The sequence below is a fragment of the Globicephala melas genome, chromosome 4, assembly GCF_963455315.2.
Source record: "Globicephala melas chromosome 4, mGloMel1.2, whole genome shotgun sequence".
In the NCBI taxonomy this organism is placed as follows: Eukaryota; Metazoa; Chordata; class Mammalia; order Artiodactyla; family Delphinidae; genus Globicephala; species Globicephala melas.
This window is the reverse complement of record NC_083317.1, coordinates 101483314-101555402: the sequence shown is the minus strand read 5'-3', so window position 1 is coordinate 101555402 and position 72089 is coordinate 101483314.

The window sequence follows — 72089 nt, the reverse complement described above, 5'->3', positions numbered from 1 at the left end:
AAAGGTGTACTTGATCAAATAAGTTTTCTTGAAGATTTCAGATGATGGAAAATTGGTAACAGAAAGTAGTACAAAATTTAAAAAATTAAAATGATAGGAAAACAAAAAAAATTTAACAGCTGGGTAAGAAAGCCTTAGTTCATTTATATAATATAATTATTAATAAGGAACAGAGTAGATTACAGAATTCAGAACATTATAATGAAGAAGGAAAGATGCAGGATAGCTGAACAATGCTTCTTTTTGTAATATGACTTTGGCAAAAAAAGAAGGTTATTTTACTAAGATCACATTAACTCTGAAATAAAATAAGAAATAATTTATATTAGAAATAAATTAAAAATTAGATGATAAAATGTGTGTGAAAATAATTTTATTATTGTAAAATAATCGCAGTTTTATTGGCAGCAATAATACAAATGTTACTATACAAAAAAACAAAGTCATGTTGATAAACTTAAAATTAAATTGAGTAGGTAAGCATTGTAAGCATCTTACTTTTTGCCTAGTTTGTCCTTATTTTATAGAAGAAATATGAGTAACAAAAGTGTCATAAAATTATTTTAAAAGAATATAGTTATGGTTTCTCATATGTATATGAGAGATAGAGGAAACTGCTTTCAAGAGAAAAATAATTTAGATAGGCTTTTACACATGTGCATAATACCTATACAATAATTTGGTTTTAGAAAGGTCCTTACACCTTTAGTCCAAAGTAAGGCTCATTTACAAATCTGTTAATAATAATCCCAAAAAATAAAAATAAAAAATTATCTACTAAGCTCTCACTAGTTGCTGAGATATATAAATAATCCTACAACATTGTATGATTTAATGTAACTTTCCCATATACTCTGCAAGTCAGATGTTATCATGCTTAATAATAAGTAGAGAAATGTTTAAAACTTAGACCAAAGTAAGACACTATTTTAAGTGTCAGATGCAGAATTCAAATCTTATTTTTCTGACTTGAAAACATGGATTCTTAATCATAGCAGTGCAATTTCTCTGATTTACTTTACTTTTTCATTCATTTATTTGTTCAGTTGTTTGTTCAATACCCACACATTGGAGAATTTCTTAAATGGCAGACAATGTATTAGGCAACAGAAGAATAGAGGGTGAAAATAAGTCCTGTAGATACTCTGTGATAGTTACTTTTATTTGTCAACTTGCCTGCATCATGGGATGCCTAGATAGCTGGTTAAACATTATTTCTCAGTGTATTTGTGAGAGTGTTTCTGTAAGAGATTAACATTTTTTTTTTTTTTTGCTGTACACGGGCCTCTCACCGCTGTGGCCTCTCCTGCTGAGGAGCACAGGCTCCGGACGCGCAGGCTCAGGGCCATGGCTCACAGGCCCAGCTGCTCTGCGGCATGCGGGATCCTCCCGGACCGGGGCACGAACCCATGTCCCCTGCATCGGCAGGCAGACTTTCAACCACTGCGCCACCAGGGAAGCCTCGAGATTAACATTTTAATTGGTAGACCTAGTAAAGCAGATTTCCTTCCTCAATGTAGGTGAGCCTCATCCAATCCAGTGAGGGTCTGAATAGAACTAAAAGGTGGAAGAAGGTTGAATTTGCCCTCTTTTTGTGCCTGTCTGCATGAGCTGGAACATGGATCTCTTCCTGCCCTTGTCATTACTGGTTCTCAGGTCTTCGGACTCAAACTGGAATTTATACAATTGGCTGTCTGCTCTCAGGCCTTCAAAATACACCACCAGCCTTCCTGCATCTCCAACTTGCAGATGGCAGATTATGGGACTTCTTAGACTCCATAATAATGTGAGCTAATACCTCTAATAAAATCTCTTTAAATATAATTATATATACACACATACACACACACTCTGTTGGTTCTGTTTCTCTGGAGAACTTTAATTCAAGTTCCTTAGTAATTTAGTCCATTGGGAGGCATAAACATATAAATTGTAACATGGGCAAAAATGATTAAAGTAAAATATTCATTTTCTTTGCTCCTCAAATATCACTTTCCTACTTGACACACACACTAAGTGTGCACTTTCTTTAAAAAAAAATCTCTCTTACTTGCTGAGTTGTCTATTTTATCTTGCAGAAACAAAGAATAAAAATAACGGCTAATTATTGAGAGAAAAGAAGTATAGCTGGGAGACCAGTCTGTAGTACCCAGGGAGTAACATAGCAGAATGTGTGTTTGTGTGTTGTGTCTGAGAGAGAAATGGAGAGCAAAGAGATCTAGTCAGAGGCATAAATGAAAAATGAAAGCATGAGACATAGAGGTTGAATTTAATGAAAAATTGGAGGAAGACTACAGAAAGAGTTTCAGGAGCAGCTGCTAGAAGGAAAGATATTTGGAACTATTATATATGTGTGAGAGCTGTTTAAATTTATTTTAAATATTTTTCTTTGCAGTTATTCTCTTCACTTTCTCAGTTCCTAGGTCAAATGATTGTGGTTTTAAATTTCAATTATTATCAGGGTTGTTTCCTTCTACATGATATTGCATAAACATTGAGTCTCAAAAGACCCTTAGTATATTGCAGCTATTTACATAATTGTAATAAAATATTGTAATTCTGAGGTGAGAGTTATGGACAAATTGAGAAGAATCACAGTGGAGAAAACAATGGTGGGATGAATGCCAAGACGTCTGGCACAAAACCTGTGTACAGCTTATTCTACTGAGTTGTTCACCACTTTCTTATGAAATTCCAAGAGTCCTCCTTTTTCAGAGAAAACCTCTGTTTGGGTTAAAGTTGTGAATTTTCCCAATATTTCACTTTCTCTTTGTTTATATTAGTATTACTACATAAGGTTTTCATTGAAGCCTGTCAGATTTGCCAGTCTTTTCCTGTTTTTAAAATTTTTCCATTTGAGTTTTTCCTTCAGATGGCCAAAACTCTTTCCCAAGTGTTGTTTATATTTGTTTTGGGGTTTTATTAAATATACAGATGAAGTTAAAGTGAATGGTATTTTTATGAAGCTTAATCTTTAAATCCACAACCATGATATTCTTTTCTAAATGTTCAAGCATTTTTATGTCCCTTGAGACTGTAATAAAACTCCTTTCGTATAAACAGATCTTCCACATTACTTGATAAAGTTAATTTCTAAAAATTTTTGTAATTTTGAAAATATATTTTTGTAAGAATTGTATACAATGATTTGTAGGTGTCAAAGATTGGAAGTCAGGAAACTAGTTAGGTGTTTACTAAACTGGTTCAAGAGAGAAACAGAGAATTAATAAAAAGGATTATGCAGGACACAAACTTGAAAGCTAAGTTGCAGTTGCCATTAGACCAAATTGTTGGCAGATAATTTAGTGTTCTGCAAACTGTAGAGAGTGCTCAAGGATGGTGCAAGCATTATTCTATGACATGGTTTTGGATGCTTAGACTTGAAGCTAATTCTTCAGCACCTCCCCTGATTCCATTACCTATGCAAAATAATTTCATTTTTTCAACATAATGATGAGTCCTCTTCTATTACTTACAACTACTTACTTACAACTTATTTACAACTCTGACAAATATCCACAAAAATAAAGGAAAATAGCTTTGGGGTGGAATTCAGGACTGAATACATGGTAAAGAGACACAATTCTAAATGAAATTGTCTCATGCTTCCTTGACTTTTGAAAATATCTGATTTGATCTTCATATATGTCAAACTCAAGAAATACAGATATAACTCAAAACCTTCTCTCTCATGAATAACCTGCCCCTTATTCATGTTATCACTCTGTATCCTTATGGCATTGCCTAGTTAAACTTTCATTTTCTCTCACTAAGACTGTTAAAATAACATTCTATGTCATCTTTCTGCATCAAGTTTTTATATCTCATATCTATCTCCTACAGTACTTACAGGCTAAATTACTTGAAAAGGCAGATTTGATAATGTCTCCTCTCTTCTGAAATCTCTTCAGTAGCTTGCTCTCTTCTCTGCAGGATGAGGAGAGTATAAAAGGCCTACTATGTCTCAACATTATCTCCTGTGACCCCATGCTCTGTCCTTTAGTTTTTAGGTCCATGGTCTGGTTGTGGCTTGCTATACATACTTCACTGTGGTATACATTTGAACCTTTATTCATGCTACCCTTTCTTTTAGAATAACCTTCCTTGTCCATTCATTTTGCTAGCTTTAATAGATGACACTAGGAACATTTCTTTCAGGTAGATGACCTTCAGGTGGGAATAAGTGCCGTTTACAACTTTCTATCATTCCATGTTTTATATGTACTTTTCCATGTGTAAAATATTGATTTCTTTGATTCTCCCAGAATTTGACTGTTTCTAATGGCAAGAACTTATTCATGTTTGGTACCGAGTGTCTATTAACATTAACATTATGTGGCATTATAATGCTTAAGAAATGATGATTCTGTAATTGTAGGCTGTAGGAGACTGATTAAAATACAAAGATGAAATTGGTTAACGTATCTGAAAGCACATTACAAACTCAAAAGTGTCATCTACATCTTACTTCTCATTGTGGCCATTTTAGAGCACTTTTGACTGAAAAGGGAAGGTAATATTAAGACATACGTACATGTTTTTAGGGATTAATTATCTGTATTCCACAATGTGGAAATAAATTTAGTGATTTTTACTTACAAAATAATGTATAGAACATTTTGATGAAATTTTGGCAACTTAACGTAGTTACACAATATAATGTATTTAAATTTTTTTTTATCTTTAAATTTATTTTTGGTTCAGAAAGAAATATTGCATGATGAACTATTGCTTGCTTTTGTCAGTGTGTGTGTCCTGTGACATTTCAATTCAAGTATTATGTTGGAGAGTTTTATCAGAATTCCACATGAAGTAAACATTATGCCTAAAATATTGAGTTTTTCTGAATTATAATAGGTTTTGGAAATGCATAATTTATTGTGCGAGTATAAGACACCAAAATATAACCATATCTCTAAGTTCGTATTATATTGCTCTTGTTTTAGGTGTTATAAAATGACTTTTTGACCCATTCTGTTAACTGAGGCAAATTAGTTATAATATTGCTGGTGGCATTTTGGTTTTTTTTTTTTTTTGCGGTACGCGGGCGTCTCACTGTTGTGGCCTCTCCCGTTGCGGAGCACAGGCTCCGGACGCGCAGGCTCAGCGGCCTTGGCTGACGGGCGCAGCTGCTCCGCGGCATGTGTGATCTTCCCGGACTGGGGCATGAACCCGTGTCCCCTGCATCGGCAGGTGGACTCTCCACCACTGAGCCACCAGGGAAGCCCGCTGGTGGCATTTTGATACTCATACTTTTATAAGTTCATATTTGAATCTTCCAGACACAAGCACCAATAATTATTTTCCAATACAGGAAGTTAATCTAATTGCTTCTCAAATAATTTTAAGAAAACTGTGCAAATTAGGCCTGTTTTCTCTTTAGAATCACTTGTGTTCTGATTTTCTCTGACCTTGAATGGTACAAGTCCTCCTATTGCTTTACTTAGTTTCCACCCCTTTTTCTTCTTTCGATTTTCTTTGAAACTAAGGTCAACCCTGCTATATCAGTTCCCTACAGAGTAAGAAATGACTTATGAGAAAGTACAGAAGCTATTTGAGGTTAGAGATATAGCTTAAAGGGAAACATCTAAAGACAAAAAAATTGGAAAGGCCCAAAGGTTTCATGTGCAACCCTTAAAGAAAAAGAAAATAAAGAAAGGTCACACTGATACTAAAACTGTATGAGTTGATTTCAACTTTGATAGAATGTTGTTTCAGAGTCTGAGTAAAAGAATTATAAGTAATTACAATTTTAAGAGTTTTGTTTATTGTTACATCAGAACTGTATTATATATTTTACAGTATGTAACATTTTCACTATAATATCCCTCATTGTTTTTGTTGTTCAAGTGTGCAAAATCTGTTTCATCTGCTCATATAGAGTCAATGATAACAACTCAGTTTATAAACATTTATGGTTCTTACATATGAATGAACAGGGAATGAGAAGTAAATCACAGTGCTTTTTGGCTCCTGATGCCTAAATCTAAACTAAAACATGTTAGAAACACAGGCACACAGACGTTTTTACACAACACAATTTTATAGTTGCATAATTTTCAAGGGTGAAATTAATGATATAATAAAGTAGGAATCAAACATGGATGTCACATGCTATAGAAAAATGTTTAACCTAATATTTAGTTTCTTAGGGCTCCCTAACAAAGTTTCATAAAATGGGTGACTTAAAACAATGGAAATTTATTCTCTTACAATTCTGGAGGGCAAAAGTCTAAAATCAAGGTGTCAGCAGTACCATACTCTCTCTGTAGGCTCTAGGAAGGAAGCCTTTTTTGCTTCTTTCTAGCTTCTGGTCTTGCTGACAGTTTTGGCATTCATTCCTTGACTAATTGCTCCATCACTCCAATTTCTGCCTCAGTACTCATGTGGTTGTCTTCCCTCTGTGGGTGTGTCTGTGTACAAATTTCTCTCATCTTATAAAGATAGCAGTCATTGGATTTAGGCTCCTGATAATCCAGTGTAATATCATTTTAACTTAAATACAGTTGCAAAGACCCTATTTCCAAATAAGGTCATATTCACAGATACTGAGGATTAGGACTATACCATATCTTGTGGAAGGACACAGTTCAACCCAGTACACTGAAAATTATGAATAGATCTTTGAAATTTGGTTTCACTTAGCCTATTTGGCAAATGAGTTTCACTTTCTCCAAATTTAGTGAATTCTTTTTTTTTCTTTTTTTTTTTTTGCGGTACGCGGCCCTCTCACTGTTGTGGCCTCTCCCATTGCGGAGCACAGGCTCCAGACGCGCAGGCTCAGCGGCCATGGTTTACGGGCCCAGCCGCTCCGTGGCATGTGGGATCCTCCCAGACCGGGGCATGAACCCATGTCCCCTGCATCGGCAGGCAGACTCTCAACCACTGCGCCACCAGGGAAGCCCCAAATTTAGTGATTTCTGAGTCAAAGTGATGTTAAGAATTCAATGTAGTTCTTAACTCTTATATTAACATTTTCATATGAAATTATATATTGATAGGGCAAATTTATGGCCTTTAAGAAATGGGCACACAATAAAGAATGATTTTCTACAAAATACCTTACTATTCAGACTAGTTTTTTTTTTTTTTTAATGAATGAGGTTTTGCCCAAAGTCACAAAAATACAATTTTTATATGATGACTTTTTTTTCATCCCATCTACCATCCTTCATTCCCTTCCTTCCTTCTGAAAACATTTTTCTATTATTATACAGACTAACAATTGTGTGAAGGTGATGATAAAATAAAATACTGCTTTTGTCCTCAAAGAAAGTACAGACTAATGGCAAAAAAGGGAGGAGGAGATACACTAAAATGTAAATATAGTATTAAGATTTGTGATAGAAGAAAACAACTTAATGCCGTGAGAATACAGAGGAAGTGCTTAGATGGTGAGATGGAGGTGGAGGAGGTGATAACTGAGCTGATTTTAAAAAAGAAAGAGGAAAGTTAACATCTGAAAAGACAAAAACTTGTGAAACTACATTGAAAACTCAGAAAAATATTTTGCTGGTGTGTAGGAAGTGAGTACACCTAAGGAGATGAAAATTGGGCAGGTGCCAGATTCCGAAGGTCCTTATTTATACTATGAATGTGTATTTTTCTGTTACTTTCATTAATTCAATGCACTTACTACTCCTAAACAAATTAAAAACTATAAAAAGCATCAAAATCAATTGTATAAAAGTTTTTGTTAATGAAAATTAAATATATCTTCACAAGTGCCAACTTACAGCCCAGCTGACAAAGTACTATCTGTAAAAGCAATCGGTGTAACCACATCAGCTCCTTTTTCTTGTTTTTATCCTCACCTGAAATTTTTCTCCTTTATTTTTGACTGTACAAATTCTAACCATTTCAAAAGCACTAACTCATGTTTTTAAATAAACTTTGTATTTTATAACAGTTTTACATTTATAGAAAAAATGCAAAGATAATGCAGATAGTTCCCATATAACCATTACCAGTTTCCCTATTATTAATATTTTACATTAGTATGATATATTTGTTACAATTAATGAGCCAATATTACATTATTATTAAGTCCACACAATGCAGATTTTCTTATTTTTACCTAATGTCTTTTTCTATCCTTGTATCCCATTCAGGATACCACAGTACTTTTACTTGTTATGCTTCCTTAAGCTCCTCTTAGTTGTGACAGTTCTCAGACTTTACTTGGATTTGATGACTTTGGCAGTTTTGAGAGTACTGGTCAAGTATTTTGGAGAATGTTCCTTAACTGGAATTTGTCTGAATTTTTAAATCATGTTTCTCAGGTTGAGATTAGAGTTATGTGTTTTGGGGAGGTAGACTCCAGAGGTAAAATGACATTTTAATTATATGACATCAGTGGTACTGTCAACATGCTGTCAATCACTCTTGATGTTAACCATGATAACCTGGTTGAGACAGTGGTTTTCAGGTGTAACCACTGTAAAGATTCTGTTTTTCTTCCTTTACATACTGTATTCACTGAAAAAAAAAGTCACTGTAAGTACTCACACTTAAAGAGTGGGGAGTTATACCCACCTCCTTGAGGGCAAAGTATCTACAAAAATTATGTGGAACTCATCAAGGGAGATTTGTCTTTTTTTCCCATTTGCTTCTTATTCAATCATTTATTTATTATAATACGGACTCTTGGATATTAATTTCATACCTTGGTTTATAATCCTCTTCTACTTTATTTATTTTGTTAAGTAAATTATTACATCTTTGGCCATTGAGCGTTTCAGCTGGCTTCTGTGTCTCTTTAACATACCCTTATCAATCTTCATTTTAGCTTCTTTGCTTGTTTTTGAGTACCTAATCTTGTATATTACCTTCCTCAGTCCTAAAATCAGCCATTTCTCGTAGGAGATTGGAGAATGGTACTAGAAACCAATTTTAGGTAGCTACACAAGTTTGTAGATGCTAAGGTGTCATTTCTTATGGACCCTCTCAGCTGACAAAGTCAGTACATATATATGTATTTATATACTAACCTGGTTATATATACATATCTATAAGTATTTCTATGTGTGACCATCTGTATCTATAGTCAGATAAATATGAATTCATACTGATATCTCCAGCTCTAATTCATTAATATATATATTAATCTAGTTTTCTCTGGTTACTTTTTCCATAACCTCACACTCCAACAGTGAGAAACCTGGTTCCCATCATCTGCCATCCATTTAATTAATTGTTGAATTCTAGTATACATGTATAGTAGTATCAGAATTTCAGGCACATAACTCCCATGGCAAACAACTTTACTGACTAGGCCACAGTGCTTATGTACTTTATTTTTGCATTTAGTCATATGAATCCACTCATTTCCAAAGTTATTTAGATCATCATACTTTCTCCCTATCCCATTTAATGAGGTTGTTTAATACATTCATTACTCAGTTTGATTGTTTTCTTCATATTCTTCATTCCATCCTGGGATCATCTGAACTCAGATTATCTATCCTTAATGTGTATACATTAAAGTTTGGTTTGTAAAGTTCATGAATTTTGACAAATGCATAGAGTTTTGTATCCACCATTTCAGTATCACACAGAATAGGTTTACTGCCCTCAAACTCCCCCCAAAATCTTCCTGTGTTTCACCTATTCAATGCCCACACCTACTTCAAACCCATGGAAATCACTTATCCTGTAACTACCTTTAGAATTTTGCCTTTTCCAGGATGTTCTATAATTGGAATTATATAGTATGTAACCTTTTCTGACTGACTTTGTTCACTTAGCAGTATATATTTAATATTTCCCTATGTTTTTGCTTTGCTTGAGAGATTATTCATTTTTATAGCTGGATAGTATCACACAGTTTAAATGTACTATAGCATGTGTATCCATTCACCTAATGAAGGAAATTTTTCCTTCCAGTTTTGTCAATTGTGAATAAAGCTTCTACAAACATTCATGTACAGATTTTCGTGGGGACATAAGCTTTCAAATAAATGGGGTAAATACTTTGGAGTAGAAAATGTCAAACGTGGGAGTGAAATTGATGGTTCTTATTGTAAGACTATGTTCAGATTTGTAGCAAATGTCCAAACTGTCTAACATGACGATACCATATTACTGGTTTGTTCTAACATAACTAGCAATGAATGAGTGTTCTATTGCTCCCCAAACTTGCCAGCCATTAGTGTTGTCAATTATTTTTTCTTCAGTGTTTGCCATTTCTTTATTGTTATTGTTGGGTTTTAAGAGTTCTCTATATACTTGGATACAAATATTTTAACAGATAAGTGTTTTGCAAATATTTTATCCCAGTCTGTGTCTTGTATTTTAATTCTCTTAATACCATCTTTCATAGAACAAAAGGTTTTAGTTTAAAAAAATCCAGCGTACATTTTTTCTTTCATGAATAGTGTTTTTTTTTTTTTTGGCGGTACGCGGGCCTCTCACTGTTGTGGCCTCTCCCGCTGTGGAGCACAGGCTCGGGACACACAGGCCCAGCGGCCATGGCTCACGGGCCCAGCCGCTCCATGGCATGTGGGATCTTCCTGGACTGGGGCACGAACCCGTGTCCCCTGCATCAGCAGGTGGACTCTCAACCACTGCGCCACCAGGGAAGCCCCATGAATAGTGCTTTTGATGTCATATCTAAAAACTCATCATCAACCCAAGGTCACATAGATTTTTCTGATGTTATCTTTTAGAATTTTTATTGGTTTGTTATACATTTATGTCTATGATAGTGTTGAGTTAATTTTTATGAAACATGTAAGGTTTGTGTTTATGTTCATTTCCCTTTCCTTCCATTCCCTTTCCTCCTTCCCTCCCTCCTTCCTTCTTTCCTCCCTCCCTCCCTCCCCCCTCTCTTTTTCTTCTCCTCCTTCCTCCCTCCCTCCCTTCCTCCCTCCCTCCCTCTCTCTCTCTCTCCCTTTCTTTTTCTTTTTTTTCTTTTCTTTCTTTCTTTTCTTTTCTTTTTTTTCTTCTCTTTTCTTTTCTTCTCTTTTCTTTTCTTTTCTTTTCTTTCTGTGGTTATCCAGTTATTCCAATGCAATTTGTTGAAAACACAATGCTTTCTCCACTGAATTGCCTTTATACTTTTCTCAAACATTACCTAATTATGTATGTGTAGGTTTATTTTTAGGCTCTCTGTTCTGTTCTATTGATCTATGTATCTCTAATTTTGCCAATACCACACTTCCTTGATTTTTGTAGTGTTATTTTAAGAATAGCATCTTGTAGTGTGAGTCTTCTAAGCTATTCCTTCTTCAGTATTGTGTTGGCTATTATAGGCCATTTGCCTTTCCAGAAAAATTTGGAATCATTTTTTCAATATCTGAAAAAGAGAATGTTCAGATATTTATATTGCATTGAATCTGTAGATCAAGTTAGGAAGAATTGATATCTTGACATATTGAGTCTTCCAACTCATGAGGACAGAACATCTATTTATTAAATCCTCATTGATTCTTCTCATTGTTAATTCTTTATCAGGTACATATTTTCAAATATTTTCTCCCATTCTGTGAGTTATCTTTTCACTCTCTTGATAGTCCCCTTCAATATGCAAAAGATTTTTATTTTGATGCAGTCCAATTTATGTAATTAAAATTTTGTTCCATGTGCTTTTAATGTTTTATCTAAGAAATCATCATATCCAATGTCATAGAGATTTTCCCTTATTTTTCTTTTTAACAGTTTAGTGGTTTTAGCTCTGATGTTTAGGTCTTTGACTTATTTGAGTTAATTTTTATATGTAGTGTAAAATAAGGATCCATCTTCATTCTTTTGCATGTGGATATCCAGTTTTTCCAGCATTATTTGTTGAAAAGCCTGTCCTTTTTCCATTGAATGATCTTTGCACCCTTCTCTAAAACCACTTAACCATATATGTGAGGGTTTATAGCTGGGCTTTGTGTTCTATTCCATTGGTCTATATATCTGCCTCTATATCAAAGATTACTAAAGTTTTGTGCTAAACTTTGAAATCAGGAATATGAGTCTTTGAAATTTGTTCTTCTTTTTCAAAATTGTTTTGGTTATTTGGGTTTTCATATAAATTTTAGCATTTTTTTTCTCTTTCTTCAAAGAATAGGAATGTTGATAGGGATTGCACTGAATTTGTGTATCACTCTGGGTAGTATGGACATCTTAACCATATTAAATCTTTTAGTTCCTGAATATAGGTTGTCTTTTCCATTTATTTACATTTTCTTTAATTACTGTTAGCAATGTTTTTGTACTTTCCTAGTCTTTTGCCTTGGTGAAGTTTATTCCTAATATTTTATTCTTTTAGATGCTATTATAAATGGGATTGTATTCTTAATTTCCTTTGCAGATTTTTCACTGCTATTGTATAGGAATGCAACCTGTTTTTGTGCATTGATTTCTTATCCTACAACTTTGCTAGATTTGTTTATCAGTTCTAATAGCTTGTGTGTATGTTGTGTGTGTGTGTGTGTGTTGTTCAATTTTTAAAGTTTTCTACATCGTTTGTGAACAGAGGTGATTTTACTTCTTCCTTTCCAATTTGAATGCCTTTTATTCTTTTTTCCCCACTTAATTTCTCTGGCTAGGACTTCCAGCACTACACTGAATAGAAATAATGAGGGTGGGCACCCTTGCCTTGCTGTAAACTTAGAGGAAACACTTTCAGTTTTTCACTATTAAATATAATGTTGGCTGTAGGCTTTTCATAAATGGCTTATATTAGGTTGAAGTAATTTCTTTCTATTCCCTGTTTGAGTGTTTTTTTACAGAAAGAGTTTTGAATTTTGTCATGCCTTTTTTGTATAAATTGAGATGACCATGTAGTTTTGGTCCCTCATTCTGTTAATGCGGTGTATCACATTGATTTTCATATATTGAAACATGCTTGCATTCCAGAAGTAAATCCCACTCAGTCATGGTGTATAATCTACTTAATGTACTGTTGAGTTATTTTGCTAGTATTTTGTTGAGTTTTGCATCAATATTCATCAGAGATATTCGTCTGTAATTTCCTTTTATTATAGTATCTTTGTCTGGCTTTGGTAGAAAGGTAATGCTGGCCTAATGAGTTTAAAAGTATTCCCTCCTATTGAAGTTTTTGGGCAAGTTTGAGAATAGTCAGTATTTTTCTTTAACTGTTTGGTAGAATTCTGTGGTGAAGCAATCTTGTTCTGGGTATTTCCTTTGTTGGGAGGTTTTGATTACTAACTGAATCCTCTTACTTGTATATGTCTGTTCAGGTTTTTTTTCTATTTGTTGATTCAGTCTTGGTGGTTTGCATATTTCTAGGAATGTATTTATTTCTTCTAAGTTATTCAACTTGTTGGCATATAATTGTCCACAGTTGTGTCTTATAATACTTTTTATTTCTGTAGCATTAGTTGTAATATCTCTTCTTGCATTTCAGATCTTGACTATTTGTCTCCTCTCTTTTTGCCTTAGTATATAGTTAAGGGTTTGTCAACTTTGTTGATCCTTAAAAACACTGACTGTTTTGTCGATTTTTTCTATCCTTAATTTCATTTATTTCAGTTCTAATCTTTATTATTTTCTTCCTTCTGCTAACTGTGGCCATAGTTTGTTCTTCATTTTTAATTTCTTTAAATGTAAAGTTAGGTTGTTGTTTTCATATCTTCTTTTTTTTTTAGTGTACACATTTACCACTATAAACTTCTCTCTTCGTAGTACTGCTTCTGCTGCATCCTAAGTTTTGATATGTTGTATTTTTGTTTTCATTTATCTCAAGATATTTTCTAATTTCCATTGCAATTTGTACTTTTACCAATTGATTGTTCAAGAGTGTATTATTTAGTTTCCATATATATGTGAATTTTACAGTTTTCCTTTTGCTATTGATTTTGCTTTCCATTGAGTTAAGCATGGTTATTTTCAACTCTGTCAGTCAGTTCATAGATCTCCATTTCTTTAGTGGAAGTTTCTGGAGATTTTTTTTTTCCTTTTATTTCCCTGTTTCTTCTCATACATTGTTATTTTTTGCTGGGATTTAGGCATTTGAAAAAAACAGCCACCTCTCAACAGTCTTTACAGAATGGCTTCCTACAGGATAAGATCATTACCAATAAGCCTGGGTAGAGATTCTGGGGGGCTCTCAAACATTTTCTGATCTGGGGATTTGTTTTCTCTAGGCTTGTGCTTGTAGTTTTCCAGTCTGAGAAATTTTCCTTTTTAAAAAAATTTTTTCAGGAGCTCATATTCTCTTCTTCCTGCTGGTGTCTGTCTGCGGTACTGCAGTATCTGTTGCTACAAGAAGTCAGTTGCTGAGAGCTCTCATTAGCTGCTGGCAGCCAAAGTACAAGTTTACCCATCAGCACTCTAAATCAGGTGAGTCAGCCTCCGGAAAACCTGGAACATTGGACATACATTCTACTCTTCTCCTTCCCTCCTGAGGGACAATCCACAAGCCGCACACTTTCTCCAACTGAGCTGAACTGACCCACCTTCAGGTAAGGGCTCTTTTGGATAAGATCCAAGAGCTTTTTTTTTTAATCCTTTTCAATGTGGTAATGGTTTTGGCTTCTTGGCTTTGTGCTCTTGGCTTTGTGTTTGCCTGAGGTACTGAGGCTTCTTAACTAGTTTCTGGAGTTGTCATAAAGGCTTTTTTTACACTGTTATGAAGTCAGTTTCTCTGTGGAGGAACAGGGTCTGGGCCTTCCTATTATGCCATATCGTTGATGTCACTCAGGTTTTGTTTCTCCTGAGGCCTTTCTCCTTGCTTGCAGATTCTTGCTTTCTCCCTGTGCCCTTTCTAGGTCTGTGTTGTCTGTGTCATATTCTCTTATTATAAGGACATTGGTTATATTGGACTGGGGCAAACCCATATGACTTCATTTTACCTTAATTACTTATTTAAAAGCCTTGGCTCCAAATATAGTCACATTGTGAGATACTGGACTTAGGACTTCAACATATGAACATTGAGAATGCAATTCAGCCCACAAGAAAGTTGGAATAAAATTTGGAGCAATATATATTTGGTAAATGTATAAATAACAGAACTAACCACTTTAAATCTAGCAATTGCAGTAATAAAATAAATATAGACTTATGTAACAAATAAAAATAAAATAGTTAAAAAGGCAGATATATTATTTAATGCTAAATATTCATTAAGAGCAATTTTAATGCATGATATATTTCTGAGCTATATAATTGCCCACAATACTGAAAAATATCAAGAAAACAAGTAGATTGATGATGGAAATGAAAATTCAAGGCCTGAAATTTTTTGGGTTTTGACATTTGATTTCAGAGTATATATTTGCTTTTGTTGGCTACTTTAAATTTATAATTGATAGCGTCTGAACTTTGAACAACTAATGTAATATAGACCCTTCTCATTATTATTTTTAAGAGAAGATCTTCTTAAATGTTTTATTGAATAGTGACAGTGAGAATAGAATAGAGAATGTAAACATTTTATGCAACTAATTTTTTGATTTTTATATGCTCTGGTTTTTTTCTGAAAACAAAATCTTCATAGACTTTACAATAGATAATACAAGAAAATTTCAGGGTTAAATATAAGCCAAAATCAAAAGAGTAAACATTTTTTTGAGAAAATGAAAGTGACATAAATCATCTCCAATAGTAATGTTGTTGGACCTTTGATAAAATTTGAATAAAACACAAGTTGTATTCCTGAAAATTGAGGCTGAAAGAATCCCTAATGACCTTAAAGCATAAAGCTCAGTTTGTATACTCTCTAGCCCATTGTGGTTCATCATCTCTTTTTGAAAAACAGAATTGATTGTGAATGCTAAATCTCATTGCTCTGTTGAATGTTAATCAGTCAGTAATATTCCCATCTTATGGGAAGAAGCCAGAATAGAATAAATGATTTCAGAGTAAGATTTGAACTCTTGGGCTTACCTTTCCTTCTTTAGTCCAGTGTTAGGTAACATTAATTTCAGTGCCCAAATAGTTCATTAATGATGAGAAAAGTAATTTGAGTTTTAATCTGAAGGACTTATTTCCACTGTTGCATAGTGAAAGTAGTCACTCATCTTCAAATAGCAGCTGCTGACATCTATGGAAGAATTTGGAAAATTCTATTTAGAAACCAATCTGCTTTCACATAACTTATGTAGTTGTTTACCTCATTCTTTATTGCAGAAAATATCTGCATAAAAAAGGAACCCTTATTTTTCCAGAATTCATCTGTGATCACTGTTTTGCCACCTGAAATGGTAATTTTTTCTCTGTGGCATCAAAACTGGTAGCTTTGGAAAGACTGGGACTTGCAAAAATGCTTTCATTTCTACACAAATAATACATACTATCTCATCAGAGCTACTTCCATGCTCTTCTTCATATTTACTATTTCCATGACACTGTTGTAAGATTTCTCAATAATATTTATTTGAGACACTTTTATATTTTTGTTTATTCTCAGCATTCACTCATAAAAGTTTGTGCCCATTGTAACTAATGTTCATGACATATTATTTTATTGTTTTTGAAAATATTTTAAAAATTGTCTGTATATCATCTCCTTTTATCATCTCAGCAAATATATAAGATAGGTGTTATTTTCATTACTGATGAAGAGATTGAAGCATTGACATCTGAAACTTGACCTTCTGATAATAAAATTCAAAATCTGCCAGGCATTGCTTCTTTTGGCATTATAGTTAGAAAATTAAAGAAATGCATTAAGAAAGATGAGTAATGTAAAAAAAAAAACCCGCAAAGAAACAAGCAAACAAAATCTGGTCATTTTTTTCATATTGGTTGCAATTTCCTTGAGGGAAGAGACTGGTTTATGCTTACTATTGTATCCCCAGAATCAAGCACTCTGTCTTTCATTAAACATACATGTAATATGTGCTCTGTTTTTTAGAAGGCTTAGAGAATATATTATATAAACTACAATGTTTGAAGATAGTTATAAAAGAGTGAAATTGTACTACTAATAACAGAAATAAAATTATCCTATAAATAATATTTTATTAAAAATTGAACAAAATAATATTAAGAAGTATAAGATAAACTGAAAATTATGCTATAAACTATGTGAAAATCAAGACACATGAATCTCCACAAGTAATTAGATCTAACCCAAATGTTACATCTGACTTTCATTTTTGCACAACCTGTTAGGTAACTTCCAAGAAAACTATAATTGTGAAATCATAACACTCTTTTTTAGTATCTCTACTGGAGATATCCTTAAAAGCACAAAATGGGTGCATTATTTTCATGTCTGATATTTGAAAAATGTGGGATGTAATCACAGCCTCTACTATACAGCGCAACTTGGGTGGTACTGAGCACAGGGAACCAGGCACAACAGAACAGATGTTGAGTGACTGCACTTAAATGGCATGTGGTCTTAGAAGTCTCTCTGGTGTTTTGATTGAAACAAGAGACTTTTCTATAGTTATGCGAATGATCTGTTTCTTGACCTGGGTGCAGTTTCATTGTGTTAACTTTGTGAAAGTTATGCTGTATGCACATTTACTATCTATGAGCATATATGTGTTGCACATCAATATAAAATGTGGTAAATAAAAATTTGGTAGAATTTAAAATATTTTCATAGCATTCACATATGTACCCTTTTTAAAAGCTTGAAATAACTAACAGGAAAAGAACTAATACATTTATCAAGTCTTTCCCTTAAATCTCTGGAGTGTGATATATGTATGGCTCTCTCATTTTTTTCCATTTACTTTTTTTCACTCAGTCTCCCCTAGGGTAATCAATAATAATATAAAACTAAAGAAAAACTATTTATTTGTAAAGTGCATTATTTAAAACATTAGTTACTCATTCTTAATTAAAAGCAGATTCATTAATATTTTCCTTTGTTTTAATTGGTTTTCCTTTTATGGTCTTGATCTAAACTCTGAAAAGTAGGATATAAAGGAACAGAGTATAAAGAGAAAAAATAGAATTACTTTTTAAAAATTGTCTTATGATGTAACATATAAAACAGGAGTGAGGCTGAAGCTTAAACTTGAGCATTTTATCTTTGCTTGTAAAATGTATTATTTTATCGGTCTTTTTCGCTATTGTCACTTTCAAGGTCTAGATATTTAGTTTCATTGAATACATTGAACTTGGTACACATAATTTAAAAAAACGTCAGAAACATTTGTGAACTAAATTTTACCACATTAAGTTGTTTTTAGTTTTCAGTATTTAAAAAAACAAAATCTCAATTAGTTGCTCAAATTTAAAAGACAGGGATTTCACATAAATTCCTGGATTTGTGTTTTTTATAAAATATCTGAACCAACATTGACACAATTTCAAAATTTGTTTAACCTGAATTGTGTATGTTTTCCCTAAGTTATAGTTTTGGTCTCTAGTCCATTATGGCCCTCACTCAGTGCATCAGTACTTATTTTGATTAGCCCAATATTTCCTTTTACTCATTTATATTGCCTCCCTACCTCCAAGCATTTAATGTGTAATGTCATACATAGACTATATAGATAATTGTATTCCTCTGCTAGGGGTTCCATAACAAAATAACACAGACTAGGTAGCTTAAACAAGAGAAATTTATTTTCTCAAAGTTTTGGAGGCTAGAAGTCCATAACCAAGGTGCCATCAAATTCAGTTTTCAGTGAGGTTTCTCTTCCTGTCTTGCAGGAAGCTGCCTTCCTTTTGTCTCCTCACACAGCCTTTCCTCTGTGCATGAGGAGAAAGATGTCTGGTGACGCTTCCTTTAATAAAGACACCAGTTCTATTGGGTCAGGGCCCCACTCTTACGGCCTCATTTATCCTTAATTACCTTGATAAAGGCCCCATCTCCAAAGCAGTCACTTTGGGGATTGGGGTTTCAACATAAGAATTTGGGTGGGGGAATTCAGTCTATAATGACAATATCATTTACATTCTGTTATTCATAACATGTTATTCATAATAAAACTGATCCTCAATGACAGTCCTTTCAGCATAGTTTTCCCAGTAATCTCTTTGTGTAATATATTTAATGTTCACTAGTATTTTTACCCTAAATTTTTTAGGCATCTCTTAGTTCAAGGAATATTATTGTGTTATTCTATGTCCAAATACTATTCTATGAGTTGAAAAATTTCATGAATAAAAAAGGTGAAAGAAAAAATTCCTCCTTTCAGAGATCTTCCATTCTAGTGAGGAGGTGAGACACAATGAATAAAATAAATAAGAAAATACATAACAAATTAAAAGGTAATAAATACTATGGAAAAATATAGATGGTTGATAGGATAAAGAATAATGATGATGGAGTTACAGTGTGCAATTTAAAACAGAGTAGCTGATTAGATGGTTCCACCCATCTTTGGAAAGTTGACATTAAAGGAAATTGGAAGAAATGAGGGACTGAATCAAGTGGTCAAAACTGTCTTTGCCTTGATAATTTTATTGAACCAATATGTGTCTGGGTATAAAATTATTTGGTCACACTTTTTAAAGGATATCTGCAGATATTCTTCTACTGTATTCTACTGTGGATTTTTTCAATGGAAAAGTTTGATGATAGTCTCATTTTTCTCCCCCACATTTCAGTGAAAGTTTATTTTGACTAATTTCCCTGAGAATTACTTTTTTACTTGTGAAATCCATGGACTTTAAAAAAAAATTACAGAATACAATGTACTATTTTAAAACATACTAATGTATATTTTATTTAAATTTGGATAATTAAAATATGTTTTAATTTTTTTATTTTATTGTTTTAGTTATGTTTTGTTTAATTTACTCATTCTGTTTTTCAGTATTTCTGCTTCTGTTTAAAGAAGTATTTATTAGCCTGGTGCAATTTATAATTTTACTTTCATTTGTGTAATGACTATATTGTTTACCTCTTCTTCTTGGAGCTCTTCTAGTTTACATTTCATTTCCTTTGCTTTGGCCAAGGCTTTTGTTACATGAGCTGTTGTAACTCTGCTTTGTATTCTTGTCTCATAGAAGAAACTGTGTGTGTGCATATGAGGGGCAAGATGTGTAGGTATGTTTATCTTTATATTTATGGAGAATTACTTGGCCGTGATTTTCTCAGGCTCCATGGAATTATTTTTCTAGTGATTTTCTTTGTTCCCAAATATTTGCATATCTTTCTGCTTTTTTGGGGTTATTATCTATTTATCAATTTTATGCTGCTTTTTTCCCCCAGGAGAGTTACTTATGAAATGTTTATGTTAGGTGCCTATAGCAGTAGTTGGGAGCTGTGCAAGATACTCAGAATCATGTAGGACATTTTCTAAGGAGGAGAGGGCTTGAGTGTGTGTCCAATTTTACCTTTTAAACTCCTCAGCCAAGAATTCAGAGAGATAACTGACATTAAATAAAAAGTACCCCTTATTGTCTTAACAACTAACACTCAGATCACTTTCTGAAAATATTACTTGGTTAAGATATTCTTTATTGAACTCTGAATCCTATAGTCTTTTGAGCTAAAATATTAATTTTCCTCAGAGGCAAACAAAGGATTTTGCTTTGTACTCCTGCGAATGCCAGTTAATTTTGAGATATCTGCCTTAGATTTTGCCATCTGTAGCCATGGGTCTTTCTCTTTTCTTCTTCGTGAATTTACTTTTGTATTTATTGCTTTTGGAATTCTTACTGTCTTTTTATAGTTTTGAGATTTATCTGTCAGTTTCTCTATTTTTCTCCCCATTTTTTGCCAAACATGAAATTTTTTTATCTTGTTGCCTGCTGCTTTTGGGTAATATTTTTTTTAAAAGAGGAGGTGAGTGTGGAATGCAACTTCTGATTTCAGTTGGTTTTTTCAATATTTCTTACTCATTCTTTTACTGTACTTTCTCCATGTATCTTTGGGTGAAAGAATTTTGTTATCTGTTTCTTCTATAGAGGTTCATTATAACAGTATTCTCTAAGTGTTGCCATATAGTAATATATTTATCTGTTGCCTTTATATCTGAATAAAAGGTTGACAGGATTTTGAAATCCTGAATCTTGATTCTTTTCCCCTGAGGACATTGTAGACCTTACTCCAATATCTCTATACAGTGCAAGTCACTGTAAAGATATTTTCCCTAGATTATTACTGTGTCCTATTCAAGAGCATAACTTTTAATAGATTATGTCCTATTTTAACCACGATACACTTGATAGCCCAGAAGATTTTATATGCACAGTCACATGTGGGATAAGTATAGAAAGCAAAGCTGTAGAGAATCTATTCCTAATAACAAAATTCCAAAAATTAACTCCAAAAGTTATATTTTATACTATATTATTAACACTAATGGTGTTATATATATGTTTTGCAGGAATTTTGCAAGCCTATTATAAGCAAGACATTATTAAAAACTAAATTTAAGAAACAAAATTAAATTATATTAATAACAAAAATAAGTACTCAAATCTAATCACACCTGAGTACTCAACCACATTTACTATTATCTATGCTCTTGAAGTTGTGTCTATTGTTTGTGTTGTGGAAATACTATAACTACTATGCCTCTCTACCTCACTGTACACTCAGTAGTATCATATTGATAGCTTGATCAGTCACAGTGGCAGTATTTGCCCCATGAAAATAGGCAAAAACTACAAAGCAAGGCTTGGTTTATTTTGTTGTTTTTGTGTAGACTTAGGTAAGTGATGGGGAATATGTTAATAATGTAGATGAAACCTAACTGTGTGTTGTATCTATAGCCTACATTGTGGAAAGCACAGACGATTGAGGAAATAATCTTCTAGTATACAGAATGGGTTATTTAGTTCAGGAAAGAAGTCATACACATCACTGACAGATGAGTGAAGTTTCTGCGTACTTAGAGCTGAAGCTGAAAGAGGTTTGAGCTTAATGAGTATAATTGGTACAATCTTGAGAGATTTATAGTAGATCACATACCAGTTTTAATGGCAATAACTTCACTGGGAGAAGAATTTATGGATTGGATAGCAATCCCGTTTGTCATGGATAAACTGCAACTATAGGTTGACTAAGAATACAAGAGCTCAGCAAAAACCTAAGAGACTTCTTGTTAGAATCAATTAGCTATTTACAATAAAGTATAGGACATTTATTTCTAATAATCCTCTTTATTAGTACAAGTTTTAATACATTTACCTGTGTGTATACATATACACAGTTTTTCCAGAGAGCCAGTTATAAAACACCGCTGTCAACATCATAACAAGATCCCTAGGTAATTCACACATATCAAACTTTGTAAAATGCTGTGGCAATGACCATTACATAGAATCATTTGGTATAACCCCTCCAGAAATCCCTAAATACACTTCTCATTTGCTGCATGGTTAGGCTAGGTGAGCTAGGTGATTCACATGGGAATATGAACATGAGACTTTCTTCTCTTAACTTTGAAGAATTTCAGAAAATTCCAAAAGAAAAAGAAAACATTTTCTTGACTGCCTCAATATATCACACTAATAAGCTGAATGTCATTTAGTTTCTTTCTCCATTCACTAATCCACCAACCAAATTGTGCTTCTTAAGGTCTTTCAAAAAGTAGAGATGGTCCATATTTCATTTAATGGTTGCTCCCATTGTTAAAAAAGAAGAGTGTTCATAAGAACTAATGAATGTATTTATCAAGAAGACCATGTTCTTTACTCAGGGGTTCTTATTTTCTCAGTTTAGATGAGCAAAGGAGGCAAGGTGATATATTCTATTAGCAAATAACGTCAAGGACTTGAATGTGAGAAACCTGTTAGCTTTTCTGAGCAAAAATTTACAAAGGCTTGAAAACTAATCTCTTGATTTGTGTGATGCTTAAAACATTTCATTTATACCAGGAATAACAGATTGATGAAATAAAAAAGAGAAACTGCTTTATTGATATTTCCTTTAGCTATAAATCTTAGAGTCTACATAGTCAAATATTAATAGCATAGCAAATATGAATACAACATTGTCTTCTTTGGAGGGCACCAATTCAAAGAGATTATCACACTCTTTATACAACCCCCCCCCAAAAAAAAATTCTGAAAAGACAATCTACATAAATTTGAAAACACATTCACTGTAGGACTGTGGAAGTCTTCTATGAAATAAACATTGACTTTAAAACTAACAGGTAAAATAGCAGCTTTTTTGCTTGTTTGTTGTTTAGTGCTTACTATATTATACTAGAGAGTGCTCAGGTCTCTATGTGTAAAACATACTTTCACAGACTGTGAGGATCAAAAGTCATTTCTCTAATTATATATCTGATTAAGTATCTTCAACATCTGTATTAAGCATTATACTCTTCCATAATTGATTGATTAGTAAACTCCAAGCAAAGACAACCTTTTTTCATGGAGTTCTGAAATTTGTGAGTTTTCCAACCTCCTGCCCATCTATACTCCCTCTCCTTTATCACCATATAGATACCTGGTATTTAACTAAGGTAAAATAAAAATCAAGCATGTTATGGCAAATAACATGTTTTTCAATTCAGTGGGAATGCAATATATAAACAGAAATCCTAATATCCAAATACTGAGATCATGCAGCTAGAAAGAATAATTAATAGGATTATTAACAAATATAGACTGTTTATATCTTCCCATTGTCTAATATATTTTCTGCTCAAATCTCAGTAAGAACGTTTCTCTTTTTACAAGAGGATATGAAATATAGTACTTATCAGTGGTGAAACAATATAGAGCAGAAAAGCTTTAAATCCACTTTAGAACATCAAGACAAAGCAGGTATAAAATATCTATTCTGCACATACCTACAGAGCAAAACCTAATACCTGAGATGAAGCAATTTTACAAAGAATGCTGAAAAATAGCAAAACTATTTTAATCAAATATAGATAGTAATGTTTTTATTTAAAAGGTGAAATATAAGCAATCATAGAAATACATAGAGAAATTTCTCTGTAATTTTTATAACACAAGTATATGAGATTGTGGGAGACACAAGCATAAGTTTAAAAACCTCATAGAATATAGGGTGGAAGATGGTTACAACTTGGCCAATGCAAGGAGAAAGAATTTCCAACCTAATACCTAATATTGTTGTGATCAAGTTTTTCATCACTTATTTAGTAAGGAGTAACCATGTGCATAAAATGAAATATATTTGTAAAAGTTTTGCAGCCTGTTTTAATCAAATTTACTTCTACATAATTCTCATTTTGTGGTATGAGTTCAGTCATACACAAAGAATGTCTTAATCCTTCATAAAAAAATCCCTTCATGGGTTCTTAAAGCATGTATTATTTAAATTGGTGGTGATTATGGATTCAAGAATGGAAAAACAAATTAGGTAAACAGAGCCTTTCACAGAATGTTTCTTTTATAAGACCTATTTTGGGGTGGTTTGATATATATAATTTTGGTGAAACAGTCTTTCACTTTTCAGTTTTCGTATGTACATGCTTAAGAGGGACATATTCTATAAATTCATTTTAAAATAATGCAAAAAGATGTAAAACCATGCAAACAATGTAAACTCTTAAAATAGAGTTTACTGTTAAAACACAAACACGCACGCAGAAGTATATGGCAAAAGCTTTGTGTTACTAATTATGAAGTGTTTTTTAAAACATCAAATACATCAAATACATCTGCTTTCTCATACAGTTGAAAAAATGTGTATTTGAACATATTTTTTCCAAATTGTATGTTTTTGAAAACTTGCTGCGTAGACCACTATTTACTTACACTTAAAAGATCAAATTGATATTCTGGTGGTTCTTGAATATTGAAGTGAAGTAGAAAACAAAATTCTATCAACTAAGGTTTTAAAAATATGGAGTACTTTCTATTGATGATGAGAGGATATTAATCTTTCTGTGTTCTCTATTCATATATATATATATATATATATATGTATATATATATACACACATTCAGCCATAAAATAGAATGAAGTTTTGCCATTTAGGACAACATGGATGGACCTAGAGGGTATTACGGTAAATGAAATAAGTCAGACAGAAAAAGACAAATACCATATGATTATACCTATATGTTCAATCTAAAACAAACAAACATAACAAAACAGAAACAGAGTCATAGATACACAGAACAAGCAGGTGGTTTGTCAGAGGGGAGGGGGTCAAGGGGATTAGTAATATAGGTGAGAGAAATGAAGAGCACAACATTCGAGTTACAAAATAAATTAGTCATGGAGATAACATGTACAGCATGGAGAATATAGTTGATAATAATGTAATATCTTTGTATGATGACAGATGGCAACTAGACTTATTCTGGTGACCAGGATCTAACATAGTGTCATTGGTCAATTATACATCAGAGGACAAACAAACAATATCATAGAAAAAGAGATAAGATTTGTTGTTTCCAAAGGTGGGAGTGGGGGAAGTGAGAATTGGATGAAGGTGGTCAAAGGTACAAACATCCAGTTACAAGATACATAAATACTAGTGATGTAATGTCCAACATGATAAATATAATGAACACTGCTGTATGTTATATATGAAAGTTGTTAAGAGAGTAAATTCTGAGGGTTCTCATCACAAGGAAAAAAAATTTTTTTATTTTGTATGTATATGACATGATGGATATTTACTAAACTTATTGTGGTAATAATCACTCCATAATATATATAAGTTGAATCATTATGCTGTACACATTGAACTTATACAGTGCTGTATGTCAATTATATCTCAGTAAAACTGGAAGAGTAATAAATAAATAAATAATTAAAAAAATGTTTTCTCCAATTATGGAAACAATTTTCTACACATGTCTAACAAATCAAGTTTGTTAAATATTCTCTTCAAATGCTAATTATCCTTGATTTGCTCACTTCCTGATCTATCATTTTTATATATATATAAATATATTATATAAATATAAATATATATATAAATATATATATTATATCATTTATATATAAAGATTTTCAACTAAGATTATGAGTTTTCTATTTCTCTTTATAGTTCTTTAAATTTTTGCAGTAAATATTTTTAATCTCTCTTACACTAGAAATGGTATACCTGCCATTACGTATCTGCTCAATTTTATTAGGTGTTTAGGACTAAAAAATGCTTAGAATATGTGTTTTGTGTGTGTATTCCTGTCAAATTGAATATTTTGTAGTTACTTAGTAACTCTGCTTATCTCTATTAAAGGTTTAGATATATTTTGTCTGATATCATTGCAATTACATCAGCATTATATTGCTTAGTATTTACAAAGTGTATCTTTAATAAATGCCTTGACTTTCAGCCTTTCTGTCCTCCATATGAATATAAGCATCTCAGTGCAGTTTAGTTCCTCTTCCTAAAGTATGCACATTATTTTTTTATAAATTGATTTTAATTTATAATCAGTTATGTTTGCTACTTCTTTTTAAAGGCCTTGGTTCTGAGACCATACACATCTCAGAAAATTTTAATTCTGCCTGAAGTACTTTAAATACTTTAATAAATGTGTATTCATGGTCAATTCTCTCAATTTTGTTTTCTTTTTCTCTTTGTCCTTCTCCCTCTGCTGTCCTCCTCCTTTTCCTTCTTGTTTCTTGTGCTCATTCCCATTCTTATTTCTCTTCTATTTGGACTGAACTTGTCTTTATTTTTGAAAATATTTTGTCTGGATATAGTGGTCATTTTTCTTTTTGAAATTAATATCATTCTATACTCTTCTGTCATTGTTACTGTTGAGAATTTAGCTGTACACATAATTTCCAGTCTTTTTAAGGTAATCTGTCTTTTCTTCCACATCTGAGTACTTTAAAAATCTCTTCCTATTCCTTGTTTTTCTGCAGTTTTGCTGTAATGTTTTTAAGTTATTTTATATTAATTTGAATTTATGTCTTTTGTCATGTAAAAAATGTCAGCCAGTATATCTGCAAGTATTGCTGCTCACTCATTAATATCTTCTGTTTCATCTTGTGAGTTTAGTCTTATAATAAATATATTTTTCTGTCTTTTATTATTTCTTGCCCTCTCTTACTACATTCCAGGTTATATTTAATCATCTGTTTCAATAATACTTTATTTAGCTGTATCTAATCTGCTGTTAAACATGTAAACTAACTTTATAATTGTTGTTATTTGCGTTTTATTTCTAGAGATTGTCCAAATATTATGTGTCATTATTGATAGTTTCTTATTCCTTCAAATCATACATTTCAAACTTAGACTTTAGTTTTTTAAGCATAGTAAGTCTAATTGTTTTATAGTCTGTAACGAATGGTATCAAAAGTGTTATAGATATTTTGTTGTTTGTTTTTGTGATGGTTTATTTTAACTTACACTCTTATATGTCAGGTTACCTTTAACAATATATTAGTTATTATGAAATATTTTTTAGAAATAATATGAAACCTAGCATGTATATACTTTCATTCAGAGAATATTTTCTTTTGTTCCTCTTAGAAAATTAGGATTATTTGAATCTAAATACAAATTTTAAGGTAACATGGGCCATGCTCTGATGGGAATATGTGGGGAAAATTCTTCAAAACAGCTGTTTTGCATCTGGTCTGTCTTTGAGTTTGTAGAACTTTATGTTCTCATTTCAGTTTTGAAGGAGAGTGCTTTATTATATTTCCATACCTTGAAAAGTTCTATAATTTGTTTTCTAATCCTCTTGCATTGATGAGGCTATCAAAATGAATTTAAAGTTGTCAGTAATGGCAAATGCATTGAAAGCAAAAGTTGTAAATGCTTCATTCAAGTATCTGTGTTTATTTTCTTTCATTTTTGGCTAAATATTCCCTTAATATCTTTTCATCTTCATAGCGTGTTCAATTTTTTTAAACAAATTTTTTAAGCATTTTTACATTTCATTAGAGAGGTTGTTTTTTTTTTTTTTCTGAATAATGTAGCTCTTTTTTACTGGAAACCAGAAATTTCATAGCATCTTTATTCTGACCTTTTCCTCCCTTTTCTTATATTTAATGCTTTCTGTAATCTTATTAAGAATAAATATTTCATTTTAAGAATCTCCATTTTGGGGAGAATCAGTTTATGTGCTCATATAAAAGGACTTATTTGATTTCTCAGATTGAACATCTTCTAAAATATACATATATACATTAGGATTAGATTTGGTTTCTTAAGTTTGAAAACCCCAAATTTCAGTGTCAAAACCCACATAAAGATTTATTTTATATTAAGTGATAAAAATTCTGGATATTGGTAGTCTAGAGATGTGATGATGCTGAGGATATTAAGACATGGGCGTTTTTTTTTTTGATGCTGTAAATAATGCCACATAATATTTGTTCATTTCACAATATGAAGTTTCTGGAGTTCCTGCTATCACGTTTGTTACGTTTTATTTAAAAATAAAACGTAACAAACATGGGAATAGAAAAATGCCAGTAGTAATCTCTATTCTCATATATTTCATTCCATAAACACAGGCTTAAACACCTAGTCACATGGATGGGACAACTGTGAGAGATATTACAAAACATAGTTGTTTACTGGGTTCAGTGTAACACTCAATAATACAGGGCTTCTGTTAGAAAAGAGGAAAGGAAGACTGGAGGTTGGATAGGTGACTGGTCATCTCTGCTACCAATGGTCTAATGAAATTTGCTAAATTGATCTCAGGTATGGTGAAAAGACTTCTCCACTTTGAAATATATTACTTGTTAATACTTTTTATATAAAATATTGAGAACTATTATTTACAGAAAGATTTTCATGAATAATTAGAGATACCTATTAATCAATGTTGGTTATCAGTGAGTTATTAAAATTCCCACTGCTGAGCACATTCATGCACTAACAATTGCAGATTAAAAAATTGCAACATTAGAAAATGATGTTTAAGACCAGAATCTTTTAATTTTTCTGTTTTCCCACTAAATGCTCCAATTTGAAATGTCTTGCCGTGACAGGTGATGAGTAAAATTTCATTAGAAACAAGTCAAATGCTTCAACTCTGCATTATTCTGATCTGAACCCTCTCTTTTCCATTAATGATAACATTTCCAAAATGCCTCATGGAGTCCTGACAATTTAAAAGGCATTATGTAAGAAAACATCATTCTGCAACTGAAAAAGCATAACTGCTGTCTTGACTGTGGTGACATTCTCATCAATGAGGTAATGGTCTGAGTCACCAAAGAAGTTTTTCTTCCTGTTTGTATCATTTATACTCACTTTAAAAAAAATCAATGAGACTCAGAAACATCTTAAAAGTATTATCTGTCTCTTCAACTCCTCTATATTTGTCTTTGATCTAGTAATGCATCTTAAATGAACATTAAGTGAGGTATAAAAAATAAATCCACTCAGTAATTGCAACTCAGAGAAAATAATAAAGAATTCAGCAGAACTGATCTAACATTTTGATGAAGTCATTTAAAAAAATCTTTTATGTCTTTTTTTCTCTCAGTTTTTTTGAGATATAATCAGCATATAACATTTTATAAGTTTCAGGTGTACAACATAATGATTTGATATATGTATTTATTGCAAAATCATTACCACAATTTGTTTAGTTAACATCACCACCTCACATAGTTAAAATTATTTTCTCTTGTGATGAGAACCATTATCTTAGCAACTTTCAGATATACAGTACATTATTATTAACAGTAGTCTCCATGCTGTGTATAAATTCACATAACTTATTTATCTTATAACTGGAAGTTTGTAACTTTTGAACACCTTTGCCCACTATCCCTACTCCCCACTCCTTGTCTCTAGCAAACACCTATGTGTTTTCTTCCTAAGAGTTTGTATTTTTAAAAATTCCACATATAAGTGAGATCATATGGGATTTGTCTTTCTCTGTCTGACTTATTTTACTTCACATAATACCTTCAGGGTTTATCCATGTTGTGGCCACTGGCAGGGTTTCCTTCTTGTTTTCTATGGCTGAATAATATTCCATTGTGTTTGTGTGGTATGTATGTTACATTTTGTTTATCTATTCATCCATGATGGACACCCACATTGTTTCCATGTCTTGACTATTGTAAATAATACTGTAGTGAACATGGGAGTACAGATATCTCTTCAACATAGTGATTTAATTTCCTTTGGAAATATACCAGCAGTAGAATTGTTGGATCATATGGTAGTTCTAATTTTTTGAGGAAACTCCATATTGTTTTTCATAATGGCTACACTAATTTACATGCCCACCAACATTGTTCAAGGGTTCCCTTTTCTCCACATTCTCAGCAACACTTGCTATCTCTTGTCTTTTTGATAATAACCATTCTAAAATATGTGAGATAATAACTCATTGTGGTTTTGATTTGCATTTTCCTAATGATTAGTGATGTTGAGCACCTTTTCATGTTCCTGTTGGCCTTTGAGTATCTTCTTTATAAAAATATCTATACAGGTTTTTGCCCATTTTAAAATTGGATTATTTGTTTGCTTGTTTGGTTTTGCCGTGAATTGTCTGAGTTTCTTGCATATTTTGAATATTTCCTTACCAGGTATGCATTTTGCAAATATTTTCTCCCATTCTATATGTTGCATTTTCATTTTTTTAATCATTTCTTTTGCTATGCATAGAAGTCATGTTTTCTATATGCAAGGAGTTAAAACATTAAGACATGTTAAAACTCCCCTAAAATAAAAACGATAATCCAGGTTTGGTGATTGCCATTTCTAAGCCTCACAAACTGGAAAATGCTATCAGTTATTGACGTCTCATTGAAAATAATAAAATGAAGTAATTTAATAACAGGAAATATGAGGAAGTATCCAAACAAATAAATGAGACTAGGCCAGTACTACAGGTAGTAACGCTACTTTTGGGGGGAGGCTGAAATCAGAACTATAGGTATGCGTTCAAGAAGCCACAAGAAGATGAGAAAGCAATGAGATAGCTCCAAAGTCTTTTGAATGCCATATTAACTTTGAATTGACAATCTGTGAATGTGTATCTTGCTTTGGATTTGTGATCTTCAAGGAAATAGTGGAAGATGGCATATATTTGATTCAACATAGCTGGATAGCTCAAGATTATTTTTTCAAAAAACACGTTATTCCTCTGAATTTAACAGGCCCACAGTTGGGTCTAGTTATTCTGATAACTGCTATATCAGTTTGGTTTTATTTGCTTTATGCAAGAGACTCTTTCAAAAAGGAAAAATTAAAGAAATTTAAAAAATGTTTTAAAAACCTGTGCAACTTTAGCTTTCTCTTAAGTAAAGGATTGATTTCCAGTGATAATTCCTGTGTAACTATGAATCCTACACAGAAAGCATGTGGTCTCTGTATCTGACCTCAGCGGGGCTAAATAATTTTGGCTGTGTAAGTCGACCAGGCATTATGAACTCTGGTATATACAGTCCTTGCAATCAATGTCTCTACGTGTAATATCCCAGTTTAGTGAATGAAAAAAGTGAACATGAAAAATATTAAGTACCTTAATTATGGTCACACGGCTGGTAATTGTCAGAATCTAGACTTGAACATAGCCTGAATGACTCTAGAGTTCATACTGCTATACTAGATTAAAAAAATAAAAAGGCGGGGCTTCCCTGGTGGTGCAGTGGTTGAGAGTCCGCCTGCCGATGCAGGGGACACGGGTTCGTGCCCCGGTCCGGGAAGATCCCACATGCCACGGAGCAGCTGGGCCCGTGAGCCATGGCTGCGGAGCCTGTGCATCCGGAGCCTGTGCTCTGCAATGGGAGAGGCCACAACAGTGAGAGGCCAGTGTACCAACAAAAAAATAAATAAATAAAAAATAAAAGTCGTTTAGTGCCCAAATATCATTTGCTTTAATTATCATTATCATAATTATGGTCAAAACCCATTTATGTATTAAAACACAGGGTGAGGGAGGAGAAGGAGAAAGGAAGGGAGGAAGAGAGAGTCCATTATAATTAAACTTGATTTTACTGTTTGACTTAGTCCTCATAACACCTAAATTGATAAATTTCTTACCTTATATATAAGACTTGGCACCAAATGATAGCTTCAAAGGATAAAAATTCAAAGGACAAAAAAGTTAAACATGTGGAAAATTACCCTGTAGGCATGTACAATAATCTCAAAGAAAGAAGTCTCAAAACCATTGAAGTAATGGCTTCTTGATGTTTTGCACTGCGCCACACCTCACCAAACATTACTGAAAGATTAAACACTGTTTTGAATCTCTTTTTCAGATACATTTTAATTATTATTTATTTTCAGTAATATTACTACTTACACCTACTCTGTATTTTAATGGAATATATATAGTATGTGCAATTTATTATATATGTATACAATTTATATATGTATATGTTTCTCTCTTCATATTTAAAATGGATCTCATAATAGTACTTAACACAAAGCTTACTGTGATGAAAAAAATGAGTAAATATGTATAAAAAAACAAAACAGGGCATAGGACATAGAGTCTACTTACATAGTGGATAGTATCATTATAATGGTGATGATAATGATATTATCAGGTGTTATTAGCAGCAATCTGGTGATAATGTGGAGAATAGTTTGAAATGGGTAAATGTGGAATCAAGTAGAAAACTTAGGAGGTACTGCAGTAATCCACATAATATATATTATCCAAATAAAATTAGGGACTTCTGGGAAGAAGTGGATGCCAGTGTTGATATCAAGATAGACCGTAGTAGCAGAATGTGGTGGAGAGAACACAGAGTATTATCTCTGAGATTCTTAAGATAGAGGATTATTGATAGATGAACTAGGAAAGAGAAGTTTTGCTACTATCTAATGTGGTGTGGTTCATAGTCTGTAGTTTTAGTGGGATCTGGAGAAGAAACTACTAATCCCAGCCAAGTAGATGGACTACATGTGGTAGGGTTTGGTAAAAAGGCTGTACATAATTTGATCAGTTGGATATCTATGGCACTCAATTTTGTGCTGTATTATGAGATTTAAGATCTGAAGGCACCCTACGCTGGTGAGGAGAAAAGTCTAAATCTGTTTAGTCTATTGTTTTTTTTGTTCTTTAGAAAGATTGAATTAATTTTATAGTTATAATACCAAAGGATATCAGTCTTGAGGCAGAAACAAAATGAAATTTCAGTCACAACATTTTATTCCTCACAACCTTTTAGTGGCTCACCTTTTGCTTTCCAAACTAATTTTTTAAATCAACTTGCTATTCAGTGGTCGAATTTACCACACAGTAGTCTCTCCTTGCACATTTAAATTTAAACAGTGTAGTCAGTTATACTTGACTGCCTGTGCTCATTTATACTTGCTTCTCTCAAGCATGATAACACACAACCTTGTCCTACTTGCTACATGGTTCTATTTACATTCTTCTTTTTCTTTACTCCTTGAAATTATGTAAGTTAATTGATATATAGAAAAGTATAAAGAGATATAGATAAAACAACTCAAAATTTCTCAACCATTTAAATATGACAAAGAACATTTATTAATAGTATTTAATCTCCATGTATGCAGTTCATGCTTTTCTTATCTTAAACAAAGCATATTGAAGACAATCTGACTAAAGTCTTATTGATACATTTGTCCCTGCAATATCCAGCATAGAAATTCATCAGTGGATGAAATTCACCATATACTTTGAGTTAAATGTAAAAATATCTAAGCAAAGGAGGATAGTAATAAAAAAAGAAAGCTGTCTTTTAAGAGCTGAAAATTAAAGTATGTGTATTTTTGATTTCCAATTTTAAGTATTTTGTACAATGTGTTATACACTGACTTTCAAATGCTAGTAGAGAATTTAGGAATAACACCTAGGTGAGAGTGAGATAAAAGTACTTAAGCAACTGATGGAAATAATTCCACCTTTTTCATTTGAAGTTTTAAACCACATTGTGCTCTAAAAATGGGGAGATAAAAATGTTAATTATTATAAATGAAATTGTAAGAAAAAGTAAATTTGGGTAACTAAAAAAAAAAGACGTAAGGGAATACACCCTTACCAAAAAATACTCCTTATAATGAAGTCTTACACAATTTTACTCAATTTACATGCTTTTGTCTAGTGGTGAGTAAGATGATGATTACTAAATATAAGATAGAATTCACCAGTTGAGATGGATTGGTCTCCTTAGGACCAGTAACCTCAGGAAAGCTAGGTATATATAAACAGTCTCCTGTGTTGGGATGTGCCTGGAATTGCTGGCCCTGTTGTATTTTGGTTTGGTCGTCATTTGAGACATGGCACTCTTCATTTCCACAAAGTTCATGTTATTCTTTTTTTTTCCCTTTTCCTTCTTTTTTCCCCTGGGTTTATTCTTTATTTACAGGGCACAGGCACTGGAAAGGGAAAAAGGACGAGCTTATAGTTATTATAATATCCTTAACTCCCAGAATGCATTGATGTATTTTTCTTTTTGCTTTAGTTTTAAATAAGGATTTATAATGCCAACAGCAATATTAAGAGTACTGAAATCAGCTTAAGGATATGCAGAATAATCACATATTATCATTCATTCCAAAACAGTCCCAAACTATTCTTATACCAAATTTCTTCAGAAATGCCATATATTATATTAGGACCTTGTTTTATTTCTTTAAAAATGTTTAAATATCTTTATAAAATTAATATATTTACATAGGTTGAAATATATCAAATATATATGCAATTTAATAATAATATTAATAATAAAAATAACAATAATAATAACTGCAGTCTCCTGTCTGGATCTCATTACCACTCCTAAGATACACTGGCTTTTAACAATTTGAAGGTGGATATTTCTTCTGATATTTATGGCTGCATAATGTGGTATAGTATGTTCATATGGCAGTGTCGATTGATTTATTCTGTGGAATTTGAGGATTTTTATTACCCTACCCTCACTTTCCTCAGAGTGATATAACACATTATTTGGTTAAATTGGTTTATATTATTTTTCATTCTGAAATCAAAATGATAAACTAAATTTGTATCATTTGTACACTAAATTTTTACCTTTTTTGCATTTCATAGACTCAATGATCACCTTAATTTTCACACTTTATTATTAATTTTTCAAGTGCTCAATAGAGCTGTGAAATGCCTAATGACAACTTTTCCAATCATAAGACACTTAAGAAAATTGCTTAATTCCATTTTATTTTTCCTGGCATCCTCCCATGCATCCAACCCTTCACCATTTTCCTCAGTCTCTATCAATTGCTGTCTAGACATGGCACATAATTCTAATGTAACATCTCTTCCCCACCACTTGTTTAACGCATACCATTTCCTTTTATTCCTATGTTATTTTGTCAATGCACATCTTCCACTAGTGGAAAATGAAAAACAGAAAGAAAAAAAGTTACATGGTTCCACCTTCATAGCTTGGAAATCAAACTGCGTAAGCTGAAAATTAAAAAAAAAAATAAACATCAGAAATGTGAAGAGTTAATCCCCTATTTTCTTAAGATCAATTGCTACTGTTGAGAAGCCAGATATCATAGCATTCTCATTCAAATTCCATTTAATGTGACTTTTATCCATCTCTGAAAGATTTTAGTATCTGCCCACTATGTGTGGTATACTGAAATTCTCATTGATGTACCTTGATGTACATATGGACACACACATACATTAACTATTTTCACATACATATTCCTAATTCCAATTATGGGAGAGATGGATGGGCCACATTTTACACTTCTAAAATTCTCTTATTCTCTTTCTCACTCTCACTTCTTTCTCCCTTCCATAAGGGAAAAAGCAACTTCGTGATGAAGACATTAATTCAAAAAAAGGAAAGATAATGACAAGAAATGTATTGATTTTTTTTTTATTGCACCCTGGAAAGAAGAGGGTTTCAAAGTTTAAAAAAACAGATATTTGGTACAAAAATAGCAGTAAGAATGACCTTTCATTTTGTAGGCTATATATACTTCCTTTATAAAGAACAAATTAAATTGCTTTTATTTATTAATATAATTTATGATAAAATTATTTTATAATTTATTTCTGGTGTATGAAGTGAAATATAACTTAAATTTTGAATTAGGAGAAAGTATGATTTTTGACACATAAAACAATATGAGTTGAATCTGAACATCATGGTTATGAATAAACAAAAAATATAAATTTTCTTTATAGAGTCTCATTTGTTTCTAACCACAGAGTTGGGTTCCCTTGTTTTGTTTGTTTTTAGGTAATATTTAAAGGTAGAATTATATAAGAATTAGAAAAGGAGGTGTGATAATAATTCTGATCTAATTTTTTAGATTTCTTCATTACTGAATTTTTTGATTACAAGATTTAGTTACTTTTTGTGTCCTTTTACTTAAAAATAATCTATGAACCAGGGCTTACATCATTCCTTTATCTTTACATCTTATTTTTTATTAATTTCTTTAAAAGTTTCCAGGTCAATACAAAAGAAATTCAAGATCATCCAAAGTGCTTAATTGTATCTATATTTCTTTACATACGAAAGCAGACAGAATTCTGGCTCTTTGAATTGTTTGCCTTTAATGGTCTACTTTACAGACAATGTCTAATTCTGGGTTAAAAGTCCCTGGGCATAGTCTTTATGCCCTAAATGTGTCATTGTCTACAAATGCTTAGACCAAATTCCCAGAGAAGATGGCTCTAATGTGGATATAATGACTTCATTTCCATTTTAACTCTCTAAGAGCAAAGTCTAAATGGATCGTTTACTGGTGAAAGGGAAAATGAGGGAGAGAGGCCAGCCCCAGTGGAGATTTGACCCTGGGATAAAAGTAATTGTTAGAGAAGATCTTTAGATTGGCATCTTTCTGGTGTTTAAGGGAGGATTTAAGTCTTGATTTCAGAAATTTTAAAATAGACTAGCTAGGTCTTTCATTGAAATGGAATTTAAAGAAAAAAGTTGAACATTTGCTGTATAACTGGGAATTATTGATAACTGCAGAACACATACCTATACATCACACGACTGAAAAGGATGGGTAGTTGCTATGTGGTAAATAAGGACAGAGATTTTAGTAATGAAAGCAACTTGGGTTTGAAACTTAGCTTCACCAATACCAGAAATGTGAATTTAATTTATTTACTCTATACACCTAGTTTCTTCTCTGTCAATAAAATGGTCTCTTAATATGTATCATACATTGTTGTTTTAAGTATTAAAAAAAGATATAATAAATGTAAAGGGATATTACATGTCTGGCTTAATAGATTGTAGCTGCTAATGTTTTCTTATCAACAAAAATGTTATTATGCACAAATGAGACACAGGATTAGATTTTATACTTTGGAGGAGGAGACTGGCAAACATTAGACAGAATTTGAAGGATAACATTGAAGAACATGCACATATATTTGTGGTGCTTTTCCTTAATTCATTAGAACTTAAGGAGAAGATTTCTGGGCATGTCAAACTACTCAGATGCAATCTGGGAATAAATTCTGCCTCTCAGAATGTATACCGTCTGCCAACAGGGAGAATGAAGTTAGGAAGAATCACTGGACACTTCCTACAGTGTCAGAATATGGTGACCTTGGTTTAAATTAAGACTAATAATCTTTTCATTCAGTTTAAAAAGTTAATAGTTTACTTAGAAATATGAACATTTGATTCCTCCTTATTCTTTTAAACTCTTTATTTATTCTCTACTGGCAAGTTTGAAAAATCACTTTTAAGGATCTTTGATTCATAATTAGCACCAGTTTCAAACTTAGGTAAATAAATACCTTCAAGCATTTAGAACTGCATTTTTCATTGTAATAGCATTGATTTAGTTTTTAAGAACTTCAGTGATTGGACTAACAGAAATTCCAATCATGTAAAAATTTTGTTATAGCAAATAACTTAAGTTTATAAATACAGAAATTGATTTTCCAATCCTGTATATCAACTCGGTAGAGTGGTAACTTAAATGTACTTGTGCTTTTTTAAAATTGAATTTTAAATTGGAATTGCCAGACTTAAAATAATAGTCAATAATTGCTGAATCTTTACAAATATACATTCAAATTGATAAGATTTCTTTACAAATTTATTGATGCTATATGTTTTCATTCTCTTAAACATTTCCCTTCGGTGGTGTGAAAGTTCAGTCTCCCTATCTGGTCCTTGCTGGTAGCTTGCTGTAGAAAGTGAAGGACTGATGCTTAGTTGGGGGGAGGGGGCGTGTCAGCCAATACATGAGGACTGTTGACAGCAGATGGGGAAGCCCACTGGGTTCCTCAGGCATCGGTATAGATGGAAGGGGAAGCTGATTGCCAACTAGCTCACATGATTCCTCATTATGGACTCCAGGTAGATGTGGAGGCTCAGCTCCCTGCTGAGCATCACCAAAACCAGAAGAAGGGAAGTCAGTCACCAGTCAGCCTCATATCCACCTCACTTGCTCAATCTTGTTGATTCTTAATGAGGGTGAAGGCTCAATGCTCTACTGAACCCTGCTGACACTGTGGGGAGGAGACAAGCACCAAGTACCCTGCCTTCTACTGTCTGGTTCAGTCTTTTTCCTGCCAAGTGGTTGTGGAGGTCTAGCTCTCCACTCTGCTAATGCAAGCGGTAGGGGGACATTGGAGTGCTAACGTCAACTGGCATCGCCTTGTTGAATCTTTCTGCTACTGTTTCCTGCTGACTCTGACACTACCCAGGCTGGCTAATCAGAGCACTGCCTGGTTAAATCAAAAGGGGATGGAAGATTATCTTGCCACTGGGTCCTGACAACACCGCCCAGTCTGAGAATCAGGATGCACCACCTGAATCTGTGGGATGGGGTCTGGGAGTGAGGTGGAAGATGAGCAACTAATACGGACCCATTTGACATCATGGGAGAGGGAAATGCTTCCACTGATGTTTCACTGAAGATTTATGTTCTGTTAGGCCACTCACTTGCAGATACTTTGACTGGGGAAGCTGGCTTTGCTGGGAATTTTTGTCTGTGCTTATTGGTAGTTCGGGTTAGAAGTCTCTGTAGAGATCAGTCTGGTATATATAGGAGGCAATAAAGAAATCCACAGAACTATCATCATATCATTCCCCAAGTCCTGAGGTCCCTAGGTAGTCTTATCTTCTTTCCACCTTTCTAAGATTTCTAATGCTTGTTTATTTTGTTATGTATAAGGATTTTTATCTGTGAGAGTGTAAAACTTAAGGAATAGGAATGTATCATCTTGGTGGGAACTGGAAGACCATAACCAAAGATTTTAATTTACGTGATAACCTGATTTTTGTTGATGACCATGATGAGATATGCTGATCACCATTTAAAGTTATTTCATTAAAAACTCCATAATTTTATTGTATTATTTATTTATTTATATTTTAACATCTTTATTGGAGTATAATTACTTTACAATGGTGTGTTAGTTTCTGCTTTATAACAAACCGAATCAGCTATACATATATCCCCATATCGCCTCCCTCTTGCGTCTCCCTCCCACCCTCCCTATCCGACCCCCCTAGGTGGTCACAGAACACAGAGCTGATCTCCTTGTGCTATGCGGCTGCTTCCCACTAGCTATCTATTTAACATTTGGTAGTATATATAGGCCCACGACACTCTCTCACTTCATCCTGGCTTACCCTTCCCCATCCCCATGTCCTCAAGTCCATTGTCTACATCTGTGTCTTTATTCCTATGCTGCCACTATGTTCTTCAGAACCTTTTTTTTTTTTTTAGATTCCATATATATGTGTTAGCATATGGTATTTGTTTTTCTTTCTGACTTCATTCTGTATGACAGACTCTAGGTCCATCTACCTCGCTACAAAAAACTCAATTTTGTTTCTTTTTATGGCTAATATTCCATTGTGTATATATGCTGCATCTTCTTTATCCGTTCATCTGTTGATGGACCTTAGGTTGCTTCCATGTCCTGGCTATTGTAAATAGAGCTGCAATGAACATTGTGGTACATGACTCTTTGAATTATGGTTTTCTCTGGGTATGTGACCAGTAGTGGAATTGCTGGGTCATATGGTAGTTCTATTTTTAGTTTTTTAAGGAACCGCCATACTGTTCTCCACAGTGGCTGTATCAATTTACATTCCCACCAACCATGCAAGAGGGTTCCCTTTTCTCCACACCCTCTCCAGCATTTATTGTTTGTAGTTTTTTTTTTTTTTTTTTTGCAGTATGTGGGCCTCTCACTGTTGTGGCCTCTCCCATTGCAGAGCACAGGCTCCGGACACGCAGGCTCAACGGCCATGGCTCACGGGTCCAGCCACTCCTTGGCATGTGGGATCTTCCCGGACCGGTGCATGAACCCGTGTCCCCTGCTTCGGCAGGCGGACTCTCAATCACTGCATCACCAGGGAAGCCCTTGTTTGTAGATTTTTGATGATGGCCATTCTAACCATGGTGTGAGGTGATACCTCATTGTAGATTTGATTTGCATTTCTCTAATGATTAGTGATGTTGAGCATTCTTTCATGTGTTTGTTGGCAATCTGTATATCTTGTTTGGAGAAATGTCTGTTTAGGTCTTCTGCCCATTTTGGGATTGGGTTGTTGGTTTTTTTGACATTGAGCTGCATGAGCTGCTTGTAAATTTTGGAGATTAATCCTTTTTCAATTGCTTCATTTGAAAATATTTTCTCCTGTTCTGAGGGTTGGCTTTTTGTCTTGTTTATGGTTTCCTTTACTGTGCAAAAGCTTTGAAGTTTCATTAGGTCCATTTATTTATTTTTGTTATTTCCATTTCTCTAGGAGGTGGGTCAAAAAGGATCTTGCTGTAATTTATGTCATAGAGTGTTCTACCTATGTTTTCCTGTAAGAGTTTTATAGTGTCTGGCGTTATATTTAGGTCTTTAATCCATTTTGAGTTTATTTTTGTGTATGGTGTTAGGGAATGTTCTAATTTCATTCTTTTACATGTACCTGTCCTGTTTTCCCAGCACCATTTATTGAAGAGGCTGCCCTCACTCCATTGTATAATCTTGCCTCCTTTATCAAAAATAAGGTGACCATATGTGCGTGGGTTTACCTCTGGGCTTTCCATCCTGTTCCATTGATCTATATTTCTGTTTTTGTGCCAGGACCATATTTTCTTGATTACTGTACCTTTGTAGTATAGTGTGAAGTCAGGGGGCCTGATTCCTCCAGCTCCGTTTTTCGTTCTCAAGATTGCTTTGGCTATTCAGGGTCTTTTGTGTTTCCATACAAATTGTGAAATTTTTTGTTCTGGTTTTGTGAAAAATTCCATTCGTGGTTTGATAGGGATTGCATTGAATCTATAGATTGCTTTTGGGTAGTATAGTCATTTTCACAATATTGATTCTTCCAATCCGAGAACATGGTATATCTCTCCATCTGTGGGTATCATCTTTAATTTCTGTCATCAGTGTCTTATGCTTCTCTTCATACAGGTCTTTTGTCTCCCTAGGTAGGTTTATTCCTAGGTATTTTATTCCTTTTGTTTCAGTGGTAAATGGGAGTGGTTCCTTAACTTCTCTTTCAGATTTTTCATCATTGGTGTATAGGAATGCAAGAGATTTCTGTGCATTAATTTTGTATCCTGCTACTTTACACAATTCATTGATTAGCTCTAATAGTTTTCTGGTGGCACCTTCAGGATTCTCTGTGTATAGTAACATGTCATCTGCAAATATGTCATCTCCAAACAGTGACAGCTTTACTTCTTCTTTTCATATTTGGATCCCTTTTATTTCTTTTTCTTCTCTGATTACTGTGGATAAAACTTCTAAAACTATGTTGCATAATAGTGGTGGGAGTGGACAACTTTGTCTTGTTCCTGATCTTAGTGGAAATGGTTTCATTTTTTCATCTTTGAGAACAATGTTGGCTGTGGGTTTATCATATACGGCCTTTATTATGTTGAGGTATGTTCTCTCTATGCCGACTTTCTGGAGGGTTTTTTTAATCATAAATGGGTGTTGAAATTTGTAGAAAGCTGTTTCTGAATCTATTGAGATGATCATATGGTTTTTCTCCCTCATTTTGTTAATATGGTGTATCGCGTTGATTGATTTGCATATATTGAAGAATCCTTGCATTCCTGTGATAAACCCCACTTGATCATGGTGTATGATCCTTATAATGTGCTGTTGGATTCTGTTTGCTAGTATTTTGTTGAGGATTGTTGCATCTATGTTTATCAGTGATATTGGCCTGTAGTTTTCTTTCTTGTAACATCTTTGTCTGGTTTTGTTAGCAGGGTGATGGTGGCCTCATAGAAGTGTTTGGGAGTGTTTCTCTCTCTGCTATATTTTGGAAGAGTTTGAGAAGGATAGGTGTTAGCTCTTCTCTAAATGTTTGATAGAATTCACCTGTGAATCCATCTGGTCCTGGGCTTTTATTTGTTGTAAGATTTCTAATCAAGTCTCAATTTCAGTGCTTGTGATTGGTCTGTTTATATTTTCTGTTTCTTCCTGGTTCAGTCTCAGAAGGTTGTGCTGTTCTAAGAATTTGTCGATTTCTTCCAGGTTGTCCATTTTATTGGCATAGTGTTGCTTGTAGTAATCTCTCATGAACCTTTTTATTTCTTCAGTGTCAGTTGTTACTTCTCTTTCTTTTCTAAGTCTATTAATTTGAGTCTTCTCCCTTTTTTTCTTGATGAGTCAGGCTAATGGTTTATCAATTTTGTTTATCTTCTCAACAAACCAGCTTTTAGTTTTATTGGTCTTTGGTATTATTCCTTCATTTCTTTTTCATTTATTTCTGATCTGCTATTTATGATTTCTTTCCTTCTGCTAACTTTGGGTTTTATTTTGTTCTTCTTTTTCTAATTGCTTTAGGTGTGAGGTGAGGTTGTTTATTTGAGATTTTTTTTTGTTTCTTGAGGTAGGATTGTATTGTTATAAAATTCCCTCTTTGAACTGCTTTTGCTGCATCCCGTAGGTATTGGATCATCATGTTTTCATTGTCACTTGTTTCTAGGTATTTTTTAATTTTCTCTTTGATTTCTTCAGTGATCTCTTGGTTGTTAAGTAGTGTCTTGTTTAGCCTCCATGTGTTTGTATTTTTTACAGATTTTGTTCCTGTAATTTATATCTAGTCTCATAGCATTGTGTTCAGAAAGGATACTTGATATGATTTCAATTTTCTTAAATTTACCAAGGCTGGATTTTTAACCCAGGGTATGATCTATCCTGGAGAATGTTTCATGAACACTTGAGATGAAAGTGTATTCTGTTGTGTTTGGATGGAATGTCCTGTAACTATGAATTAATTCCTTCTGGTCTAATGTGTCTTTTAAAGCTTGTGTCTCCTTAGTTATTTTCATTTTGGATGATCTGTCCATTGGTGAAAATGGGGTGTTAAAGTCCCTTACTATGATTGTGTTATTGTTGATTTCCCCTTTTATGGCTGTTAGCATTTGCCTTATGTATGGAGGTGCTCCTATCATGGATTCATAAATAATTACAATTGTTATATCTCTTCTTGGATGGATCCCTTGATCATTATGTAGTGTCCTTCTTTGTCTCTTGTAATAGTCTTTATCTTAAAGTCTATTTTATCTGATATGAGAATTGCTACTCCAGCTTACTTTTTATTCCCATTTGCATGGAATATCTTTTTTCATCCCTTCACTTTCAGTCTGTATGCCTCCCTAGGTCTGAAGTGGGTCTCTTGTAGGTAGCATATATATGGGTCTTGTTTTTGTATCCATTCAGCCAATCTGTGTCTTTTGGTTGGAGCATTTAATCCATTTACATTTAAGGTAATTATCAATATGTATGTTCCTATTACGATTTTCTTAATTGTTTCAGTTTGTTTTTGTAGGTCTTTTTCTTCTCTTGTGTTTCTGCCTGGAGAAGTGCCTTTAGCATTTGTTGTAAAGCTGGTTTGGTGGTGCTGATGTCTCTTAGCTTTTGCTTGTCTGTAAGGGTTTTAATTTCTCTGTTGAATCTGAATGAAATCCTTGCTGGGTAGAGTAATCTTGGTTGTTGGTTTTACCCATTTATCACTTTAAATATGTCCTGCCACTCCCTTCTGGCTTGCAGAGTTTCTGCTGAAAGAACTGCTGTTAACCTTATGGGGATTCCTTTGTATGTCATTTGTTGTTTTTCCCTTGCTGCTTTTAATTTTTCTTTGTATTTTCTTTGTATTTAAATTTTGATAGTTTGATTAATATGTGTCTTGGTGTGTTTCTCCTTCGATTTATCCTGTATGAGACACTCTGCACTTCCTGGACTTAATTGACTATTTCCTTTCCCATATCCGGGAAGTTTTCAACCCTAATCCCTTCAAATATTTTCTCAGTCCCCTTCTTTTTCTCTTCTTCTACTAGGACCCTGATAAATTGAATATTGGTACATTTAATGTTGTCCCAGTGGTCTCTAATACTGTCCTCAATTCTTTTCATTTTTTTTCCTTTATTCTGCTCTGCAGTAGTTATTTCCATTATTTTATCTTCCAAGTCATTTATCCGTTCTTCTGCCTCAGGTATTCTGCTATTGATTCCTTCTAGAGAAGTTTTCATTTCATTTATTGTGTTGTTCATCATTGTTTGTTTACTGTTTAGTTCTTCTGGCTCCTTGTTAAACATTTATTGTATTTTCTCCATTCTATTTCCAAGATTTTGGATCATCTTTACTGTCATTACTCTGAATTCTTTTTCAGGTAGACTGCCAATTTCCTCTCCATTTGTTTGGTCTGGTGGGTTTTTACCTTGCTCCTTCATCTGCTGTGTGTTTCTCTGTCTTCTCATTTTGCTTAACTTACTGTGTTTGGGGTCTCCTTTTCACAGGCTGCAGCTTCATAATTCCCATTGTTTTTGGTGTCTGCCCCCAGGGCTAAGGTTGGTTCAGTGGGTTGTGTAGGCTTCCTGGTGGAGGGGTCTAGTGCCTTTCTTCTGGTGGATGACGTTGGATTGTCTTTCTGGTGGGCAGGACCACATCTGGTGGTGTGTTTTGGTGTGTCTGTGACCTTATTATGATTTTAGGCAGCCTCTCTGCTAATGGGTGGGGTTGTGTTCCTGTCTTGCTAGTTGCTTCGCATAGGGTGTCCAGCACTGTAGCCTGCTGGTCGTTGAGTGGAGCTGGGTCCTAACATTGAGATGGAGATCTCTGGGAGAGCTTTCACTGTTTGATATTATGTGGAGCCGGGAGGACTCTGGTGGACCTATGTCCTTACCTCGGCTCTCCCACTTCAGAGGCACAGGCCTGACACCCGGCTGGAGCAGCAAGACCCTGTCAGCCACACAGCTTCTTTGTGGCGTACACCACCCTGGTGGCTACATCCTGGGGAGATAAACACTTGCATTTCCCAGAGTTAACCCAGTATACCAACCCAGAGGTTACCAATAGTCTATTCCAGCCTATACTGCTAGGAAGCCAGCTTCAGCGAGCTCAATGTGGGGACCAAACTGGGGCTCACTTTTCAAATGCTCCGTGCCAAAATCTGACTCTCTCTCCAGCCGAACCTCTGAAAAAAATGCTTCTTAAGGGCGACACAGGGCCAGCTTGCTACTCCATAATTTTAAAATGGACATTTCACGTGGAATGATAATTCACTTATTATTATAAATGAAACTATATCCTGAATTGTTTAGATGCATTATTTAATGTAAATCTCATAACCTTCTGGAGACTAGTATGGAGAAATTTACTAAATGAATTATATACTTTGACTCAATTGTAGGAATTTATTCTAATTAAAAAAATCATTGAGTAAAAAGGGGTGCCCTAGCCCCATATAGCCCATTGAGCTCACGCCAATCCAAAAGTGGATCGAAACCACTTTTGAACCCATGAAGAACTCCACAGAGAGACCACACCTGCTGCAAATTCCAGTTCTGGAGAATGGCAGGTACATGTCTTTAGCCTGGCTCAATTTCTGGTTAAAAAAAAAAAAAAAAAAAGATAAATAAATAAATATATATCTTCCTTGTATGTGAGCACAGTTATATATTCATAGTGCTTTCTTTGTAGATTTTATCCCTTACATGTGGTAAAGAAGAATCGTTTATCAAATCATAAATCCGCTGAACCATCTTAAGCTGGAAATATATTTCTTTTTAATAAGAAACAAGTATGTGTACAAAGTTTTAAATTTTAAGATCTTTTAAAATTTTATTACCATTATATTTTTATGTATTCTTAGTTATACTTTATTTTGTGGAGCATGGAATTCATTATTTACTTACTTTACTTTGGTTTTACAAGAAGTAATTATGTAAATGGATCCCATATCTGATAATAATTACTGTCAAAGTATATGTAGTTGCAAACTGTCATTTTAACAACGTTATATCAAATTATGTGCTAAGTCAAAGGATTACAAAATATTACTATGAAAAAAATATTTTGGCAATGCTGTGTATAATCTAAAATTGATAGTGTTTTTCTATAGAATTAAATTCAATTAAAATGTATACAATGGTATCATGAAATTAATTTCACCACAGGATTTTTTTTATTGATAGTTAAATTCTGTTTACATTAGGAATTCCTTCAGCTATAAATATCAGGGAAACAAACTAACATTGGTTTAAATGCAATTATGGTTCTTAAGAAAGTCAGATTTAAAGAGCCCAGAACTTAATGAAATAATAGAGAATTTAGCTAGATGATGATGATGATGATTACCTTTGCTCTACTCACCTTAGCATGTTGATTTTTCATTTTCCTGTTTTTACCCACATGTACATAAGGTGACTGCTCCATTTTCTAATGTCAAAGTCAAAGTCATAGATGGCAGAATGGGGGAGTATAGCTCTCCAGTTTATTATTACCTTGTCTGTCACATTTATTAAGGCCCCAAAGTTAAATTTTATTTTAGAAGGCCCCTGATTTTTATTCATCAGAATTCAGTCAAATATCTGAGGTGAGGTGAAAAATCACTGACATTTTTAGCTTCCATTAAAGGAAGCTGGTAGAGGAAAAGTGGATCAAGATTATTTTCTCTTCAGTCAAGCCAATGACTGAAGAGAAAATAATATGCTTTAATTCCCATAACTTTATGGTTATATGAGTCCGCCATTGAGGTAAATATAAAATGATTATAAGCAAGTCCAAAAAGAAAATATAACTTCATATTTCCCTCTGCCATATGCTGTCTGGTATTGTGCAGTATTTCATCAAAGGCAGATGTAATGAACTCAAATTACCTAGGACTATTACCTTTCAAATCCTTTTGTCAGTTTTCCAGTTCAATATCTCATAATTACTATAAACTCATGAGTTTTCAAAAACTGGGAATCAGCATATTTTGGGCTTTTCTCTCACCTTCCTTTTCCCCTACATGTACAAATCGCTTACCATCTGCAGGTAACTCCCTCAGTAAATGGCATCACAATTTATCCAGTTTCTTATACCAGAAATTTGGGCAACATTCTTAAAATCTTCCTTTTCCTTGAGTTACCTTCATTCAATCAAATATCAAGTTTTATGGATTTATCTTTAAAAATAATCTCATAAATGAGAAACTCTAAGCAGGGTGCCCAGTGGGATGTGGAGGCCCCAGGACGAAACCCGCAGAGCAAGAGCTTGAAGGATAAAGGTGGTGTCACTAAAAGTGAGCCAGGGCATCGCTTTTTTTTTTTTTTTTGCAGTATGTGGGCCTCTCACTGTTGTGGCCTCTCCCGTTGCGGAGCACAGCCTCCAGATGCGCAGGCTCAGCAGCCATGGCTCACGGGCCTAGCTGTTCTGCCACATGTGGGATCTTCTCGGACCGGGGCATGAACCCGTGTCCCCTGAATCGGCAGGCGGACTCTCAATCACTGCGCCACCAGGGAAGCCCATGTATACATTTTGAAAGGATCCCCCCCATTGAGTCAATTAATATATGTATCACCTCACACTTTTACCGTTTTTTGTGTGTGTGAGAAGAATTAAGTTCTACTCTCTTAGCAAATTTTAATTATATAATACAGTAATATCTATGAGAGTCACCATGTTATAATTAGACACACAGACCTTATTCATTTTGTAACTGAAAGCTTGGACATTTAACCAGCCTTTCCATTTTTCCCCAGACCCTTGTTCCTGGCAACCACCATTCTACTTTCTGTTTCTATGTGTGTGACTTTTTTTTTTAAGATCCCACATTTATGCAATACCACACAATATTTTTTTTTCTCTGTCTGGTTTGTGTCATTTAGCCTAATGCCCTCCAGGTTCACCCATGTCATAAATGGCAGGATTTCCTTATTTTTAAGGCTGAATAATATTCTGTTTTATACATGATTCACATTTTATTGATCCATTCATCTGTTGATGAACACTTAGTTTGTTTCCTTTTCTTGGGTATTGGGAAAAATGCTGCAATGAACATGGGAGTACAGATATGACTTCAAGGTAGTGATTTTGTTTCCTTTGGATATACACACAGAAGTGGAATTTCTGGATCGTTTGGAAGTTCTATTTTTAATTTCTCGACGAATCTCTGTATTTTTTCCCATGGTAACTGCACCAATTTACATTCCCTCCAACAGTGCACAAGTGTTCATTTTCTCCACATCTTCACCAACATGTATTATTTTTTGACTTTTTGGTAATAGATATCCTGACAGGTGTAAGGTAACACCTCATTGTGGTTTTGATTTGCATTTCCCTGATGGTTAATGATGTTGAGCAACTTTTAATATATAATATACCTGTTGGCCTTTTGTATTTCTTCTAAGAAAAGTGTCTATTCAGGCTCTTTGCCAATTTTTAAATTAGGTTGTTTGTATTTTTGCTGTTGAGCTGTATAAGTTCCTTTTATTTTTCTGAATATTAACCCCTTATCAAATGTTGTATGAAAATATTTTCTTCCATTCCATAAGTTGCCTTTTAATTTTGTTGAAGGGTTACTTAGCTGTAGAGAAGCTTTTTAAATTGATGTTTATTTTTACTTTTGCTGCCTTTCTTTTGGTATCAAATAAAAAATAAAAAATCATTGCCAAAATCAAAGTCAAGGTGTTTATCCCCTATGTATTCTTCTAGGATTTTTACAGTTTCAAGTCTTTCCTTCAAGTATTTATCTATTTTGAGTTGATATTTTTGTATGGTGAAAGTTAGGGATCCAATTTCATTCTTTTGTATGTGGATATATAGTTTTCTCAACACAATTTATTGAAGAGAACATCCTTATCCCATTGTATATTTGTGACTCTTTTGTTGTAATTTATTTGATCATATACACATTGATTTATTTCTGGGCTGTCTATTCTGTTCCATTGATCTACATGTCCCTTTTTATACCCATAACAAAATGTTTTGATTACTATAGCTTTGTAATGTAGTTTGAAATCAAGAAGTGTGATGCCTCCAGCTTTGTTCTTTCCCAAGATTGCTTTGGCTATTTGGGATGTGTTATGGTCCCATACAAATTTTAGGATTTTTTTCCTCTGAAAAATGCTATTGAAATTTGAATTTTGATACCAATTCCATCTAATCTATAGATCTCTTTGAGTAGTATGGATATTTTAACATATGAATTCTTCCAATTTATGAGCATAGAATATCTTTCCATTTATTTGTGTCTTTAGTTTCTTTCGTCAATGTCCTATAGTTCTCAGTGTAGAAATCTTTCATCTCCTTGTTAAATTTATTCCTAAGTTCCTTATTCTTTTTGATACAATTGTAAATAGGATTATTTTCTTAATTTCTATTTCCAATAGTTTGTTATAAGTGTATAGAAACACAACTGATTTTTGTGTATTATTTTTGTATCCTGAAACTTTACTGGAATTGTTTATTAGTTCTAACAGTTTTATGGTGAAGCCTTTAGGGTTATCTGTATATATAAAATCATGTCATCTTTAAATAGAGACAATTTAACTTCTTCCTTTCTGATTTTGGTGCACTTTGTTTCTTTTCTTGCCTAATTCCTTTGGCTAGAATTACCAGGAATATGTTGAATAAAAGTGACAAGAGCACACATCATTGTTTTATTCCTGATCTTAGAGAGAAAAAGTTTCAGTGTTCCACAGTTGAGTATGATGTTAACTGTGGGCTTGTCTTATATAGTTTTTATTATGTTGAAGTACATTTCCTCTAAACCCAGTTTTTTGAATGTTTTTATCGTAAAAGTATGTTGAATTTTGTCAAATTCTTTCTTTGGATCTATTGAGATGAGAAAATTGTTATCATTAATTTTATTAATGTGGTCTATCACATTTGTTGGCTTTGAATGACAATCTCCCTTTAAATTCTAGGGATGAATCCCACTTGATTGTGTTATATGATGTTTTCAATGTACTGTTGTGGCTCAACATATGATCTAACCTGGAGAATGTTCCATGTGTCTTGACAAGAATATATATTCTAATTGCTGTTAGATGGAATATTCTGTACATGTCTGTTAGGTCCATCAGGTATAACTTGTAGTTTAAGTCCAGTGATTCCTTTTAGACTTTCTGTGTTGGTGATCTATCTATTGTTGAAAGTTGGGTAGTGTAGTCCTCTACTATTATTGTATTGCTGTCTATTTCTCCCTTAAGGTTTATTTATTTGCTTCAGATATTTTGGTGCTTCATTGTTAGGTGCATAAATATTTACAGCTGTTATTTGCTCTGGATGAATTGACCCCTTTATCATGATAAAACTACCTTTGTCTCTTGCTTCAATTTTCGGCCTAAAGTCTATTTCCTTTGATATATGTATAGCTACACATGATTTCTTTTTGTTTCTATATTCATGGAAGTACTTCTTTGTTTGCTGTAGTCCTCTGGGACTTGTAAATGCAAGTCCCATTGGTTTTCAAAACTAGTTGATTTTGAAGTCCATCCCTCCAGTGAGAGCCTTAAAAGTTGGGACACTAGATTTGTGGTCTAAATACTGCATTCCTCAGGGAAAAGTGGGAGTTGAAGGTTCCTTTTTGGATTGTACTGTTCCAGGTGTGGGGTTAATGAGAGTGTGTCTCAGCCTTTCCTACTCACTTCAGTGTGGGTGTTTTCTCTGTTGTCTGATGTATAGGAATCACTCAGCTAGTTTCTGAATTTCCTTCACAGGGAATTTCTCCATATGTAGTTGCACATTCAGTGTGTCCATGGGTTGAGGAAAACTCAGGAGCCTCCTATATCATAACCTTTGCCTGGAATTGGAGTCAAACCTTTCCTTCCAAACTTATCCTTTTATAAATTATAGTATAAAGTAAAAAGGACTGATCAAAAGTTTTTATTTAGTTGAAAGCTTGAATTTCTTTGAGATTTTCAAGTTTTACATTTGGGAATATGACAACATTGTAATATAAGGGTAAAATTACTACAATCCATGGGATAGGCAGACTTTGCTATCATAGATTTCAAAGGGAGATAAAAGAAGTGTGATAGTAACTTTGAAAAGCATTTATTAATGCAACATGGAACTTTGTATAGCTCTTAAGCTAAGTGGGCTGAATTGAAAAATAAAAGAAGTTACATGTTTGTTCTCTCTACTGGTACCAGAGGAGTAGTACACTTTAAAATAAAACCTTACTTGTGTGAGTTAATGTTTGGGCAGAAGTTTTACAATATTTACAAAACTTTCTCTTCAGGGAACGTACATAACGTCTGGGTTCCTTTTTAAGTACAAAACAAGGTATAATAACATTAAATATCAGCATATCTGTAATTATCCATTATTATATCTATAAATTTTGTGTAACTGTGTGTGTGTGTATATATATATATACACACACATACACATATATATACATACAGACATTCCTGACATGATTTTTCAATTTATGATGATGTGAAAGTGATACACATTCAATGAAATGTATTTCAGTACTTCAAATTTTGAATTTTGATCCCTGGCTAGTGATATGTGGTATGGTACTCTCTCATAATACTAGGCAGTTATAGCCAGCCACAGCTCCCAATCAGCCGTGCAATCACAAGGGTAAGTAAATTACACACTTACAAACAATATGTACTCATACAACTATTCTGGTTTTCACTTTTAGTATAGTATTCAATAAATTACATGAGATATTCAAACTTCATTATAAAATAGGCTTTGTGTTAGGTGATTTTGCCTAGCAGTAAGCTAATGTAAGCGTTCGAGCAGTTAGGCTAGGCTAAGCTATATTTGGTAGGTTAGGTGTATTATATGCATTTTTAACATATGATATTTTTAACTTAATGATGGATTTATCAGGATGTCACCTCATTTTAAGTTGAGGAAGATGTGTATATAAAACTTGCAAAATATGCTTTTTCCTTTTAAGTTTGTCAAAATAAAATGGAAAGTATATTAATGTACAATACTATGCTCATAAATATTGTTTTTCATAAACCATTTCAAAGCCATAAATGAAAAATATATATGTGTGTATATTGATTGAATTTAGAATCATCTTTTATTATTTCACACCCCACCTTACCTAATTTCAATACTGATCAGCACCATTCTTCTCCTAAAATCCTGAGTACCACAGTTTGGGTAATTTAGGTTTTTCAGAAAATTGAAGATGTGATCTATGGAGAATAACTGATGAGGTAGATAAAACCTAATTTAGTTGAAGAAATTATGTGTTTTATTTTGTTATATTGTAAATTACTGAGCTAGATTCAGTAATGAAGAAATACTACAATTCTCAGAGACAACCTTCATGATTCAATTAAATCAGTTTTGATACCAGACCTTTTTTTTTTTTAAAAAAAGGAAGACTACTGTTGGTTGTGCTGATTAAAAGAAGAGACAAACCTCCTTCTTAACACAGCATCACGGTAGTGTACACTTTTGATTCTAGACTGAGAGAGTTCTCAATTTATTTCCCCTCAGCTTAAATGCACTCTTTATTGCTTGCTCTGTGATAATGGAGATAGGCCTTGTTAATATTTCTCCTTTGCCAGTTGGCACAAATGTTATTCTTTGTCAGTAGGAGCTTAAGTGACACTAGAAGAGGAAGGGATATCTGTTCCTGGTTCTGGTGTACTTTTCTCACCATGGATCTGCAATATGTGTAGTTTTTCTAGAACCCAACTTCTGTCAAGAGTGCCACTTCTGTAGCATCTGGCTCTTGTGGTGTGGCAGCTAGCAGTACCCAGTAGCCAGCAGCTTCACAGCTGAGTGCCTCCAGCAAGGCATCTCCTTGCTGATAACTCCTGATTTCATCTAGGGTGGTTTTCCCAGGTGTTGTAAGTGTGGAAACTCCCTCTGAATGTTTTCCTCTGGGACCTCAGAGGATGAATTCCCAGCAGGTCCCACCAGCATGGCACCTCAGTGAATGTTTTTTTACCCAGTGAGCCATGCCCACACTCTCCAATGGAGTGTAATTGAAATTTATTGTTTCTTCTGTCACTATCTATATATTTATGACTTCAGCAGGATCTTCCGCTCATTAGTGTTTTTGACCTGTTATAGTGACTGAAACTTTCATTCCTGAAAGTTCTGAGTCCTTGATTTTTCTGCCTTTCTTGATTGTTATTATTCTGCATTACCCTTCACTATTAGGCATGGGAATATCAAGAGGCACCCCAGAGACTCTCCTTCGTGCAAGACACAATTGTCCTTGCCTCCATTGTTTAGTAGCAACACAGTCCCTTTATAATGGGATCAATCGCTCTATCCCTTAGAGCACATCCTTTTTCTGTTTTTTGGTTAAGTATCATAAAGAATTAAAATGGCCAACTTGTACTCTTATCTTTCAATTCAGTGGAACCACTGATGCACTCATAGATTGGGGACTTAGACCTCCAAACCAGCAGAGCTCAAGTTTGGTGGAACAGGAAACAAAAATTCTGCAAGTATGTTATTTGGTATAATAGTAAGAGGAGTCACTCCCACTTCTACTCCTTGATTCCCAGACACATGTATTCTGTGTATGGGGAAGAGCGCACCAAATAATTGTTCTAAATCCAAACATACAGCAACTGCAAGACAGCATCACATCCTTTCAAAACGTTGTCTTTCTACTGTCCTGTAACTGAGTCTTCAATAAGCAATTCCACCTTTCAAGTATAAATATATGGAAGCTTTCCATTGCTTAGGTCATATACAGATTCCATCCTTGTCACCTGGCCAGTGTGTTTATGGACCCATTGAGTAAGCATTGGAATAGCTGGAGAAAAAGCTATTTCTGATATCCACAGAAAAAGTTATTTTATCTGCATGATTATTAAGAACCTTCTCTATTGTGGTTCTCATTTGTTGGGCAAACACAGGGAACACAAACATCTTTACAGTGTTTGCCCACTCTGAAACTTTCATGCCAATGCCTCTTACCCAGATTTTCTTATTACTAATCTTTCAATCATGTTCCATCCAACCAGACCATAGCAATTGCCCACAGTCAGTTTAAATCTGTATTTCTGGCCACCTATCACTTCAAACATAGTAGACACCAAAATGTACTACTAAATTTTCTGCTCACTAGAAGGATTTTCCTTCACCACTATCCTTCTTGGTCACCTCTGAGAGTCTGTAGTGCTGCATCTGTCCTCTTTCAGATAGCACCAGCATCTCATGCATACCCATCTGTAAACCATGCTCAAGATTTTCCATCCTCAGTCAGCTGGTCATAAAGAGTACCCCAGCAGTACATAAGCAAGAAGTGAGGGAAAAGAGTTGGTGTTGAAGGAGTCTGAGCCACCAGCTCATGCAACTTACTCTTACCTTCCAGACCTACCCATGCTCAATATCTTCTGTGTAATTTCCATTGATACAGGCAGTTGAGTCAACATCACATTCATCATGGGACCTTCAGGCTTACATGGTCACCTGATGCCCTGCCTCCTCGGCAGGGTGTTCAAAGGAAGAATATTGTTGGATATTTTTGGGGGGTTCACTAAACCAAAGTATTGGCCATGTTTTATCAAAGTCATGGAAACATTCTAGTGAATTTTTGTTGATACGTTACAATATATTATAGATATACAATGGCTTTTGAGTAAATATTTTTATTGAGTAAATATTTTATTTTATGATTCTAGCATATAAGCATGATTTTTACATATTTTAGAAATATAAAAATATTACAATATACTTTTGAGAAACTCCACTATGAGAGTTTACATTTTTAATAAAAATTTTACCACCTTCAATGTTATATAATCACAGAGTAAATATTATGAAACCTATCCCACTTTTATTAAGTCAGTCTGGAGACTGACTTAATAAAACTTAACTCAACTTTCTAAAACTGCCTATATTGTCAAAACAAATTCAAGAATAAAATTGATGAATGTGTAAATATATTTTGTTTATTAAAGGACTCAAAATTGGGTTATTAACTTGGAAATGTACTGATTTTGCCATAAAATAAACCTGTTTTATTCTTTAATAATCAATAAAATTATTTACACTCTGAATAATTTTAAAACATACATATTATGGTCTCATCTAGTTACTAATTACGATGCCATGAATGATAATCTGTTATCTAAATGGCTTCACTTAAATCATTGTATAGATTGAAATTTTAAATATTTGAAAGAATAATATATATTCCTTTATTTTTCATCAATTTTTTCTCAAATTTTAATTAAGAATTTAAAATAGAAAATAAAAGAATTTCACATAACTGATACAAATGGTAAGCCTATAGCATAATAAATAAATAGGCATAAAAAAGATCACTTAATGAAATGCAAACATTTCAAGTATAATGTGATTAACAGGAAGCTTTCTGTGACTCAGTACAAAATGACTGTGCCTTAAGTTCTTAAACCCTGTGGAGTTTACCACAAAATGGGCTAGAAGGGCTAGCTCAGATATGCAGTTCTACATTATTGGGGGAAATAGATGCCTATCACACTAGCCTTGGACCTTCTTAGTTTTGATTCAAGACTCTATTCTCTATTGAAAGCATATTTTGTCAACTTCAAGGAGTGACATTTATACTGACTCTCTTTCCTTTGTCAGAAATCTTATACCTAGTAGGGAAATTTTGCTAGTTACTATGTGTTGAACTGGACACCAATTTTAGATGTGAAAAGGACAATTATGCCAACAATTAGGCCATGTGGGCCAAACATCACCAGTCCTGATAAGACATCAACAACCCAACCTTAGGATCTCAAGATGCATGAATGAGTAACTATTACAAATGTAATAGTTATAACTATTACAGAAAGTGTGTGCCAAAGAGAATGTTTATTTCCCTATTGCAGATTTTGCATGGTATTCATAAATATTCCATACAGTTCAATTTATACCCAATTCTCAGAAATGTTATGATCCTCCAGTCCATACCAGAACTCGTACGGTGCAGAAAAATACCTCCTAGCCATCCTGATTTCTTAGGCATTTATGGTATCATGTTGTTTTCTGGAATGAGAGCACAGAGACCTGGCTCTATAGTTGCATGCTTGCTACTAGTATAAAGAAGGGTTATATATAAGCCCTTCCCAGAAAACCCCACAGAGATAATTTTTTTGAAAATCGTCATGTGTTTTCTACTTCCCAGAACACAATGTCTGCTCTTCCCATTGAATATTAGCCAAGAGAACCTCATCTCTGAAATCTGCCACTCTCACTGCTTATGCAAGCAGTTATATCGCTGTCTTACTAGAACCTATAATTCTGAAAGCACACAATTATAACTGATTTGGAGCCTCAATGCATTACAACTAGATGGCTGGGCAATCCACTATCTTCAAAGATTTGAATTCCATTTATTTAACTGCACCTGGAGAGAGAACAAATCTGCTTCTAATTCTCCAACGTTTTAAAAATACATGATACATATCCGAGTATACACTCTGGTTTTATAAGCATCATAATTATATTTTTATACTTAGTCACAGCAACCCTGCTCTGAAAAAATAACTTAAGAAAATAAATCAATATGAACATAAAGAACACCAGAGTATATTCAACAGGGCATTATCTGTAATAAAAACTACATAAAATCTAAATGTGTGAGACAGGTAAATGCATCTATTATTATGGCATATCAGCTCAGTGAAAAGTTTCAGCAATAAATTATTATGAAGACTAAAAATATTAAAAATTGCTTTTACAGTTCTAAATAAACAGTAAATATTAGCCTCATCTTTCTTTCAAACTATATCATCTTACATATGCATATAGACAACATTTTTGTATTATACACAAATGAATATGAGTGTACTAGTTTTGAAGGATTCTGTATAAATTTTTTATATCAGTTTTTTATTTAATGGAATGTACTATTAATACTATAAAAATATATTTTCAAAAATGTTTGCTAAAGAAACCACAGACACATTGGTATTATAATTTACCGTTACTTATGATCAAGTTACAATTGATGGTTAAGTTACACATGTTTAAAGTACTCAGGTTGGTTAAAAAGCAGTCTGTGAAATATCTCCTTCATATTCAGAAGCCCAGCATTGACCACAAAACTTAAATTAGTTCTGTGGACTTTAGGCATATTCATTTACTACTCTGTGCCTCAAATTTCTCAAAGGTAAAATAAGTTTCTACTCCCTTCTAGTGTTATAGAACATATATATTTGAATATGTGTGGTGTGTATTTGAATATGTGTATATGTGAGTGTGTATGAATTTGCTATTTAATCCTTGTTTCACAAACACTTTGCTAGGTATGTAAATATATTTATATATGACACTTCTAAAGAATATTATAAAGTTGCATTTAAAACATTTCTAGGTGAAGTTTCTCTTAATATGCCGCAGGTAGTTTCAGGAAGCAAATGTTTCTGCAATGTGGAATAAACAGACTAAAGTTTATTCACTAAAATCCAGTTGTCCACCAACAGCATTCCAGTCACTTTGCTAAACAGGGGACACAAAGATTAATAAGACATGATCTCTCTCCTTGAGAAGCTTGTGGTGAAGGAAGACAAATAAAAAGAGAAGTCCTTGTCTGTGAAGTCCAGAGCTATGGAGGAGGCATGGACAGAGTGCTGCGGAAGACTTTAGGACATGCACTGGGCCTTGAGGGAAATGCAGATTTCAAATTAGAACCTAAGAAGGAAAACACTCAGGAATTAAAAAGCACTCAAAATAATTTGTTTCATCCTTTATGATTTTTTGGCAAAATATGCATTCTTTTAATCAATGAGAATGCATGCCACATAAAAACTTTAACATTGTCAAAATACAATATCAAAGCTTGCTTCAAAGGATACATTTCAGCAAGAAAATTCAATTAAATGGGAAGTCATTACAACTGAAGGGGTGAGGAAATTTTCACAAAGACCTGAATTTTTAAACAATTCCATATAAAGTAAAGAGGAATACTGAGAGTCTTTAAAATTTATTTCAATGAAACAATGACCTTTGGGGAGTACAAGGTTGTCAACTGTTACGTCACCTTTCCCTAGTTTCAGTATTTTTAAGGGTTTGGGATTGTATGCCAAATAAAGCTAAGCTGATTGTTCCTAGGTTAGCAGTCAAATTAGTCAGCTCAGGCTGCTATGACAGAATACCACAGACTGAGTGACTTAAACACAAAAATTTTTCTCACAATTCTGGAAGTCCAAGATCAAGGAATCAGCAGGTTTGGTTTCTCCTGAGGCCCCTCTCCTTGGTTTGCAGACAGCTGCCTTTTCTCTGTGTCCTCACTTTGTCTTTTCTCTGTGTCCGTGAACCCCGGGTATCTTCCTTTTGTGCCCAAATTTCCTCTTCTTATAAGGACACCAGTTAGATTGGATTAAGGCCCACACTAATGAACTCATTTTAACTTAATTGCCTTTCAAAAGACCCTCTCTCCAAATACAGTCACATTCTTTGGTACTTGGAATTAGGGCTTCAACATATGAATTTTAGGAAGATACAATTCGGCCCATAACAACAGTGGAATATGAAACCTCCTGCAGAAGCAAGACTGTGGGTTGTTCAAGATTTAGGGCCCAGATACAGAGTTGAAAAAAGAATTCTTGGTATCATGTTTGAGAAAGAGAGAGGAAAATGAATCTTCATGTAAGCTCTTCTCCCCTCACTCCCTTATGATATTTATTCTTCACTATAAATTCTTCCTCGATCTGTTATCTACCTATTTACCTATTGATCTAATTGTCAATATTCTTCCCTTCTACTTATTCTCTTTTCAATTCTAAATCTGTTTTCTTATCCCTTGGTTTTGCCTGCTCAGCACTGAAATCAAAAAATAAATATTCATTTCCTGTGTATACAAAACATGTATCATAGCTTAATGCCAGTTTTTTTGTTCTTGTTTTTGAAAATTAATGAAGAGAAAATTAATTAATGAAGAGTAATTAATAATTACTATTTGATTTGCCAAATTTTTGAAAGCCAGATTATTATAAATTGAATCAAGGCAATGTTACATTGAGAATTTATTCATATATTTTTATGTAAAGATGCCCAATCATACATGTATTATAGAATATTATCCACATACAGTTTGAAGTATAGTCCATTCAACATTTGTAATTCTGTTATGGCCCATTCATCAGCACTGTCTTCTTATAAGTCTTTTCTATGTCAACTTTTAGTCTTTGCTAGAGAGTTTATATTCTTTCATTAGATTACTCAGTGGCAATTTAAGTATTGGCAAGGTTTAACTTTGTTTTTCTAGTTCAAACTCCTAAAAGAGGAGCCCATTTTCTCCCTTGCTAATCAGAAAAATGTTAAAGATTCCCTTACTTCTGTAGAATGGTCCAACTTTTGTTGCTGTGACTTTTGCTCAGCATTATGTACTTGGTTTTTATGGTAGCAATGGTTTGGTTGACTCCTAGAGTTTTGCAAGGAAAAGTAACCCCAACACTGATTCTGAACTCAAAAAACCTTTCTTGTTGAATGAAATTGATAAAAGTGATTCTAATTCCCGCTTACACTTTTAAATAGCTTTCTGATTGCAGCCTCCCTGCATTTCATAGTTTAATAAGTACATTCTGTGTAATTCCAAGGGGGCAGTGGACCACACAGGACACACCAATTTATACCTCTGGTGCTATTGTTAGGAACCAGAAGGATTATGTTTACTGTTTTTATTTATTCCCAGTCCACTGCCATCAGTCCTTTTAAAAATCAGTTTTTCTATGAGCTAGTCAAATTAAAGCTACCTGTCTCCTTGGAGAGTGCAGTGTAATCCCTTAAAATTCCCAGAGAAGAGTACAAGATATTTAGAATATTCCTTTTCACAAAGGCAAATAATCAATCTATTGTGGAAAAATAAAGCAGTATATGACTCATAATTTCTAACCATTAAATTAATGGGTAAAAATTACACAGATAATATAGCCGTATTTATTTTTCATTTGTACTATACATATGCAGATACTAAATATAATAACAACTGTTTTGGAATTCATTATTTAGAAACTCTGCTAACTGTTGGGGCACATTGAGTATACAATGTCTGTTAATGTTTTGGGCCCATATTTAAGTCCAATTGTTTATTTATTGTTGAATTTCAAGGTTTTTTTTGTATATTTTGGATGGCAGCCTTTTATTAGTGTGTATTTTTTAAATATTTTCTCCCAATCTGTGGCTTTTCTATTCATTCTCTTGACACTGTCTTTTTCAGAGCAAAAGTTTTTAATTTTAATGAAATCTAGCTTATCGGTGATTGCTCTTATAGATCATGCCTTTGGTATTACATCTAAAAAAGCATCACCATACCCAAGGTCACCTAGGTTTTCTCCTAGGTAATCTTCTAGGAGTTTTATAGATTTTCATTTTACCTTTAGGCCTGTGATCCACTTTTTTTATTTTATTGGACTGTAGTTGCTTTACAATGTTGTGTTAGTTTCTGCTGTACAGTAAAGTGAATCAGCCACATGTATACGTATATCCGCTCTTCATTGGGTTTCCTTCCCATTTAGCTTACTACAGAGAATTCAACAGAGTTCCTTGTGCTATACAGTCTATTCTCATTAGTTATCTATTTTATACATAGTAGTATATATATGTCAATCTCAATCTCCCAGTCCATCCCACTCCCCTTCCTGCCTTGGTATCCATACATTTGTTCCCTATGTCTGTGTCTCTATTTCTGCTTTGCAAATAAGTTCGTCTATACCATTTTTCTAGATTCCACATATATGTGTTAATATACAATATTTGTTTTTCTGACTTAACTTCACTCCATATGAAGTCTCTAGGTCCATTCATGTCTCTGCAAATGACACAATTTCATTCTTTCTTATGGCTGAGTAATATTCCATTGTATATCTTTTCAAATTATGGTTTTCTCTGGGCTGTGATCCATTTTGAGTTCATAGTGAGTATATGTTCTGCGTCTAGATTCTTTTTTTTTTTCTTTTTTGCATGTGGATGTCTAGTTCTAGCACCATTTATTGAAAGACTATCTTTGTTCTACCACATTGTCTCACTGCTTTGTCAAATATCAGTTGACTCTATTTATGAGGGTCTGTTTCCATTGAACTATTTGTCTATTCTCTTGCCAATGTAAGTGTCTTGCTTACTGTAGGTTTATAGTTAGTCTTAAAGTTGGGTAGTGTTAGTCTTCCAACTTTGCTCTTCTTCAGTGTATTGGCTATTCTGGGTCATTTGCATATAAACTTTAGAATCAGGTTGAAGGTATACTCACTGATGCATAGACTATCACCTAAGCCTTGATCTGGATGATTACACGGATGCACTCAGTTTGTTAAAATTCATCAAGCTGGATACTCAGAATTTGTGCATGCTTTTGAAATTCATGTTTCAATAAAAAGTTTGCTTAACCCATTCTTATAATGTTGAATTTAATTGATTGATTAGTTTAAAGTTAATTTTCCCCCATTCAGATTGTTGGGGATTTGTAATAACAGATCAGATATAAAAGTAAAGATGTTAACTTTTACTTTTCTTATCTATGTGTAGTGCTCTGTTTAAGTTTATAGTCATATGTGTGCATATTCATATGTAACTGAGGTGTAAAGAAAGAACTTTATATTAAGTCTGAATTTATTGTGAATCCAGTTTTGTCAGACAAAATCATGTGACTTGGTTAGGCTGTCAGAATTTCATTTCTTCATCTTTAAACAATATGTAATCTTTACCCTCTGTAGATGTATTTGAGATATTACTGAAATAATAACTGAAAGACTGGATACATGATAGGCAGTCAATATATGTCACTTCTCTTCCCCTTTCTTATTTTTTTAAAGCATTGATTGATCTGTTTACTTAGAAAGACTATTTTGTAGAGCAGTTTTAAGTTCATGGCAAAATTGAGAGGAAGGTACAGAGATTTTTTTTTTGTTTAAAGGATTTGAAGTTGTTCATATTTTTATTAAAACTCTATTCCTAAATTTTCATCTCTGTAATCTGGATGAAAACATTATCAAATATTTTCAAACCCTTAAAATCACCCATTATACAGTAGTAAAAGGAAAGTTCTCTCTAATTTTGTTGGCTAACAACACACTGTTAATCAACAGGTTTGTCTAGATATCTCTGCCAGAAGTAGCAGTTGTGGTATAACATCTGGGTCACTTTCTTAGCAGCTTAATTATACAGTAGTTCCTGTATTTTCTTGTTGACAGATTTAGAGTACTTTGTGAAAGCAATAATTGTACTCGGACTACAGCTGGCAGGCTTCCTTAATAATAAAAAAAAAAGTAGGATGAGGTTGCTACAGTACTTTTCATTGTTAAAAGGCAAATGAAAAAGGCTATGTAGTTTCATTAAGGAATTACACTGCATATAACACTGGGACTAATAAAATTGTTTTGAACAGTGAATTGTCGTCCAATATCTTTCCAAGTATAAGTTATGAGTCATCATGAAAATGTGTTTTTTTTGCTTGTTTGTTTTGTTTTTTGGTTTCAATTACCAATATCAGAGGGGTGCTATGAACACACCAAATTAAGGAGCCATATACAATGAATCATGTGGGTGTATTTAATTCATTGAAATTCATCTTTCAAATAAAACAAGGCAAATATTTCTGATCCCTTAGAAAAGACCTAAAGGAAAGGTAGACTTGGTGTTACATCTCTATTTCTTTCCTTCTTACTACAGTATCTTGCATACTGGTCATTATTGTTAAATATCATGTGCACAGAGGTACAATGACTCTTCCTACACAAACTTAGCTGTTCATGCTTTATGATGGAATAACTCCTTATTCTTTACAAATTTTTTTCTCACCTGATCACCAAGGATTCATCATTCTCTCATTTGGGGGAAAGATGATAATTTGTAATTTAATATTTAATTGAAATGCCTACTCTCTTAGGACAGGAAAGCTTTGGTAGATGTGCTAAAGTATAAATGTTTGAAAATATATTATTTTATGAGAGGGTACTGATAGAAAGTTTCTGTATCTTCTAGAACTGGGGTGAGAGTGCATAAATGATAGATTTGGCACAGCAAAATTGACTAACTTCATAGAGCAGGAAATATTATCAATTTTCTAAAAACTTGCATGTCGCAAAAATATTCAATTTTAAAATGCAATAGATATCATTTCATATTGAGAATATGCTAGAAATGTATTGATATGTTTAGAGTCACTATTTTAAAATAATATGTCATTGTATAAACTTCAGAGTGAAAATCTTTCAACAAATACAATGGGAGCATGATATTCTATACAATTTATTATAAATATACATGCATAAACATAAGATAAAAATTCAACACATATTTATAACTTTATGGAATATTAAGGACTGTACAATATTGGAACATTTAATGAATACCATTTGTGTGTGTGGAGTGTACCTTTTATATTGCTTTTTTTTGTATATTCAATATCCTTTCAGTTTTAAGATTCTTTGCAAGCACCAATGACTAGATATTTCTCCAATGTTAAATTATGAAATGTTATATTATTTTTATATTATTACATTAATATAATGCCTCACCACTTTTAAAGCTCTTCCCTATATGTTTCAGAAATCTAGTTATCATTAAAGTAATGTAATTTTCGTTCAGATTTTTTCCAGTTTCATATTTTTAACACGAGAACATAATAGAGTCTCATAAACTTAGTTTGCTAAAGAGAGACTATTAGAACTTCAAGATGATTATGGAAGGAGATTTGAATAAATATGAGTTTTTAAATACATATTGAGTCACTGTTACATTTTACAGACTATCTTGACATCTAGCCTGGTTAAAGAGTATTAACCAACTTTAAAAGTATGTTTTTTTCTTACATTAGTGTGTGTATATATATATATATATATATATATATATATATATATATATACCTGTAAGAGATATATTTGTATGTTTTATAAAATTACGCAGCTTTCTTGAAGATTATTATGGAAATATTCCTAGAAACATGTGATGAAACTGAAGAAAAAGAAGAGGAAAGTTTCTCCAGAATCTCCATCATCACTGACATCTAAGTCATTAAAGGAAGATAGAAAACTTAGATTCTGGGGGAAAAAAAATAGATTCTGGAAATTAGAAAATACCATAAATAACTGCATTAATATACTTGCTAAAATTAGTTTATATATTATTGATAACTGATACACAAAATTGCACACTTAAGAGTTTACAGTTTACTGCAGTTAATGACAAAAAATTATCCCTAATATACTATTGATTATGGTCATGAAAAGGAATAAAAATAGAAATTAATCTATAATGTTATCAATATGAATTGGTATCTTATATCAATATTGATTTTACTAACATAGAATTTATAACAATTCACACATTTAAAAAAAATTTAGTTGTATTTTTGCCTTGCTAAAAGAAAAACACAGTGAGGGAATTTCTTCTTCTACCCAAAATGAAGAAATAGAAGTAGTGTTTTCCCTCTAAAACAAGCAGAGAAGAAAACAGACAAAATACAGTCAACTCTCTGTATCTGCAGTTTATACATCCTCAGTTCAACCAACCATAGGTCAAAAATATTTCCCCCCAAAATTCCAGAAAGCTTCAAAAATTTTGTCCAACTTGATCTTTATATTAAAATTTTGCATTAAAAAATTTCACCAAATTTTTTCGATGAAATTGAAAATCTGATTTTAAAATTCATAAAGAAGTGCAAAACGTAGAGTAACCAAAATAATGTTGAAAAAGAGATATGGCAGATTAACACTAAAAGATTTTAAGATTTATTATAATCAAAACCATCTGGTATTCATGTAAAGACAGAAAAATATATCAATGCCACAGAACATAGCTGAAAAATAGATCCACACATATATGGGCAATGGATTTTTGACTAAACTGCCATGGCAATTCAGTGGAGAAAAGATAGTCTTTTCCACAACAGGTGTTGGAGCAATTGGATATTCATATGCAATAAATGAACTGTCCATACCTCATACTGTATATGAAAATTAACTCAAAATGGATCATAGAACTAAATGTAACACCTACAACTACAAAACTTCCAGAAGGTAACATGGGGAAAAAATATTCGTGGCTTTGGTTTAACCGAAGATATCTTAGATATAACATCAACAGAATGATTAATGAAAGAAAAAATGATAAATTGGACACCATCAAAATTAAAAACTTCATCTCTACAAAAGACACTTTTAAGAGAATCAAAAGAAAAACCGCAGATGGTGAAAAAATATTTGTTATGCATATACTTGACATAAGGGTTGTATCTACAATATATGAAGAACTATTAAACTAAATAAAAGGGGAGGGGGAGAAAGCAACCATATAAAAATGGGCAAAATATTTTAATAAGAATCATAGAAAGTATATGGATGGCAAATAAACTCATGAGTAGATGCTCAACATCATTAAATGGTAGAAAATAAAAGCTAAAACCACAATTATATATCTCTATACACATATTAAATGGCTAAAATTAAAATGTTACACCATACCAAGTGTTGGCAAAAATGTGGAGGAACCAGAATTCTCATACACTTTTGGTGGTAAAAATGTTAACTCATATAACCACTTAAAAAATTGCCAATTTCCTAAAAGGGTAAATATATCGATTATATAATTTAGCCATTCCACTCATAGGTATTTCTCTAAGAAAAAAGTAAGTTTGCATCTTTACAAATATTTGTGTATGAATGCTCATCGCAGCTTTATTTGTAATGGCCAAAAAATGCAAACTATTCAAATATTCATTAACAGATAAATGGATACAGAGATTGTGGTGCATTTATACAATAGAATACTACTCAGTAATCAAGAGAAATGAACTATTGATACTCAAAGCAGAATGGACCAATATCAAAAAGTATTAAGCTAAGTGAAAGAAGTTAGACAAAAGAGTACACATTATATTCTCATTCATATAAAATTCTGGAAAATCCAAACTACAGTGACAAAGAGCAAAGCAGTCATTGCTTGAGGGAAGTAGTTGAGGAGGGCAGAAGGAAATGATTATAAAAGGGCATGATGAAACTTTTGGGAGGTAAAAAATTTGCTCAGTATTGTAATTTTCATGATAATTTTATTGGTGTATGCATTTGTCAAAACTTATCAAATTGTACACTTGAAATATGTGCAGTTTATTATGTATAAGTTATATCTCAGTAAACCTGTTAAGTAATTGATAAGTTAAGCAGGAGATGGAGGGGGAGCATTTACCTCTACAGGAGGGCTAACTGCTGCTTTTCAGTTACTTTAGAAGTACTTATTCATATATAGGGGCTTTACAATGTCAAGAGACATTAGCCTATCCTTAGATTGTTGGGTAGTTTTTTTCTGGTAACTACATGGAAAAATAGGATTTTCATCAGGTGACATTTTGTCCATTTACTTATGTGGTATAATAAATATAATTAAAAGTAATAATTTTAAATATGTTGATTGAAGTAGCTTATTATTAAAATTTAATGATAGCTACAGTATAATATTAGTGAAAACATAGGCAAATTGATCAATGGAACAGATTAGAGGGCCTGGAGATAGACTCATAAAAACTGTTCTTTGACAAAGAAGTAAAGGAAATACAAGGGAGCAAAGTTTATCTTTCAAGAAACAGTGCTATAGTAACTAGACGTTTACAAGTGAAAAGAATGAATGTAGACACAGACCTTACACCCTTCACAAAAATGAACTCAAAAAGCATCATAGACTTATTGAAAACAAAACTATAAAACTCCTAGTTTTGGTGAATGGATAAACTGTGGTATATATTCAGAAAATGGAATATTATTCAGTGATAAAAAGAAATGAGCCATGAAAACACATGTAGGACCCTTAAATGCATATTACTGAGCAAGAAAATTAATATGATCTCTATGGTTCCAACTACATGACACTTTAGAAAAGGCAAAACTATGACAACAGTAAAAAGATTAGTAGTTGATAGGAGTTAAGGGAGAGGGAGGGGTAAATAGGCATCTTACAGAGGACTTTTAGGCAGTGAAACTATTCTGTGTGATTCTATAATGGTAGATACATATCACTATACATTGGTCCAAACTCAAACCATGCAGAACACCAAAAATGAACCCTAATGTAAACTATGAACTTTGGGTTATAATGATGTGTCCACATAGGTTCATCACTTGTAACAGATGCATCATTCTGGTGGAGGAAGTTGATAATGGGGGAGGCTATGTGTGACAGGGGAGGCAGGTAGTATACTGTTACTTTCTGCTCAACTTTACTGTAAACCTAAAACTTCTCTAAAAATGTATATTAAAAAATTAATGATAGTTCCAATAGGTCTTCGGTCCTAATTTACATAAACATTTTTATTGCCTACCAAATTTATAATTAAAATACATTGATAACATATTGATAAAGAAAACACTATGTGTCTGATATTATGAAGAACACTTTCCACAGATTGTTGAATATATGCAAAATGTGAAATTCTATGTAAATAGGTAACTGGAAATGTTAACCAAATATTTATTCCGTAAATCAATACTATCGTAGTTGTACAGTTTTGCTTTCTAAAAATTCAGAACCTACATTGGTGTGTATATATTTTTCCTGAAAAAAGTACGCAATGAAATTGTCATAGTATACACATTTTTTCTTTTTTTCTTATTATCTACATACCAGAGTTTTTTAAATGCTGTATTTTAATTGTTTACATTTTATTTTAAAAATATTACTTAGAATTACCTTGTGTTTAAAAATGAATATACTGTAGAAAAGAGACATTCTCATTTATTCTTGATGAAAGTGTAAATTTTTCAAACTCTGAAAGATAAGCTGGCATTATCTACTTAAATGTGATAAGCATATCTTGTGATTATATGTTATATACATACGTATGTATATATGAGCACAAATAATTATTACTCTATTGATATATGTTTTATAATAACAATCTATATGTCCTTTAATAGATAATTTATTAAATAACATAGTCATGAAGTGGATGCTATCTGGTTTCTGACTATAACTAGGCACATTTATGTATTTGTCTAGTTATCTACCTCCCTCACTTTATATCTGTATATTTTGTTATAGAATTAACTACTTCATGGTTAAGAATGAGAAAAAAGAAAGATGTAAAACAGTGTGACTATCTACCATTTGTGTTAATAAAATATCAAAAATTACATACATACATATGTAGAAATATATAAAACAAGATAGTGGTTGTTTGTGAAAAAAGAAACTATAACATTGGGGAAATTGGAGATGAGGGACTCATTTTAAAATCCATATCCTTTTTTACTCATTGAAGTTTTTTTGCCATATATATGTATTTCCTAATAAGTATCCTATGACTAACAAATCGTTTGAGGGACATAAAGACATTAAAAGAAAAGTTAATACAACTCAAAGGCAAAGAAATAAAAAAAACACTGCTAAGAATTGCTACTCTAAAAGTATTTCTCCTTAGCATTTTGGTCAGCAAGTTCCGTCATCAAGGATAAATCAATTTTCAGCAGCTGTAGACAACTATTTAAGTCAAAAGTCTGAATCACTCCAGTGGGAAATATAATAAAAGATAACATGCTGATGTCACTTTGGGATTTGTCTGTCTAAGTGAAGGAAACACATACAGCCCTGTGTTTCAGATCTCAGGAGCCAGAATAACCTCCCCAAGCTGGGACTGAAATGCTCTAAGATAACTAGTTGAAAATTGATAGTAGATTCCTTTGAAAGCACTGAATTCATTCAAAAGTTATACTGTATTTTTTTTTTTTACCACAAAGGGAAATTTATTAACTGAATATGGTGTTATTTAATTTCACATATTTTTAAAGAAAGTTTGAAAATACATACCAAGTAGTACTAATAAGGATGTTTTTTTAAGTTATATCTCAGTCACTAAGTCCTTCTGGTCTTGGACATATTACTTACCTTCTTCATGTCTGCAGATGTTTATCTTGCATGGATCATCATTGTCTGTCCCTAACCAATAATTGCACCTGTTTTCCCCATGAATCCTAAAAATTAATGATAGCCTGAAAAATAAGGCATAGGTAAATATAATCCTATCTGTAGCTTAAGTCTACCTGCTTGTTCCACTCTATGAAAGCTGCCACCATCTTCTAATCTAATGACACATGATGTATAACTTGATTCTTGGTAAAAGGATAAAAAACAGAAACATATTTAATTAATGGCTAACTCTCTGTCCTTAGCCAATCAGTTGACCTTTTGCAATCAATTTTTGCTAGAGCCAGTAAAAATTAAGTACTCCCTTCCTGAGGAAGGCCATACTTTAATATTTTATGATTATAATGAACCAAAATACACATACACAGCTAGAAATGAACCCAAAATGTTTCTTTGTCATTTTTGTCCCCATTCAACATGATGCACATATATTATCTGTACTGCTCCTGCCTTCTTCTTGATGGTGAAATGTTCAATAACCTGGATAGCCCAAGGCTTCATTGCCAATTCCGCTTGTATGGCCAAGTGAGCATTAATGAAAAGAATTGTCCACTATCAGCCAATTAGAACTAATCCCAAATCTAAAGAAAAAAGTTCTTTTACCACTTTTATTGTATTATTTGTCACAGAAATTTTTGGTTAATTGAAATATCCCCTTTGACACAATGAGATTTCTATTATTATTTATAATACATATTTTATAATATATATTTATATAATGACAATTATTGTTTTAGATATGTAAAATTTAATGTTAATTTTTAAACAAAGAAGGATTACAATTTCAAATTTTATAGATATTTCATTTTTCTTTTAGCTGATATACTGGGAATAGGCACACTTAATTTGATCTATTGTTCTCAAAAACAAAAGATAATAATCACAGTGTTTTAATTCTATCTTATATCAGAATAAGGTATATTTGGTACTGGGTTGGGCCAGAGGTTTTGGACTCCTTATTTTCATTTATAAAACACAGTTCCATGGGGGATGAGTTAGCACATACCTCTTAAGAGTTGGTTGTGTCATATGAGATAATGCCCATTGACAAGGTCCATAACAAATAGTAATTGTACCACAAATGCAAGCGCTGAGAAAATGGAATGATTTATTGCTCTAGTAACTATGATCCCTAGCTTCAAATGGCACTCCTGTCTCTAAAAGTGTGTTAGACCTATGAGTGTACCTCTAAATAATGCAGGAGTGATATCAATATTTATTACTTACTACTAGCATACTTAGATTTGGGTTTTGTGCATTAGCAAACCATGGTCTTGTTGCAGAAATACAACAGCAAATTTTTTAAGAATCACAATATATAAGCACTTTACTCAATTGATCACTACTAATGTACTTTCTACAAAGAGAGCAGTGGTTTCTAGAGCTAGATGTTGGATGGGGAAAGTAAATCATATAGTGCTCTAATCTCAAACAGGGATTTCAAGTCTAGACAAATCATAGCAAGGATACAAGGCTACAAGAACTCTAATCTATTGTTGGTGGGAATGCAAAATGCTACAGCCATTTTAGAAGACAGTTTGACTACTTCTTATAGAATAACTGCAGTCCTGCTGTACAACCTAACAATCATGTGCCTATTTACCCAACCTATTTGAAATTTTATGTCCACACAGAAATCTTCATGTGAATGTTTTCAGTACCTTTATCACCAAAAACTGGAAGCAATCAAAGTGTCCATCAAGATGACTAGATAAACAACTTTTGGTATACCCATACAATGGAATACTATTCAGCAAAATAATAGAATAAGCTGTAACCCATGCAAAGACATAGTTGGATCTTGAGTGAATATTGGTAAATGAAAGAAGCAGTCTGAAAAGGCTACACATAATATGATTTCATTTATATGACACTGCTAAAAATGCAGTTCTATAGAGATGCTAAATGGATCTGTGGTTTCCAGGGATTCAGGGTAGGCAAAATTGAGGGTTGGATATGTGAAGCAGAGGGAAACTTTTTAAGCCTGTTGAATTATCCTGTATAGTACTATAATAATGTATACATTACACTATATATGTCAAAAACCAAAGAACTCTACTGCATAAAGACATAATCTTAATTTATAAAACAGTTTAAAATTCATTTAGAAGGTTGGGGAACCTTAGGATGGACAACAAAGTGTGACAAAGAAACCTAACTGTATTACAATGATGGAGGCACGTGCACTGATGGGATGGGGAGAAGAGTGCTGACCTAAGTAACTATAGAATTGAGTGGAGTCTGTAAGTCTAAAGACAAAAGGAATTGGATATAAGCACTCTACTCAAGTCGATGAAGTGTTTTCCATGGGATTAGGAGTACACAATTCTGAAACTATATGTATACTGGAACTGAGCAGTTAAATAAATATGTGGCAGATATTGGGAGCCACGTTTCTCACTGAGTGAGAGGTTACAGATAAGCAAGAAAAAAAGGTTAAAATGATCAATACAGTAATGGATTAAAGTTGGAGACATAAGAATGAATTCATATTTAGCTCAATGTGATATACATGATTACATAGAAATAATTATAGATATGTGTGCATATATGGTTTAGTATATATGCATATATTTCCCTCCCTTGTCAGCAGAGAAGACCAAGAGGTAATGAAACGCTGGTAGCAATAAGTGTATCTAGTTTCCAGATCTTGGTTTCATTACCATTTTCAAGTAAAAGAAACCAAGTCTGCTTGGAGAGATTGCTGATTCTAGGAAAGACCAGGGAATACACAGGATGAATCTGAGTATCTTGTAGTGCAGGAGAGTAACGAGGTTCTCAAAAAAAAAGTTTTAAAAAGAGAGAAAGAAAAAGAAAAAAAAAACAGAAAGAAAAGAGAAAAAAAGAAAAGAAACCTAAATCATGATTATGGGTGTATATTAATGGCACATAGGAGCAAACTGAAGGTATTCTGAATTACCAAAGCTGAAACAATTTGAGCAAAAAAATAAAGTGATGCTAGATTGTAACTACATATAAAATAAATGTTCATGAATATGTGCTTTTACAAATGAATGATTAAATAAGTAAATAAATGGAGGAGACTAGGCAAATCTCTCATGTAGAAGAATTCCAAAGAATGTATGTAGTTTACCTTGTCCTCAAATAAGGTGGAGCATAACTCCTGACCACTTGAGTATGGGCTGCACATAATGACTTCCTTTCAAAGACTGCATTATGTGTGTGTGCATGAGAGGGAGGGTGGGACAAGAGAGAAAGAGTAACTTACAGTGCATATACTTGACAAGTACTACCTCAGCCAGGTGATCCAGTTCAATATCAACAGTCAGAAATCATGTTAATGGTATATATCCTTGTTATGATGTAGTGAGAATGGCACCTTATCGCTGCAGTCTTTCCTGCAATTTCAGCTTGCTATCTCTTCCCTTTCCCTTTTTTTCCTT